General features: G+C 43.1%; 2 protein-coding genes across 3 annotated transcripts; both read left to right on the top strand.

The window, feature by feature from the left end:
* Positions 1-9,051: 9,051 nt before the first annotated feature.
* On the top strand, positions 9,052-10,889 carry SP5 (Sp5 transcription factor). The gene is made up of 2 exons (XM_066323319.1): positions 9,052-9,265; positions 9,817-10,889. Exons 1-2 carry the CDS (start codon positions 9,215-9,217, stop codon positions 10,867-10,869), a joined length of 1,104 nt encoding a protein of 367 aa, XP_066179416.1. The 5' UTR covers positions 9,052-9,214; the 3' UTR covers positions 10,870-10,889.
* A 25,923-nt stretch (positions 10,890-36,812) lies between these two features.
* On the top strand, positions 36,813-67,642 carry GAD1 (glutamate decarboxylase 1). 2 transcript variants are annotated; one of them, XM_066322836.1, is made up of 17 exons: positions 36,813-37,227; positions 38,377-38,522; positions 40,235-40,297; positions 45,944-46,102; positions 46,800-47,042; positions 49,894-49,984; positions 54,558-54,670; positions 56,465-56,580; positions 56,683-56,762; positions 56,967-57,021; positions 58,145-58,261; positions 58,418-58,482; positions 61,767-61,845; positions 63,445-63,594; positions 64,924-65,031; positions 65,705-65,794; positions 67,383-67,642. In XM_066322836.1, exons 2-17 carry the CDS (start codon positions 38,453-38,455, stop codon positions 67,554-67,556), a joined length of 1,773 nt encoding a protein of 590 aa, XP_066178933.1. In that variant the 5' UTR covers positions 36,813-37,227; positions 38,377-38,452; the 3' UTR covers positions 67,557-67,642. The 2 variants fall into 2 exon arrangements, with proteins under 2 accessions (XP_066178933.1, XP_066178934.1); XM_066322837.1 differs by lacking the exon at positions 36,813-37,227 and having other exon boundaries at positions 38,053-38,522.
* The last annotated feature ends 3,911 nt before the right edge of the window (positions 67,643-71,553 follow it).

The following is a 71,553-nucleotide window of genomic DNA, read 5'->3' as shown; positions in this document are numbered from 1 at the left end:
GTTGCTCTGATGTTCTGAACCTCAGATTTTTATCCAGGTAGGAAAGCTTGGCTCCTCCTTTTGGGTGGAGCATCTCCCAGTGGGATGATGTAATTTTATCAGTCGTGCAGTGAGACTCAATGGCCCATTAACAGAAGATATACCGCAGCAGGGAGGATGGGTCATGGAAGAGATAAGGAGCACTGCCCCACCTGGTTTTAACAGATGGTAATAGAATACATACTTCTGGTTACATCTTGCATTGCAACGTAAGACAGTTGCCTTTGATTAAAAAAAAGCAATAGTAAGTACATCTTTATAGAGGAGTTGTGAAGATAAAATGCTTTAGATTATGTGCTCAAAGTGACTAAAGCTCCTCCCAGTACACTCACTGCAGTTTGACCACCTTTTTACTCAGGACTGTCACAAGATTTTGCTTGTTGATCCAATTTCTGTTACCAACCAGCTCAGAAGCCACACTTCTGCTACTCAGAAAAATATCCTGAATATTCCCTCACACCTGGCTGGTGTACCTGTACCCTGTCACTGGTAAACTTGGCAAGTTGACAGAAGTTTACAAAAAGAAGAAAGGGAAACTCTGTAGTGGCTGTTCTGGCTGGTGGCAGGAGAGAACAGGGAAGGGGAGACAAAGTTTCCACGCCTTATCTAGGTGGAATGTATGTATGAGTTGAGTATCAGAGGTGGCTGTATATGGCTGCATAGAGTGAAATGTTAAAGAACACCCCACAGAGATGAAAACAGCTTCAATCAATTGCTCAGGCTGAGCTGCTCCATTCATCTTGGTATTCTCATAATCAGTGTCGCCAGCATTAACATGTGTAATTCCATGCTCATTCTTAGCTTCTATAGTCAGTCTCATCACTGATGCGCTGTCTACTTGGAGGTTGCCTTTTCTCTCCACCTGGATGGTTAGACTTTTGCTTCTACACCCCTCCCAAAATGCTGACTTACATTTAGATATCTGACCAGTAGTGTTAATTCACGGAGTCTGTGTAGCTCTGTTTCTTTTTCCTGCATTCCTCCTCTTGTTTTGCAGTTGTCGATGCTTTACGTTGGAGCACTGCAAATAGTGTCTAAATGATAATGGAGAAGCATGTACCAAAAGAAAGAACAAAGCTGACTAGATTGTGCTATTTCTAAGTATTTATAAGAAAATACTGGTCAGCTGGGGCTTGTCTGACTGGTAGAGCAGCAGTAGGTAGAGGAAATTATTCGTTTTATAGGCAGTGTGATCAAAATCCCTGTGAAGGCTGTAACATAGAGAGCAGCAGTTGAACTGATGACCAGTGAGGCATATGGTATCTAAATTAACAGCACAGGATCTCCCAGGAGGAGGAGGTCACAAGGGTATCAGAAGGCTCAAGCAGAAAGTTCATTTTGTCTCTTCCCATATTAAATTCCTGAGATGATTATGGAAAACTACATAAAACTGGAGATACTCAACCTTCTCTTGAGTGTTTGCAGTAGAGTTTAACAGATAAAGCTAAAACTACCTCTAGCTTCACTGTGTACATTTCTAAAACTTGATTTAGAGGGATTTTGATTACTATGTTCTCTTGTAAACAGTCTTACTTCTAGAATGCAAATTACCTTACTCTTAATGAGAACAGGCAGCAGAAATTCATAAATCAACTGATAACTGTATCTCATTAAAGAGAATCATTGGCACTATAGAGCAGCTTCTTTCTGCATCACTCCATGTGCCAAGTACACTTAGCATGTGTAGCAATGAAAGTAGAAAAAGTAAATCATGAGCCCAATTCAGTTTTTCTGGGCATCTACGCCACTGCCTTCTGTAAGAATCTTGATAGAATATTATTTTTCAACCCCCTACTCTTGTGCATTGATAAGAATGACAGCATTTTATAAAGTTAGTCTGATTACAGATGAAATTGCATTACTTGAAATTTAGATTTTTCTCCAAGCTTCTTTTTTAAGACAAAAAATTTGGAAAATAGTTCTTTGTGGTTCTCTGTGATCTCCTAAGAAGCAGGCAGTGGTTTTCAATCACAGATTTCTGTATCATTTGGGCATCAGAGTGCCAGCACTGCAGCATCATAGTCTCATTCTTATTTCCAGGCATATGAATTAGGTAATTTAGACTAATACATTGCAACTTTGTTGCAGTGTCTGTGCTTTGCCATGTACTCTTCTCTCTTTTGTATGTAATACGTGATTCTCTCAGCTCAATGCCAGTAGAATATGTGAGCTTTCTTCGTGTAGTAGGAAAAGAGGTATGTGATATTTACTGAGGGAGAAAAGTTAAAAAATGTACCCATTTGAGGGTCTCTTTTTTCTGCCTCTGTCTCAGAGGTTTCAGAAGTGTGAGAAAAATGATACTTTGCGTTAGACTGGTTCACGAGTCATGGCCATGCTGACACACTCATCTTTGAGGAGAATATCCTTTCTCCTCTCTTGCCGTGGGTTCTCAAACAGCCGGTCAAGCTGTTTGTCCCCGAACAATGGGAGCTGATTGAAGACTGAAGTGAAATGTGATTTATTCCCAGATTAGGGTTGTTTGCTTTGATTGGCATGGCCGGCCAGCCAGCAGAAGGTGCATGCCTCAGCCAGTACTCCTGTGGTTTCAGCTGAGCTGGGGTAAGTTGTTTGAGTAGTTTGGTGAGGAGCAGCCTCATAATCTATGTGCAGAACTGAGGCAAAGAGCTCCTCTTTTCAAGCCTGGAGCAGTTGTGTGCATGGAGACTGTCGTTCGCCTTGTAAAGAAGGGGAAGGAAGCTGATTCTAATGTGTAAGAGTATGGTTAGAATGACTTCACCTTTTTATAGTTCTGTGAAGATGGAAAGCATAACAAAAATACTGCATATTTGAAATAAATTTGACAGTATTTTATTGATGGCATTTTAATTTTCAGAATTGGAGGGAGGGAGATTTATATTTTGGTAGTTCATGTAATTTATGCATGTACCTATTTATGAATTATTCTGTACTGCTTAAGACATCCATTTATGAAATTATACAGAAACATACTGTACACTGCTTTCCTGAAAAGACTTTTCTGCCAGACTATGAGAGCAGTGTTCAGCTAGGGAGAGATAAGTCCTTTCAGAATTGTAATTGAAGTTTTCCCCAGTCTTTCATGGGATCCTGAGCCTCTGGTGGCAGTCAAGAAGACTGGCATTAAAAAAAAACAGACACCTCAGTTTAGAAGTATAGTTTTTCTAGGTTCTGTTCAAAAACTTTCTCCATTAGGGGCATTATGTCATAGTTTATAGGCTGCCTTTCACTAATATGTATGTAGCACTATGTATCTATGTATGTATGTACCATATCTGTGCCCCTGTTTTGACCCTCACAATCTAACTACTGGGCTTTTTCTTCACATTTCTTTTTTTTTTTTTTTTTTTTTTTTTTTTTTTTTTCCCAGCTAAATCAGAGTTGTTGAAGAGTTTGTATAGAGCACTTGTCTTTTATAATAAAGATTATGGATATTTTTATATGTTCTTGTTCAGCACTACTTGAAGAATGAGTTATTTCAAAAGTGATTCTTGAAATATTGGAAAATACTGCCATTAGAAAATACTCACTGTTTTCTTTACCAAAAGATTCTAGAAGTACAGCACGAGTTCATTAAATAACAGGTGTATTTTTACAGTGTTGGGTTAATCTGCCCAGCCAAATGAATAGCAATGTGGCAGCCATGTGATCATCCAGTATTTATGTGTACATTGAACAATGATCTTTCTGGATAAACGTTGTGTTGTTTCTATAGTATAGACATATAGTATATATACTATATAGTATATATAGTATATATACATATACTATATGTAGTATAATTTTCTGCAGTATAGACACAGCTGTTTGTCGATAAATATAGTAAGTAACTAAAATTACTTTTCATGAAAAATTTTTAGATAATATACTCTCTAATTTTAATTAAGAGGAAGCAAATAACAATTTATTTACTTTTTCATTCTGTACCAATTACAATAAAAAAACAAACTCTATATGTATCTGTAGTCACAAAATTAAAAGTTCCCATCCAGTCTTCCCCCAAAAATGCATTCCATCAAAAATACAGAGTTTTTTTTTTTTACCTAATGTTTCCCCAAATGAGAGAACAAGCAGGATGCACACAGCAGATCCTTTTCAGCTGGTCACCAGAGTCTTGGCTTACTTTCCATTTTGTAGAAGTCCATTTCTACTATTAATGTTGTGACAAAAATGCAGACATGTATGCAAGAGGCAGAAAGCATTTCCAGAGAATTTGAAACTATCATCTTGAACTAAAAGTGTCCCAGGCATTGTAAGTAGAGCCAAGAATAACACTTTCAATATTGTTATGAGAGTCTGATTCTTTGTAGAATATGGAAGCAAGGGAAGTAAGTATATCCATAAACGTTCACAAATGTTCCTCAAGACAGGAGGAAGAGTCACTGAGGGCCAGCCAAGGATGGAACAGAAGATGAATGCATGAAGATATTTAAAACTTTGACAACAGGTTTGTGAGGCATAAAACTTTGTGAGGCATGAAACTTGTTCTACTTTTCATAAAGGGCAGCTCAGCTTTCAGAAGTTTGGGAAATCCTCTATTAATCTTTGTCAAATCCACACCTACACTGGGAAATGTTGAGACAAGCCTTTAAATCCTAAATATGCCTTAATATGTGTCAATTTTATCTTGGATTTTGTCTTTTTCCCTAAAGCTCAGAAAAAAAATCAGGCAATACCGTAGCAGTTTTTAGTGTTTGTTTTATTTTCATCTACTGATGTTCAAATTACACTGTGTGAACTGATGATTCCTCTTCTGATGCCAGTCATGTTGTCTACTGTAAAAATGTGAATATACTGAAGTAAATAAAAATAGTATTAATGGCATATAACTCAGAACTGTTGGCAGTGTATCCACACATGCTTGAAGCTGTATACCTAGGGTAATTTACCTTCTGGTAAAACTTCTTGCTGTTGTGGATAGGTGGTTTCTGTTAGTACATCTTCAAACCAGAAAGAATGAGGGGTGATGTAAATAAAGACTGCATTCTGGAGCAAGCTTATTAAAGCTTTTTCAGGTTTAAATTTTGCCACCTCTTATGGGCAACTTGACTGAATGTTAATGCAGCTCTTCAATTTAAAATGATCCTGTTTCTGATCCTTTGTCACAATTGCTAAAGAACAGTCTTTCCTGGAAAGCAACCCAAGAACCCAAGTTGTGGACATGCAGGTGGCCAGAGCCCATCCAGGGCTGTTCATGGCCATGCTGGAAGAGCTGAGCAACTCTGGTGACCACAGGAGGGACTGGGGAGGGGGGGTCATGGCAGATTACTGCAAATATATTTGGAGGGACTGTGAATGTCATGAGAGGACCTGGCTGTGGCAGTGTGAGCCGTCACTGGGACAGGTTTTGGGGTAGGCTCGAGGGTGAGGTGGCTGGGGCCCTGAAGTCAGGGGCACAGCAGAAACCATGGAGGATACCACTGGCATGCAAGAGGCTGTTATTCCTAAGTATGCTACCTGCACTCAAACCGAGGTCCACAGGGCCCTACATGGTGGTATTGCCGCTCTGGGATACCTGAATCTGAAAAATTCTGATTTTTAAGACATCTGTCTAGGAAATGACGATGGTGACTCGCGATTTACATCTGCGTTTAAACCGGCAGTAGCCATCCAGCCCAGTGCAGCCCGAGCCCCTCTGACAGCGGGGCGGTAGGAGTCTCGCCGTCCGCCGTAGCAGGCAGTGTCCCATGCAGGCAGCGGGGCTGTGGGAGCCATGCCCCTTGCCCCTCGCCCCTCGCCCCTCAACCCCGTGGGGAGAGCAGTTCAGGTTCCCGCTCTTTGCATCTGGGCTGCCGCTGCCTCCCCGGTGGGCCCAAGCGGCGCTCCGGCCCCTACAGCCGCGCCGGTCGGGGCCGGCCCCTTGGTGTGCGGGCCGAAGCCCCGCGCAGGGCTGCGCTTTTCAGCGCCGCTCCCCGAGCGGCCTCTCGGCCCGGCCGCGCCGCCCAGAGCAGCCCCCGCCCCCGCCGGCGCCGCGCCGCCTCCCGCGCTGCCACTCGGCTCTCCTGTCCCTTTGCTTCACACTAGCACGGAGCGGCAGCCCATTTCTCATGGAAATTGTGCTTTGTGTAACTGAATTGACACTTGGCCTTGATACCTGTATCTCCTGATAACTGAAACAAATTTCTAAAATAAATATTGTACTTTGATCTTCCAGCCCTGCATTTTTAATAACAGTTCTGAACATCACTTCATTAAGAATACATTTCAGGAGACTGAAATGCTCCGAGTTTGAACGCTAATTATTTGTACAGAAAATTATGACTGCAACGCTTCATTTTTCAGCCCATTGGTTTCTTCCAGAAGTGAGAATTTATTCTCGATTTTTAGGTAATGTGCTTTCTTGGATACAGATTTATGGCATTTGTAGTGTAGCAGCTGTATAGAGACTTATCCAGTTTTCCACTAACTCTTTTGTAACTTGACAAATCTTTTTGGTTCGTCGAGGTATCTGGGGAAATACCGTACTTCAGGGAATGGAGGAAACCTCGGGGTGCTCAGTGTCTCCTGATCGACCTATCTCCTCTCATTTCGTTTAGAAACATATTTCTGAGTATTCTTCTGGCAATTACTAGGTAAAACGAATTTTTAAAAATCGAGGTAGGGGTTAAATTGAGCATCTCGCTGATCTCTGGGTTTGACATAAGTTTGAGGATACAGAGGTTTAGGGACAGTGCAAGCGTGAGCGCCGCCGTTTCGCTCGTCTGGCGAGTTATTGCTCCTGCGGGGAGCAGAGGTGCGGGTCAGGCTCCCCGCGTGGGGTTCCCGCTCGGCTCCGGCTGCCCTGGCTACAGCTTGGACCCGAGGGGACAACGAGTGCGCTCCTGCCCCGATGCGGCTCTAGTGGCGCGGCTGGAGGCGGGCAGAGAGCGGGGGCACCCGACGGCTGCGGGTGAGCTGTGCGGGGCGATCAGTGCCTGAGTGCCGGGGCTCGCTGTGGTCCCCCGTTCGCCGACACGTCCCGTGTAGACGCGGCGGGTCGCGCGTCGGCCGTGCTGGGAGGTGTTCGTGTGCGGTGGATGGAGGTGCCGAACCCCGTCAGCCCCGCACCCTTGCGGGCGGATGGGGAGCCCTATCGCCCACAACATCACACCCTGGCGCGGGCTGCTGCCGGGCCGCGGGGTCCTGCAGCAGTGGCGAACCTTGCCTCGATTCATCACTGCGTGATAAAAGCGCTTGTCTTCCTGTTGCCAACCTGGTGAAGCGGTTACCTGGCACAGGGGAAGAGCTTGATATGGGTGCTGCGTAGTGTTACACGGGGTCGAGCTTTTATTTCTCCCCAGGACTCAATATGGAGCCGTGGGAGAGGACTTGGCACTTTAATCCCTTCAAAGAAACCGATCTAATTCAAGCCCTACAACTCTTGAAAGTCTTTGAGCGGACAGCGATTGTTTCCACAGGAAAGGCAGATAAAGATCTCTGTGTGCTGGCGTTTAAAGGGACTTCAGTGGCGGTGCGAATACAATTGAACCCAGCGACTGCGGGGAGGATCGAGTTACCTGTGCAAACAGCTCCGGAGGACTAGAGCCAGCCGGCATCTGCCCGAAAGGGCACCCCCACCTCCTCAAGACGGAGATGAACGTCCCGGTTTGGTACCTGGCCAAACAGGCCGGCGTTTGCGATGGCCTCGGAGCAGATGGGGAAGCGGGGAGGAGAGGAGCGCATTTCCAGAGCCCCCGGCGGAGCGCGGAGCCGAGAGGGCCCGCGGAGAGGCGCGGAGCCCCGCCTGCCCCTTGCTGGGCGGCACATGCGAGGAGTCCCGCCAGCTCTGCAGCCCACCGAGCTCAGCAGCCGACGGTGGCGGCAAGCTGTGACCCAGATGTGCCTGGTGCTGGTTAGAGGGTCAACAGCCTCACACATGGTCGAACGGAAGGCAGGTTAGATCCTTCACGCACACATGCGTATAGACATGTATAGACAGAGGCCGAAAGGTGCGGGATGAAGTAACAAAGCGCTCGGGGCCGACTTTGGCTTTGGGGCAGGAGGTGAGAGAGCGGAGGAGGTAGAGACCCGGTAGCAGCGTTCGTGCCCCCGAGGAGCCGCCCCAATCTGTTCTCCCCGCCGGCTCAAGACAGGCCATCTCGGCAGGCCCGCCAAGAGAGACTCCGGTGTTCATTTAAAGAAATGACGTCTTTTACAACGGGCTCCCGCTAGTGAAGAGGAAACTTTTGCCTTCTGTTTCCCGGCTGCCCAGTTTGTCGATGTGTCTGTCTGAGAGAGCCTTTGCTGCTGGTGGCAGCCCGCCGCTCCTCCCCGGGCCCGGCTGGGCGCCCGGCCTGGCCCCGCGCCAGGCGGGGGCTCCCGGTAACAAGGGGGCAATGCTGGCTGAGCGAAGTGAAACAAATCCAGCTACCAGAGGGGAAAATGCGCGGTTATTTGCCGAGTCATATCGAGGGCATACCCCTCAGCCTCGGGGGAAGGGCGGGCGGAGGGAGGGAGCGGGGAGGAACCACCGACAATTACTCCAGGGAAGTTTTACGGCTGGGGTCGACCAGCCTCGATCAGGTGAACTCCCTATGCTGTTACTTTCAGTCATTAAACACTATCAGAGGAATCCGGAGGCAGATTCCTTGAGTGATAACAAAGACACGTTGTCACTTTAGGGCTCTGCCACAAATTTAATTGCAGAAAAAAAAAAAAAAAAAAAAGGAAAAAAAAAAGAGGGGGGATCCAGTGTCTTGCACATCCAACGCGAGGGTCTCTAGGCGGCAAGGGGTCCTTTGATCAAGAAAATCCAATTATTTGTGTATATACATTTCCCACATAGTGATTACTTCATTAATTGTCCCGCCTTTATCTCCTCCCTTCCCATCCCCCCTAATAATCAGTTCTTTTATCCAGACCAACAAACACACCATAGGAGCTTTGTGGATTCAAAGGATTTGCTTTCGCTTCTGAAAGAGCCGCTATTCTTTGATGATTGGGTAGCGGCAAACTTCAAAGCCATAAATCTTCCCTCTGACTGGTTGGCGGCCCGGCAAAGTCCTTATCAAATTCTTGGAGGTGATCCTGGCGCAGTCAGACAGTCCGCGGAGATCGCGCAGCGCGGGGGGGTGGGACGCGCACGGAAGCGAAGAGATCAGAAGGAAAGGGAGAGAAAGGGGGAGAAAGAAGGAAACTGGGCAGCTTCTCGTCTTCCCCTCGGCGTCCTCATGCCTCGGCAGTGCCCCGGCGCCTTCCCTTCGCCCCGGGCGCAGTAGCCATGGCCGCGGTGGCTGTTCTCCGAAACGACTCCCTCCAGGCTTTCCTCCAGGTCAGTACCCGCACCCGGTGTTGCTCGAACTGCGCCGCGTCCCGCGGTTGTGACCCGCATTGCTCGGGGGCAGCTGGCGTCCGCCGCCTCCCTCCCGGGGCTGTACCCGGCAGGCGGCCCGGAGAGGTAGATGGGACCCCCGCGGTGGTAGGAGGTCGGGCTCGGGCTTCTCGGGCTGGTAACTTCCCTCTCCAGCCACCAGCCCGTCGCTAACTCCGGGCAATGCTCCGTGGCAAAGGGGTGTGGAGGGCACGGGGGCCGCTTCCCTGCCCACAGCGGCTTCTTCCCCGGCCCAGGAGCGGCGGCGGGGCCGGTGGCATCGGGCGCAGGCGGGACCGGTCTCTGGGCGGGGCGGGGGGGTCGGGCCCGTTCTGCCCTCTGGGTGCGCATTGTTTTCGGGAAGTTTACCGGCCGTGTGAGGAGCGGCGGGGCCGCCCCAGCCGCGCACGGGCAGCGGCGCGGGAAGTTTCTGGCAGGCCGGTGTTGGCGGGCGGCGAGTAACGCGCTCTCTTCCCTCCTTCCCTCCTCCCCTCCCTCCCGTTCCTGCGCAGGACCGCACCCCCAGCGCCTCCCCAGACTTGGCCAAACACTCGCCCCTGGCTCTTCTGGCCGCTACTTGTAGCCGGATCGGGCAGCCGGGCGCAGCGCCCTCCGATTTCCTGCCCGTCTCCTACGACCCGACGCTGGGATCCCCCTCTAGGATCTTCCACCCGTGGAGCGGCGAGATGCCAGCGCACTCCCCGGGAGGGCTGCCGCCGCCGCATCCCAGCTTGGGGTTGACCCCTCAAAAGAACCACCTGCAGCCCTCCTTCGGGGGTTCTCACGAACTGCCCCTCACCCCCCCGGCGGACCCCTCCTATCCCTACGAGTTCTCCCCCGTCAAGATGCTGCCCTCCTCCATGGCTGCCCTGCCGTCCAGCTGCCCGCCCGCCTACGTCCCCTACGCCGCCCAGGCTGCCCTGCCGCCCGGGTACTCCAACCTGCTTCCTCCCGCCCAGCCCTGCCGGCAGCTGTCGCCCAACCCGCCGCCCGAGGACATCCCCTGGTGGAGCATCCAGCAGGCCAGCGCCCCGGGAGGCTGCGGCCACCGCTTCCCCGCGGCGGCGGCGCTGCCGCGGAGCCTGGTGCTGGGGCACTCGGACTTCGCTCAGTACCAGACGCAGATCGCCGCCCTGCTGCAGACCAAGTCTCCCCTGGCGGCCACGGCCAGGAGGTGCCGCCGCTGCCGCTGCCCCAACTGCCAGTCGGCCGCGGGCAGCGCCCCTGAGGCGGAGCCGGGCAAGAAGAAGCAGCACATCTGCCATATCCCCGGCTGCGGCAAGGTGTACGGCAAGACCTCGCACCTGAAGGCGCACCTGCGCTGGCACACGGGCGAGCGGCCCTTCGTCTGCAACTGGCTCTTCTGCGGGAAGAGCTTCACCCGCTCCGACGAGCTGCAGCGGCACCTGCGGACTCACACGGGCGAGAAGCGCTTCGTCTGCCCCGAGTGCGGGAAGCGCTTCATGCGCAGCGACCACCTGGCCAAGCACGTCAAGACCCACCAGAACAAGAAGCTGAAGGCGGCGGCGGACGGCGTCAAGCGGGAGGACAGCCGCGACCTGTGACCGCCGGGACGGCCGGCGGCTGCTGCTGCCTCTGCCGAGCAGCGGGACCCGGGCTGGGGGCGTTTCGCCGCCGGGAACAGGGCAGCGGCGGCGGGGAGAGGGCGGCCGGCTCTCGGACTGTCGCCGGGCACGGCGAGCAGGACCCCGGCTAGGCCGGCCTCCGCGGCCCCTCAGGCCCGGGACTGGACGCTCGCAGGGCCCCGGGGCAGGCGCCCGGCCCGGCCTGGAGCACGGCTGGTGTCAGGGGAGCCGGGCGCTGGGGCAAGAGCGGGGCCGACCCTGTCTGGCCGCGGATATCGAGGCTTATAGACACCCGGGGGTGAGGTGGCAGCGTCGGTGTGGCCATGCTGGGGCTAGGGCCCCGGTGCTTTCAGGGTAACAGACTGAAGTTTTGTGTACAGGTTATTTAAATAGTTACGTTTGAATACACGTGTTTCCCTCCGTCTTTGACCCCACGCGGGGTCCAGCATGAGATGTTTCTGTAAAGCGACCCGCGACCGCAGCGTGAAATAAACACGTTCACACCGGGGTCAGCAGGGACGGTCCCGCCGCGTCGGTGTCGTTTGATCGTTCCCCGGGTGCCCCGCCGGCCGCCGCCTTCCCGCCATTTCCCGCCGGGGCGGCGGCCGAGCGGAGCTCAGCGCACCGTGACCTGAGGGCTGCTCATGGTAAACCTTTAAAATCCCGGGAGCTGCTTCGCACGGCTGTGCCTGTTGGCTTTGGCTGGTGGGTTGGATTTGGGTTTTTAAAACTATTTTCAGTATTTGGTTTCCTATACATGAAGCTGAGATAAAAAAGAGAAATGCGTGGTGCCAGTCCTGGGAATGAACATACGGGTCAAGTCCTATAGACTGGGATATATATTTGTGCAGAAGTGGGCCGCAGTCAGCGTTAGTGATGCCCCCCTTCTCAGAGAGTTCCAGGCCACGGGGCCAGTCCCAAACAGCCGTTCCCAGCCTCAGTTGTCTGAGGCACACCAGAGCCAAGACGTGCTTCCCAAATGTTAACTTTTTGCAAAACTGCAGAATTCAGGGCTTGAGACATTTTACCCTACCAGCACAACAAAATGGCAGTCACTGTCCTGCAGAGGGGAAGATACTTAGCACAAAACAGTGATTAGAAGTACCTGGTAGATAGTGACAGCCTTTAGGGTTTCTTATCTCTCACTGGGCATCACATAAGTAACTTAAGGCATATTTCTTTTAAAATAATAACCTTTATTAATACAGTGAATTCCCTACTTTTTTTTTTTTTTTAAATTGGAATCTGTGTAGCCAAATTAACTGAGCAACTCGATCAGTAATTTGCTAAATTTTGAATTCTAACATCGAGAATATGTTATTTGCTCCTTATATTTTTACAACATTGGCTTTATTTTCTGGTTACCTAATGAGACAGTGAAATAAAAAGTGTCTTCACAACTTCACCATGACTAATCTGGAACCATTCAGCTTCAGGTGAGATCCTCTGGTGGCAGTTGTCAAGGAAGCTTTGGCACAACCGTGTTGGTAGAGATACACTTTGCCATGGACTTCTGAATCAAGAAAAACCACAGCTTGGTAAATGTTTGTAATGACAGGACATGTAAAACTAATGCATTTCTATGTATGTCAAATACCACCAAGAATCTCTTCTCCTGGGGAATAATGAGATGAGACAATACCATGAGAACCCTCATATCTGAAATAATGAGAAGTTAATGGAGAGTTACCGTGGTACAGCTCCTTAAAAATATTTTAATATTTATTATTCTGAATTAATTTCCCACACCATATTCTTGGGGCCAACTTACTAAATTAATAATCAAGCAGTTGTCTTCTTTTCTACTGAAGAATCTTCTATGAATTGTCATGTTATAGAAAACACTGAAAGGAATATGTTTAGCTTCACATGTTAGCATTCTTTTGCCAAAGTTCTAGGTGTCAGAAGTGTATGGTTGAGTGATATTAAGTAGAAGATATCTTTAGTGTTCCAGACTGAGTGACAGCAAGGCAGAAAAGAAATGATGGACCTGATCCAGAAGTCCTTAGTGAAAAAGTCTTTGAGACAAAAGTGTATCCCATTTACTACTGATGTAGGATTTAAAAATTTCATCAGGAATTACAATGTTACTGCTTTTTAAAATGTTTCATGGCACACTGGCAATCTCGTTCCTTTCTTTGATACTAAGTTACATTGTGGACATAGAGTCAGAGAATGTCAGCTTGCTTTAGAAGAGTTTGTTTCACTAAACAGTTTCAATTCTGTGTATTCAAAACTACTTAAAATGGAGAGTAGTGTAAAGTGCTTTTGTTAGAAGCAGTTCAGGAGAAACAACAGTATCCCAAAGTACACAAGGTCTCTTACAGGACAGAATGATTCCCCCATGGCGCTGGCCATTCCCTGCTGAATGCCAAGGTGCAGAGGAGGCATTGGCATGAGCTGCACTGATGGTTTCTGGTGCAGGCTTATCCTGACTGAGAGCCAGAGACCCACTGCTCTTGGAGCAGATGGAACCAGCAGAAATCAGCCCCATAATGGTGGATGTGCTGATTTCTAAGCTGGACCATTATGGAAAGATCTTTCTTCAGTTTGAAGACACGCTGAATTTGCCAAGCATCCAGTCTAGCAGAGTATTTTGGGTTCTTATCCAAAGTAGTGTCATGTTGTAGGCTATGCACCTTGTATATATGTGTAATGATGACATTAAAGCTAGAAAATGCACAGGTTAAAATATATGCAGTCAAAATTAGTGAAAAGCCTGTCATGGGAGAGAGACGTATTTAAGTGAAAACCCATAGTATCAAATGCTAATGAAAATCTTAATCTCTAAGAATGGCACACACACACAAAGGCAGAAAATTAGAGACTTACTTACGTAAGTGAAACGAACAGTTAATAATATAAAAATACTGAATAAAACTATTTCTCTGTAAAGCTTTTAAATAGTTCATTGGGAAAAGGAAATATATATGCATCATAGCTGCTTCATACTCATCTGTAAATAGCTAAATCATATGATAGCTTTTCAATTGAAATCATTAAACTTTTTTAGTAATATGGCATTTAAATATACATGTGACCTTTCTGATGTATAGGTAGAGCATTACAAAAATATATTGCTTACATCTCCAGAATTTATTTCTAGTTGCCAAATTGCACACCATAATAAAATTAACTTTTAATTTTGCATTCACAAAATACATTTTATACTTTTAGCTGTTTCCAATCAACTAGAACAGCTGTTCCTTTTAGCAAATTAAATTATTAATACTCCTCTTAATTATAAATTTTGGGTACCTATGCTGCTCAAGGTCAATTCATTTCCTAATTTTAAAACTTAAATGTCATTGATATCATAGACATATCATATAAACCAATTCATCTGGTATTTAATTCAAATAAATTAATCTCAACCAAAAAAAGAGGATATCATTAAAAACCTTGAGATTCTTTAAGCAAAGAACATTAAAAAATCCATAACTAATCAACTTCACTATTCAGATAGTTTGGGTTTTTTAGTGTGTTGTTAATAAAATTATTTTTAGTCAAGAGTCAAATAGAATAAAACTTATACCTGGGAGAAGGTTGCAGGATTGCTCTTTTGGTTCTGACTAACCAAAACCAGATCTTCATTGCAACAGTCCAACAAATTTATAAAATTATGTTTCCTCCCTCCTCAAGTACTATTACAGAAGAAGTAAGATAAAGGGGGTTTCAGCTGTATTGGGAAATGTACTTCCTAAAACTATCATACTGTAATTCTTCCTTCCATATTAAATTAAGGGAGTAATTTTTGAAAGAAATATTTAATCTTCAATTACTTGCAGATTTTAATAGATTGCATTTAAAAGTAACTACAACTTAACTATTTCACTTTCTAAATTCACATATCTAGTATAAGTCCTGAATTCTGAAGAAATAGGGAATATAATATGCTGCTGTCTTGAAACTCTTAGATGGAAGATACCTTTTACTGTTCAGTGATATTCAGTGACTCAGGAGACCCCTCAGAAGTTCATAAATAGGGCAAATTTGTATCTCTGCAAGTAGTTGCATGGTTAATGAGGCACTTTAAAATGAGTCTCATAATATTTCATGGATCTTGTCAGCCTATTCTCATACTGAGCAGTAAGAAACAAAAGGATAATGTCCAGCTTGTCAGATTTTATAGTTTCCATAGAACCTTGTTGTATCTCTGTTACAGTTTTTGGAATTACTTCACACTTTTTATGAGTTTCTTGTGAATCCTGTGGTAAAGATGTGGGGTCTGCCTCTCTGGTACACAATAGAATCAGGTCAAAGACCTATTAGATTTTCCTGCCAAACTTTTTAAAAATATTTACCGAGGAGGATCTCTAGACCTTCAAGACTACTGAGCTTTCCTTCAAAGGGATTGTCTAACAGGTATGTTCAATAACTTTGTATTTAAATAAGCCACCGAGGACCTGGAAATGTGCAGCACCCAGCAAGGCTCACCCTTGTCAGGTAAGTGTTAATATGCAGCAGAGAGAAGAAGGATCCAAGGCCCTAGGCTGATTGAAGGAATAGTCTTGACCAGAGAAAGAAGAAGTGCATGTAATTCAAAAGGTCTTTTGAATAACTTTATGGGTTTTATTCCCTGTTAATATTTACTCCAAACTGATTTGAAGCCATGTAGGTGTTTCAGTATGGATAATGAAAATCAAAGAACACAAACATGTATTTTGACCTTCTGACTGTGACAAGTCAGTAGGAGATTATGGATAGTGAGATTTGGCTTTTAACCTGGAGAACATCAGCGCTGTTTTTCTTCTCACCATCTCTTAATATCTTTTGTGTTACACATTTACTTAAGGACACACAAAATTCCATCGTGTCCCTGACCCAGGCCTGCTGGTTACATCATTGCTGAGCCGTGTCAGCAGGAGCCAACGTGGGGCTATGTACAGAGTCTGTGCTCCTGAGTGAGGTTATGGAGGTCCACTCAAGGGCACATAGGGACATGGAGATGTGTCATAGGTCTCTCCTCTTCAGGTGGCTGTGGGGTGCACCCTGTACTGCAGTGTACTGAAGTTAGTGGCCAAGACCTTCTGAAGATCTGGCAGGTTTGTCCTGAGGTACCAACTGAGTTCCTATTCACTGAACAGTTTCAGTGCACTCTTTAAAGGTGCAGAGGCCTTATACAGAGTGTCTGTAAATTCAGATTCTACAGTGCTCCCATCTTGAAACTCTCAGATGAAATATACCTTTTTCTATTTAGTGATATTCAGTTAATTTGGCGGACCACTCAGGAGTTCATAAATAGGGCAAATTTATATCTCTGTGCACACAGTTATCAAGGCAGTTTTAAAGGAGCCCTGTACCAAGGCACTTCATCTTGATCTGCCTTCTCTGGACTATAGGCCATGGCCATTGATGAGCAAGTAACTCACTTTAGACAGCTTTCTAATTTACCCTTTCTGTCAACCTGTGCCATCATGAAGTGCAATCCTTTTTACATTTTTAATTTTCTGTTACCACTGAATTATAGGCATTTACCATGACAGTGACTGACATGTCCTGAACTGAGTATTACATCACCATAGCATTTAGTAGGGAGAAATGATGAACCATAAGGGGGGAAATGAAAAAGAAACCCACTTTTTTTTAGGATACTCATACTCAAAATGAAAAGTTATATTCAAATGCCATGAACTGATGGCATTTTCACAACTTAAATGTGTCTGTTTGCAAATATCAAAGTCAATATCTTTATAGAAAACAATAGTGTGTACCTATGTTTTTGCATTTTTAAAAGGTAGTGCTGTCTGCAAAAACAATATATTCCTATTATCTGCAAGTCCCTTTTCTTATAACAGTACTGGCTTAAACAATGTTCCAGTATACCCTGTATACTACTCAAAAACATTTTTCATTTTCCTTTTTAATAGGAACCAGATATCACAGAGCACACTTTCAAAACAGGCTCTAATTATAAAGCAGGTTAAAAGAAATTTTATTGGCCGAAGCCCATATCTTCACTTAGGGTCATATCCCACATGCTTTTTTCAGGATCAGATGGTGTGCCTGTGATCTCCACATGCAGATGTCTCATCTGTATGGAAAGGAGATGTCAGTCACACTGCCACATTCACCCTGTTTCAGACAGCTCTCCTCAGCTCTAGAATCCACATGTGAAGAAGAGAAAGGAAAAAGCACACTATTCACTCACTAAAGACTAGACAGAAAAGATAACACAGCCTGAGAAGGTCAGGTGGTCTCAGCTATCATATGTTAATCCCAAAGGAGTGTGAAAACGGCTTCATTTTTTCCCCCCACATCTAAATAATTAGCTTTTCTTCTGAGCAGGAATAGTGGTAGTGCTTTGCTCTTGTTTAATTCTGCAAAGAACAGCCGAACACTTAACATCTGCTTGCTTTACATGTTCTAAAACATCATTTGTGCACTTCAGTGGCCTAATATTGGAAGCCCACAATATTCTTCACAGCATTACCTGACCCTTCAGCAGTGTGGCTCCACTGACTTCTTGCTATTAATTTGCTCTGAAAGAACTGAAAGAGTTTTAAGGAGGCAAAGATTACACTTTTATATTTTCCAAAATATTAACCAAATCTTCTTATGTGCCTACGTGAGGCCTAAGGCTATGTCTGAGCTTCTTAATAAAATGCTTAAATAAATTATATAATGACACTGAGAAGCTACTTGCAAAATACTGTAATCAAAGCTGTGTTTGGTGGTTGAACACTTGGGTTAGAGAGAGCAAACCGTGACCAATCTTTTTAGGGGAAGTATGTTCTCTGTAACATTTAAAAACTGCATGTGAACTCTGGAACTGTAACTCTGCTCCCCTGTGAGATCATGAATATATAAAGAGCAACACTAAACATATTCAGCACATTCTGGCAGTCTACAGGGAAATGTTTTTTCTCATAAGAGGAAGAGCTTGTTAAAAATTTCTTTCTGACAAGAGGAGGAAAAGATCTTCATGGATCTGAAGATCATAATGCTTCTGTTGAGGACGAGGGTGAGGGAGAAGACAGAGTAGACAGGCAACCTTTCTTTTTCATGGGCCACCTTTGCTTGCCCTCACAATTATCAACACTAGTAAGGAGACTGAGTTCCCTTCATATCCTATACTAATAGAGGAAGCATAAGACCCAAGAATTTTTTAGAAGCCTCTAGCTGCTTCACTTTCCCTGGTTCCCTTACACAACTCAGGAGTGTTTGTGGTACAACCCAGAAGTTTTCTGCAGGATGTTCCACTATGCAGCTGTTACATTGCATTCATGGGGTTTGCTCTCTCCCCTGTCCACAAAACTTCAATTCATTGTGCCTCATTACACATGAAGATGAAAGTTTCCTAAGCTAAATAAAGTGATTGCAAAGTACTGAAATCACTGAGACTTAAATGTGGGAATTACCTTCTAGATTTATCATTCAATTATTTTTCTCATTAGAACCACAGTTTTAATCTGCTAAGAAATATTAAATATTAAACAGCCAGTAAAGCAGAACAGTATGTTACATTAAACTAATTCCTTATAAAGTGCCTAAGTACATTAGAATTTCCTTTGTCTTTTTATTGTATGCATTCATTCATCCTAGACTTCATTTAAAATAGGTGTCAAGTGTCAGATATAACACTGAGGTCTAGATTCTGATCTAGATGTTAGAACCTCTGACACTTAGTGAGCATGTTCGATAAAGGACAAGGAGGAGGATAAGTTCAAGCCTGTTTTTAATTAGCTACAGCAATTAGATGTTTTGAATACCCAGAATGATGCATTAGAATCACACAATTATTTGGTTTGTTTGGTTGCTTTTCAATACACTTGAGAACCAGCTCCTAATTAAGATACACACACTATCAAAGATTAAAAACTTAGATGATGGTAAAAACAATTAGAATGATGATGTAGGTTTAGATTTCCCATGGTTCTTGTACAGATCTGCAAGAACAGAGTGTGAACCCATGGAATTTACTTTCCCTGCACAAGGTCCAGAAACAGCTGCAGTATTTGTGTGCCCTACGGTGGCATGGCCACCCCAGAGCATTGGGGTGATGCACTGGGACATGATGGTTTTCCCTGAGCTGCCTGGGTCCTTGGACAGCAGGAGCTTTGCTCTTCACCGGAACTGTGCAATTACCCATTGCCTCTGGGTAAGGACTTGTTCCTCTCTGCACAAGTCCTTCTTGGCTGCCTAGAGTCCTTACGCTCCCAAGGCCAGACTACTAGATTACAGCAGAGCCTCTACCAGTGCAGAAAACATTCTTCCCTATTTAAAAGGTGTAAAAGAAAAGCCCAGCATACAACAAAGCACATTTTTTAAAACAGAATCTAAGATCCAATGATTCAACCAAGATTACCTCCAATTACAGGTGTGCCTCACTCCTTTAAAATTAATACACTATGTAATATACCATCCTTAATATGTCCTGAATATTTTGCTCTTGATCTCAAAAGCATTGAGCACAGTCTCTCATGAAATCTTGCTGCAGAAATGACCGAGTTCCTACCATCTCAATGCCATGTGATAACCTCAATCAAAGCATCCAAATTTCTTGACTTGCTGCTGATTCCACAGCACTTTTTTTTGTAGTGAAAACTGCTTTTGTCTATCATCATTTATTCAAAAAGGTAAATCAAAAGCATAAAATAGTTTCATCTGAGTTCTCGCCTGGAGGAAATGTTCTTCTCATTGGTTAAGCCATGAAGTCTTACATCAGTCAGAGACAAACTATGGCTGACCTGACCTTCTCTTCTTTTCCATGTATAGAGGCTTCTAATGCACCAGTTACAATCTGGTCTTAGAATAAGAGTTTTAAAAAAGAAAATATTTTTCTTCAGCAATTTGGCTGACACAAAGGGGTACTCATTTTTAGAAAGCTGCAACATCTTTTTATTTTCTGACCAGAAAGCCTATCCTCTATTAATCCTAACCAAAAAATCTGAATATACTAGTAATGCCTGTTCATGTCAGATGCATTTAGTTATGATAATGATGATTGATATCAAAGATTTTTACAATGTGAATTCTAGAAATAAATTCTTACATTCATGCATGTAAAGTCACACTTTTTCATTTTGACTTTTACCAAGCTTATTTCCATTTAAGATAAGTCATCAGAAATTCACTTCAAACTAGACTGCAATAAGGAACACTTCAGCCAAAAAGGTTCACTAAATGATTGAATCAGCCCTGAAGACCTGCCCAGGGATAGGTGTCATGTCAAATCACACAGCTAATGCCCCTAAGTTTTTGTGACAACAGAGGAGTGTGGTTAAGATCATATCTTCCCACCTCCAGTTCTCAGGCATCAGTAATTAGGCTCTTATTAGTACCTCTCCACCAAGTCTCAGCTTTTTCCTATCTTCTTGTGGGGGGGGGGGGGGGGTGCTGATCCGTATTTCTGGGAGCAGAGTATTTTACCCGCTCCAATGTAATGCTCTCAGGGAAGGCCTAATGGTATCCCAGCTACATCTGTTTAAAATCATTTTGGTGCCTTTGGGGGAGCATGTGTTTAAGGCCATAAGGAAACTGCAGAGCTGCACATGCCCCTGGAGCCAACCACATAATCATTAGAGAGCCCCAGAATGCAGGAAGAGCCCCTGGTACATGCAGCATCCTTTGGCGAGCGGGAATGGAGATATTTGAAATGCTTTTCTCAGGGGAAATGGTAAACATAATGGAGATGCACAACTATCAAGAGCCAGACCAAAGGTCTGTTTAACCTAGGAGCCTGTTTTTCCAGTAACAGATGCTAGAGAAAGTGGATTAAAAACAAGGCATATATAAAACAGATATTTCCCTTGGCACAGCCTCTCAGCTTCTGGGGAACAGTGCTTCAGAAACTTCCTGAGCTGGAATCGCGTTTTGTTTGTTGTATTTAATAGCGACAGATTGGCCGATCCATCATGTATTTGTCTCACCCCGTTATGACTGGATTTACACTTGGTGAGTCTCAACGCTCTGTGAGAGTTGTTTGAGCAGCCATGGCGGCTTTATAGCCCTTTCAGCGCTGCCCGAATGCCCCTTAAATCTGAGGAACGGCACAGAATCCCGCTCTCCAGGCCCTTCCCACCCGCACGCACCGCGCTCCCCCGGCGCACAGCCCAGCGGCGGCTCCCAGCCGCCCCTCTGCCCGCGGCCGGCCCTTCCCGCCCGGGCTGTCCCTGCGCCCTTCCCGCCCGGGCTGTCCCTGCGCCCTTCCCGCCCGGGCTGTCCCTGCGCCCGCCGCGCCCGCTGCCGGACACCGCTGCGGGCAGGGCCGGCGGCAGGGGCCGGGGCCGCGGGAGCACGATCCCGCCGCGGGTCGCGGTCAGGCCGGGCTGGGCCCGCGGGGCCGCGCTGCTCCGCTCCGGGACGCCTGTTCAAGGAGGGGACTGGGGCAAGTAAACCTGGCCGCAACTTTGGACATATTTCAGACCTTTTTAGAGGCAAGATGGAAATAACTTCACAAAGTTGTAGGTCCAGGATACCTAGCGATTTTGGTATAGTGGCTTTTGGTGCACTGGTTTTTGTTTTCTTTGGGGGTTTGGTTGGTTTCCCCACACACACACCCGGTTTTTGGGCTTTTTTGAGGGGTTTGGGTTTTGTTGGGGTTTTTTTTTCCTTTTCTTTTCACGTGGCCCTCAAGACTCCTAGCTTTTAGCTTTTATTTCTGTTATGTGGCTTGTTCATCCTTCACTGCAGTGGGATAAGCTTTGGTATTGTTACAGTTCATTTTTTCTGAGGGTCAGACGTGCAACAGCATTGCCACAGGGAGCTCTGTCCTCACAGCCTTTCCCTGGGCTATAAAAGTCCCTGTCTCTGAAGCAGCTTATGTGAAGTCCAGAGAAGCTTTTCTGTCATTAGTGGACAACTTTGGAGTTAAAGCAGTGAGTTAAAATATTTGGGTTTGGTTTTTTGAGGGTTGGTTTTCTTGTTGGATTTTTTGTTGGTTGGGTTTTTTTGGGAAGGTTGGTGGGTTGGGTTTTGGTTTGTTTCTTTTTTTCTTATATACCTGTATAACACAAAAGCTGATTTAATTTAAAATACAAAACGTTGGTTAGACAAGCAGCCTTCACTTCAATTTTTTCCCTTTATTACATCATACAAAAAGATGAAAGTGTTTAAGATGGTAACATCGGAAAAGTGATAGCCCTTCTGATACTTTATTTTTCCCGGACTAAATTTTGTAACACAGTATTATTGTCTAACATATATATATATATTCCAAATTCAATGTACAAGATCTGTCGAGTTTCCTGAATGCTTCAGATGATGGATATTTATTGCAAGAGGCATGGTCAAATGTTTGGACTCTGTGTTACTTAGCTGAGGTTAGATTATTACTGGTCTTCATTTTTTCTTCACTTCATCTGACTTTATGATTCCCACTCTTAAATTAGCCCATGCCATGTGTCTTTTGACCAGCTCTAGCTAGTAGGAGCTGACTGTAAAATAACCTACCTGGAGGAGCAGGAGAGAACACTCATCAGTGCCCAAGTTACAAAGGATAAGAGCAGGTGAGAATAAGGCCAGGATAGAAGCAGCAGTTTGTGGTGGTGCTCCCAGCCCTTGGGGCAACTCTTAAGTGTCGGCAGAGTTGCACAAAGAAGTCTACTAATCACCTGTGCAGTGCTGCTATGGTTATTTCAGTGGCCAGAAGGGTAAGTAGGATCACATCTGGGTTGTTTATGAGGCATCTGAAGTTCAGCCACTTCCTCAGGCAGTAGCATTGTTTTCAGCCTGGCATTTCTCCCCGTTGAAATCCCCTCTGCTCCCTGCCTGGAGCACTGTGTCCAACTCTGGGCCCCCAGCGCAAGAATGAAGTGAACCTTTGGAGCAAACTGGGAGGAGCCACAAAGATGCTCACAGGGCTGGAACATCTCTGCTATGAGCAAGGGATGAAAGGGTTGGGGCTCTCCTGCCTGGAGAAGACAAGACTCCAAGAGAGTCCTCAGAGCACCTCCCAGTACCCAAAGAGGCCTACAAGATGGTTGGAGAGGAACTTCTTGCAAGGCCAAGGAGGGACAGGACAAGAGGTAATTTGTTCAAACCAAAAAAGAGAAGGTTTAGATGAGATATTAGGAATAAATTCTTTACTGTGAGGGTGACGAGGCAGTAGAACAGGTTCCCCAGAGAAGTTGTGACTGCTCCATCCCTGGAAGTATTCAGGGGCAGGCTGGAAGGAGCTTTGAACTACCTGGTCTAGGGGAAAAGCTAATGGCAGAGGGTTTGGAACTAGATAATCTTTAATGTCCCTTTCAATCCAAACCTTTCTAGGTTTCTATAAATACACACGATACTAAAGAAACTTGCTACTCAAGATCTCTTTCTGCTCCTAATTAACTTAAAGGAACAGCTTTCTCTGACTTTTAAGGGAGCAGGGTCTGGCCGTGCAGTGGAATTCAAACATAAAACATGGTGCTTTCCTGACAGCTGTGTGCCTTCTGTGAGGGGAGCCAAACCCCAGCAACAAAATACAGCTTGCTTCAAAGTGAGACAGCAGCAAAGGGGAAATATTTATAAGTGCCAGTAATGGCAAGGAGAGCAAGGAGAGGTTGGTCTGTTGCTTTCAGGGATGAACAACTGCCGTGTGTTCAGGAATTCTGCTTTTTGTTATTGAGCTTCTGAACTTCTGATTTGTATGCTACAGAAAAAAATAAACATATCCTTAAGACTGACCAGAGAAGTTGCAGATCTTTTTGTTTAGTGTTCCTAAGGGTTTTTTGGCATATCACTACTGTGTCACAGACCCTTTCAGCCTAAGATTAAAGGAAAAACAGCTGATTCTGTTTATAGGAGCCTTCAGATCTCTATTAGATTTTATGTGGATATGGTTTTGAAACTTGTTTTAAAATTATTTTTTTATGTTTAATTTTATTTTTCAGGGGTTTGGAATGCCAGAAGTGATCAATCCGGTTGTATTTTCTTATGAAGTATCTATGACTACAAATAAAGTGGCAGTCTTTTTAGTAAGAGTTTCTAATTTCCAAGTCTATTATTAAAATGTTGGAAAGTGTGTTTGCTATGATGGCATCAGTAACACATTTTAGTATCTAATTATTTTACTTTGGCTTTTAAATTGGTTTTAAAAGAAATATTATTAATATTTGTGTCTTGCCTTTTGCATGGCCAGGCAGACTTAAATACTAATAATGGCATTGTAGTGTGTTATGTAGGGTTTATAATGAGCTGACATATCCACTTGCTGGAAAATTGCTCTGACAAGAATATTGTGTATGAGATATCTGTCATGATAACACACATGTTCCCACTCATGAAACAGACAATTCATGTCCCAAATAAAAAATGAAAAATTTTCAAGACTTCATTCCAACACCTCCTTCTCATGTTAAATGTACAACTATAAATACTGTATTTCAGACTCCAAAATGATTTTGCATTATTTTTTATGCTAAACCATGCCTTTTAAAAATTTATTGTCTCACATAAAATAATCATGTAATTTTTTCCCCATTCATTAATCCCCAGCATTTAAAATAGTTTCTCTGTGTTTGTAAAGTTGAACATTTTTTCCTGAGGATCTTTTAGGAAAGAAAATAAAACCCACTCACCTTAGAAGTTCAGCACACATTACATTCTCAGTAGCATATGTAATTTGTTCTCTATACAGTTGTCACATATAACAAACCATTCAAGATTGGAGTCTCTAGTTTAAATACCATTTAAATTTTGTTTATATTACATTTTACTGTTGCTACATAAAACAATTATGAGCATGAACTCTGGGAGTTACACAACACCAGCCTTGTAAGTTCCTGGAAGTTGAATTCACCAACCATGGCCTCTATAAATGTGTGTGTATGTTTGCACAAACATATATGTCCTTTATTCTAAAAGCTGTTTTTAAGAAGATTTTTTTATTAATAGCACTGCATATCAGAGGTCCATATGGAACATCTTATGCTGTTAAGAATAATATAATGCATTAATGTTTCCAGTATGTTTTATAGGATGTTATCTTAGCATGTGACCACTGGGGGGGTAGTTCAGTTTTACCACCTTTACACTTACCTTCCAAAGTATTTTCCTATATGATCATGAATCCTCTCATAGATAAATTCCTTTTTAAGTGCATGATAGCTCCAAGAATACAATGCTAACTTTATTTTGGTAAATGAATTAAAATGAAAAATAAAAATAGCAAATAATAGAACTTTTATATGCTAAAATTGTCCTTAATGTACTATGCCATTTGCTTAGATGAGCTTACTCCAGAGACATCTGTAACTGACAAGGCAAGAAGAGAAAGACACCTGATGACAAAGTTTTTAGAAAGCTTTCTTTGTACAAAGGCCATTGGTTATATTGATTTGGGAAAGTCCAGTGGTAGATGGTAGTGTGACTAAAACCACCATTCATCTGGAAAAGCTTTTCCCCCCGTATTGTGTGTTAAGGTGTTATTTGTATAGTAGTATGGAGCAATATATTGTATTTGCAGTTAAAATGTTCCTCCTTCAGATTTTGATAATTTATGCCTTGCTTAATACCTACAGCAAAGGAAATGAATTGTTTTATTTGTTTACTGTGATTTGCAGGGATATTACTGCATGACAAGGTTACATTGACCTATCATTTCATGCATCAGCAGTTCTTCTATTGCACTGATTTGATGGCACCTAGTGGGTGAAATAGGAGCAATCCACCCAGTGGACTGTTAGAATTCTAATAAAGAGTGCACTTTCTGAAGGGCAAAGTAGGTTAAGGATGGTACTTACTGCACTGGGCATAATTTCTGTGATGTGTCAAATTTTAAGATTTTTTTTCTTCCGATTTCTACATTCAAATTTTGTACTTTGATTTTATGTAGTTATGGAGGTCAGGCTGTAGGTACAGCTGAGGAAAAATGTAGGGTTTTGTAGCTACCGTAGAGCATTTTTATGTTAGGTACTTGAGAAAGTGCAATACATCTCTTGGAATTCACACTCCTTTCTAGAAGTACAAGTCTAGATACTGTTGCTGCTCCTCATGCTGAAGAGCCTCACCATTGTACAGTCATATAATGCCAAATAACCCTTCCTAATTACATTATTTATTACATTATATTAATTACATCTGCTAGACAGAGGAAAAGGGGCTGCATGGGTTACAGCTTCACTCTGTTTCTGGAGCTGTCTTGTTCCAACTTGCTCTCCTTGAATTCCAAACAATGGCTCAGTGAATCAGGGTCCTGGCTGTTTGCTCCCAGGTAAGTTTTTAAACTCCTGTTATCCATGGGATGGGCCAAGGTGCCTGTTGTATGCAAGGGGTAAAATAACTAGTAGATCTTAAACATTATTTTAATAAGATGTACCAAATAAGAGTTTAAAATTACTCTAGCGTAAGATATCTGGTTATTAAAAGCAGAAGCTTAATTTTTTGTTTCTCCAATGACAGAGTAGACATTAGACACATTTTAAAAATCTCTGCATGTTTGTTCCATATTGCTTTGTTGTGGTGATCCACTAGGACTGCAAAATCAATTTGTAGTGGTGGGGTTTTAATAACAGTGGAGAAGCAAGGCCATCAAAAATTATAAGCACAAATTCTAGAAACTCTTAAATGCTAAAGAGCATAATTGTTGCATTCATGTGGTTTGCTTACTGAAGAATCCCCAGAGAAATTCATTTAAGCACACATGTAAGTTTTAGTGATCTCAGTAGGATGCAAGAACAAACTGTGGGTGTTCGCATAATCAGGTAGATCATGAGCTCTGTATCAGGGTTTTGCTGGAGAGATGATTCCTAATAGTGATGGAGACCCCAGAGAAGGAGCCCACCTCAAGAACTTGTAGGAAGCCCTATTAAAGTCCTCACTGGTTTCCTTTCTCTTTGTTTGTTGGATTTTTTCTTTGTTTAAATCAATATTAATTAATTGTTTCAGTAACTGAAGTAAAAATCTACTGTCCCAAGACTTCTTTAAAAGAAAAGAAAAAGGATATTCTGTTTGTTCTGGTGTTCAATGTCTGTTCAGACAAATTCTGATAGTCTGATGTAAAGAAAAAGACATGGTTGGTCTTTTGTTTTGTTTTGTCATTTCATTTTCTACTAGAGACAGTTGTTTAGAAAGGACAGAGACCAAGAAGGTAAGCATCAGCTTAGTCCAGAATCTAATATACATCTGCTTTGTGGGAATAGATTAATTGATGTTTTACATTCCATTGCTTTGAGTTTTCATGCAGCAAATTAAGTAATTCCAAAGTTTCAGGTTATATCCTTATGTGGATTTTTGTTGAAGCTGGTGAAAATTTTCACTACCTCAGGATTTAAGTAATATCATAAATGGAAAATTAATGCTTTTTCAAGTTGATGTCTCAGTTTTGGAAGCAAACAAACAAAATAAAAAATTATGCATTTAGGGGCCAAAAGGTAAACTATTTACAATTGCTAACGATTATAATACTAATTCCTTTAAAATTCTCATTACTTAATCAGGGAAATCGAACCAAGCGTGGTGTTTGATAGTGTATATCTGAAGTGGAAATTTATAAAATTTTACCATAATCTTCAAGTTAAAGAGATATTCAAGTTGAGCAGCAAAGTTCTGTCAGGTGAGCCAAAATATGAAACAACTGTTTTGAATTTGCTTTTCAGAAGTTCAAGCAGTACCATGGTATAATATGTCTTTGGTTTTGCAGTTGATCTATTACATGCTTTTTAAAGCAATTAGAGTTCAATAACACAACAATTTGTCACCCAATTAATTTTGAAAGACTGGAAATGCATGGATGAACTGTTTAACCTGTGGTTCACTTGGCACTATTGTAATTTAGGTCAAATAAAACATAGTATTGGGTAAGCTACATTATGGGAACTCAACATCTTCATGTTCTGTGACCTGTCCTTTAATATGTTTTTATATTTCTCTTATAACCCTTGGTGAACATACAGATAAATAAATATGATGTGTCTTTGTTTTGTGTAGAATGTTTAAATTCATTGCAATTAGAACCAGTAGTTGAAAAAACATTTGTGAAAGTGTTTCTCCAGGGACCATTCTGTGCCCCAGCAACAACAGAAAGTATATCAAGGGCATTAATGTGTGCAGACTTGTGAATTGTATTACCTTTACAACTTGGAAAATTTAAGCACTGGAGCTAAAATTCTTATAAGGCTGAGAGAAACCTATGGATATGTCAAATGTAAACCAGGTACTATGTGCTTTCTTGTTCTTCTGATCTTGAAGTCATATATGTGTGTATGTCTTGTTATTTCAGTGCATCGGAATGCTGGTTCATTACAAGGTTCTGCTCCTCATTGGCAGTCACAGTATAAGGGCAATTTCAATATAAGTGATGTACTGAGACCTGATTTCCAGATTTTCTGCACTTGTATGCATAGCAAGTGTTGACTCAGATTTGGGTAATTTTGAAAAGAGATGTCTGAATTGTGGAATAATATAATGGAATCATAGGATAGTTTGGGTTGGGAGGGACCTTAAAGACCATCTAGTTCCCACCCCCTCCCATGGGCAGGGACACCTTCCACTAGACTGGGTGACAAGTTACATGGAAACTGTGACACATCATCAGTTGAGCAAAACTGTATTTTAGCCGTATTGGACTTGATATATTCCTTTGCACCACTTGAACAAGGGAAAACAGCATGATTATATAAAGCTCTGCAATCTACAAAACAGTGTTATAGTTTTGAGTGGCAGAAATGCTGCCTTAAAATAAAAGCACTGCTTGCTGAAAATTGTTATGATTTTTATAGCCTTGACATTAATAAAATAGCTATTAAGAGTATTTTAGCTGAAAAGCCTTGCTTGACACCTTTGTAAAAATACATATCTTTAATGACAGTCTCTCATCTAGATTTAGAGATAAATCAAGTAACACTGTTGAGTAAGTGCCAGTTGGGAAATTGATCAGAAAATCTACATATCTGATAAGATTGTGACTTGTACCAATTTAATATTAATTTATTGTCAACATTTATAAAAGTTATACACTGAGATGACATGAACTACAGTAGTAGCTGCCACTGTGGTGTGAAATATTCATAATCAACTGGTAAGGTTTGAACTTACATTCCCGAGGAGTTTGGTCTCCATAAGAGATTATAAGACTGAGACTCCTTGAGCAAATTTACCACAGGTATTTAATTGTTTATCTGAACACAGCTAGGCATTAGAAAGGACAAAAGAATTATTTTCAAGACATGGATAAACAATAAGGAAACCAGCTGCTTTCCAGAGGGAAGTGGAATTAAATTGGAAGGAGTGAAAATGATCAACCTTTTTGGAGTTGTGATTCCTGAATTACGAATATTCATTATAGTGTCCCCATCATTCATCTCCTATTGCTTGTTTTTGAATCTGCTTTCTTTTCTAAGAGAAAACAATTTGCTGAAGAACTAAGTGAATTCGTATGAATGCTTTTACTAGTGAGAGGGAGAAAACATAGGCTGGGAGTCATTCTTCCTACTTTATAAATATGCTTACTTTTCTGGACTGGAATTAAAAGTTGTAAATGATTCAGATATGCTCTTGAGAGTCAAATTCCCCTATAGTAGAGTATCTCAAGAATAGATCATATATATATATACTCAAGCTGGTTTACATTTGATGCTAATATCTTTGCCATTTTTAATGCAGACATCTATGTGGGATGTCTGCCATATGTATTACCTCAAATCAGTTGGTGTCCACATGGTGAGGACTAAGTGAACCATGTTACAATGCAGAAAGAAATAGATAATAAGTTCAAATACTTTTAGAAGTTTGGGTATCCAGTGGCTGGCATTCCTGTAAAAAGGTATGCCTCTAACTTGACACATAGTGCTATTCTCTGGTTTTAAGGTGGTGAAAAAGTACTTTGGGCCATGGTACTGCAGGTAAGGCTTGTACCCAACTCCTACTTTATTTAATTTTTTTAGATATTAATAATTTTACTGTACAAAACCTGCAGTTATATGGCTGTGGAGAACTGAACTGAGTGTAACTACATTCAGTAAAGTTACCTAATGAAAACCAAACACAGCTAACATGCAGTTCTGGGATAGGCAGAAGAAAAGATATACAATAAACATATTTTATTAAACACATGAGTACATTAAAATTTAGTATTGCTTTTCACTGCAGAAATTCTAGGGCCTGGTATTAATATTTCAGATTATATAGTAATCATTTAAACTGTGTATCTTCCTTTTACCTTAGTGTAAGAAAAATCTCTGTTCACCAATAATGTGTCTAAATGTTATTTAATGAAGTTTATAAGTCTCAGAGAAATGATAGGTTAATATTCTCATGCTTGGATAGGTGTGCACATATAAAAGAACTTCTATGGGGTTTTTCCAGCCTTTAGCTGAAGTCATATCTCTGTGCTATTTTGCTATATATGTCTATCTGTGCTGTGTTATTGTCCTTTCTGTAATTCCTGATGCAGATCTTTTCATAAACATGACAGAGAATGCTGATCAAGTATTTGTTCCTCTTAACAGGGTTAGTTTTGCAGGGTCTATTTCTTTGTTTAACCCCAGCAGAATAAAGAACATGAAATCACAGGTTTTGGGATTAATTACTTGAAGATCATCTTGTGTTGCAGAAGTGCCTTTCAGGTCTCCAATACTTCATCTTGGTCCAAGGTACAATATCTCAGTATCCCAGTGGCATCTCAGGGCATTCCTGGAGCCCCTGTCATTACCAGTGAATTCTTGTTCTTCTGTAGAGAATTAATGCAAAGTGAAAATGAAGGAGAATTGTTGGGTGTTAAATGGTTTTTGAAAGGATTTTGCATCTTTTGTGCTCAGTTAGTTAGCTGGCTGGCTGCTTGGTTGGTTAAAATATGCATTTTTAAACTGACTGTTGACCAAAAAACATTTTAAAGTAGTTAAATCTGTAATGCCTTTACTTAAACAAGAAATTCCTAAAATGGTCAGGAGTTATCCTTCACCCACCTGGCCCCCCTGCTGTATCTTAGGAAGAACATATTCACTCACAAAGACAGTGATTTTTCTTTTTTTACATGTTAAAATCCAGTAACCAGAATGCATTCTTGCCTACTGCAGCTGCAGTCTGTTGCAGCATTGTATACAGCCAGTGTGGTTATGTTAATATCTGACTACACTAATTTACACCAACACACAAGCCAGATTCTATGTCTAACATTTCAGATTCTGGAGGAGGAAATTCTGGACTCTTTAACATTCTAGAAAAGCTACATGTTCATTCTTGCAGTTTTAAGATCCCTAAAGTTGCTGTAACAGAATTTTCTCTGAAGGAAGAAACCAGTGGAATATCTTAAATTTTTTTCATATGGCATGACTAGCTTGAGTGTGGATATCTGACAAATCTTTCAGCATTTTTGCTAGCTCATGTTACTTTCAGTGAGTTGAGACATTTGTTTAAACAGATTAATAATCCCTGAAGAAAAAAGTTGAATGGTAGAAGAATGGTGAGGAGTGAAGTCCCAAGTTGGTGCTCTGTCATTGGTGTTCTCTCTGTAGCTGGAGAGGGGTGCAGGTTCCCTTGTTACCTGTCCTGGGGAGAGCAGAGCTGTCAGAAACCAGAGCATGATCCATTGTACTGTCTTGAATCCCTTCCCACACAGTTCCTTTAAGCCCTAGCAAGGGTTACATTAAGTATCCCTTAAGGCTGTGAAGAGAAAGGTTGTGCTTGATTCACTGTTCAGAGCAGTGCTGCTCTTTATCTCGTGTGTATTAGCTTCAAAAACTTTGTTGTGGCTGAACTGTTAAAGATAGCATGGCTAAGTTCTGTCTCTTGTTCTAGTGCTGAGTTGCTGATGCTTCCCCAGATGACAGCAGCTCTGTTTTTTCCTGGGGTTGTCTTCTTCAAGTGCAGCTATCAGAATACCATCAAGAGGAGACAAGAGCATTAGGTAAGTGTGTGCTTGCTGAGAAGTTTTGAAAGGCCAAAGTAGACAAGATCTTATTACATAAATAAATTGGAATATGTCACTTGTGTAACAAGTCTTATCTGATTTTTCTGTCTGGGAGATGTCTTCAACTTGAATTACCTCTCTCTTGATCTGGGAGAAGTGGTTTTTTTCCTTAAAAATGCCCCGCAATGTTTTCATAAACTTCTAAACTTGTACTGAGTAGAGAGGCCTGTGTAACAACTGATTGTATTCCTTAAAGTTCATGCACTTCTCTGTTACTTCTAAATAGGAATTTGTTAGTTGTAAAAATGCTAATGAAATCCACTCAGAATAGGGAAGATTATCTACTCAGTCTAACAAAGAGAAGGGATTTTTTTTCTTACCTGTCCATCTATTTTTTCTGGTGGACAAACACGTGTCTTGGTAGACAAGAACGTATCACTGTACTTTTCAGAGTACAGTGTGCCACTTGTCCGTCTTTGTAGCTGTTCTCACCATCCTGCTGTGTTTCTGCGCTTTGATTGAACTGTGTTAAAAAATGGAATTGTTGGCGCTTAGCTTAAACCCCTTGTTTTTCAATCAGCACTTAACCTTCTATTCTGGAAACAATTTTTGCTTCCATTTCTGTAATATTGTAGCTAAAAAGAAACCAGAGGAAGGAAGGGTTTCAAATGCAGTGCTGCAGAAAGTCTGCTATTTGACTAGCACTGATGCCCATCCAGGGCAAACTAGCAAATTTGTCAGGGCAAAACCTGATTTATCCACCACAGAGAAAAGGAGGGGGGTGGGGTGGGGGGAATGGGAGAAGACCAAATCAAACAAAAACCCAAACCCAACCAAACAAAAAACCCCAAAGCAAACAAACAAAGAAACAAAGCCTACCTAAGATCATGGCTCTAATGATCCTGAAAACTTTTGGGACTTGCAAAGCCCACACCTGAAACTGAGTTATGATTTGAGAAGTTTTTTGGGCTTTTTTAAGGAGCAGAAAAGCCCATTCTTCTTGTCTCCTGAGGATTATTTATGAAATATGCTTAATTTAAACAATCATGGGCTAAAAAAATCCCAGAATCTGGCTCTCCAAATTTGTTCTGCAGTTGGAGAGCAAAACTGGATGAGCTCCTGCAGCAGCATTATTGAAAGTGCTGAATGTTCTCATTGTAAACCGATGCCCTCCTATGGGATAAAAATATATAATTCAGTGACATGTAACAATTAAATATCATAAGGGGAAATATAACCAGGCATTAGCTATCTTGGCTCTCCAGGGTTACTGGGGGAGGTGGGAATTAAATAAATTTATTTTCAGACACAGTGTAAAATTGCAATCTCCTAAAACTGGTGGAAAGTGGAGTTACTATCTCTTATGATATTTTTTCAAGTTACAAGCACAGTTACCTAGCTTAAGTAATTTTGTTTGATCCCTCTAGATAAAGAAGATTTTTATTTTGTTACAGCTTGGAAGTAAAGGGATTCTTTGTTTCTTTCCATGTTTGCCTGGGGATCTAAGGAGTTGGGATTTTCCACTGCTATTGTTTCAGGAGGAGGGTTGTTCTTTGGGAGATGAAGCAGATCAAAATGGACAACAAGACATGCCGGCATGGATCAGGAAGGGGACATCCTGAAACAAGAAGCCACAAAGTATGTAAAACAATGTGCTTCAGATTAGACTTTTCTAAATGGCCTTTATCACAGCAGTGCTGGATGTTCTCTCTGGCAGTTCATCTTGAGCTGTCTTTGAAACTCAGATGATGTACATGATCCTTAAATATGGGCCAGTTGGGTACATCATGCTGACTGTTCATAAAACCCAAAGCAATCATATCATTCATCTTCAATTAATTTTTGTCAAGTGACACAAAACAGAAAAAAATTATCCAGTAGAGTAGGACTATAAATCCACTGTGGTCACCAAATTTCTATTTGTAGAATTTTCTGGACAAGGCCAAATGATCAAACAACTAATTGTTTTGAGTGGGGGCTTTTTTTCTCTCTCAACATGTTCCTATTGTTTGTTTGCTTGTTTGTGGGGTTTTTTCCCCTTACAGATATACAGGAATTTATTATCTGCATTGTTAAGTACTGAAGATAATAGCCAGGAAAGTTCTGAAACACTTATTTTTGAACAATTTTTCAATTTTTCTGTGTCAAGAGTTAATGAAATTTATTATTTAAATTATTCCATTCCATCTAAAATCCAGGTAAAGTAGACATTTTTAATACCAGAATGGGGGCGTGGGGGTGGGGGGTGGAGGGGATGGAGATAACAGATGCAATAAATATGTTTCATAATAACGTACTGAATTACAAATTATAGCTGTATTAATAAAAAAACAAATAAAAATCACATGCTGCAAAGACAAAAATACAAACCCACAGGTCCAGAGACATCACAGATGTTCTGTGCACCTGTTGTTGTATACAGTTGCAAGGAAAGAGCCTAATCCCAGCCTGCTAAAATGTTCATAATTCACACAAAAATGGCAATTAAAAGGCAACATAGAGCATTCACGGAGGGAACCCCTCACAATAATAATAATCACCAGAAGTCAAATTTACTTTCCTGCCAGCAGATAAACACACATATAACGTCATTATGGTTCAGCATATGAAGAAACCAGAAATGTTATGGCACAGGGACTTGTTCTCTGATTTGCCTTTCCATTGTCATGCAGTTACATTGTGACCTCCTTACACTGTAGGCAGGAGGCGCTCATCTTTCTTAAAATATTGTATGCAGCTCCAAACACAGTGACTTTTCGAATCTGTAGGTTGCAATACAAATAGTACTTTTTTTTCTCTGCTTGACAGTCATTGTCTGTATGTCCACAGCTATAAAAACTATATAATAATTAGTCTTTGTTGCCAACAATATTTATTGCATTGCTTTCATTCTTTTGCCCACTCAGGCTACTCAAGGGTCATATTTTAGTGTGTCTGGCTTGTGGATGGAAGTGAATTCAAGAAATACCCCATGGTCTGGCTTTTCAAAGTGAGTTCTAACTGATGTGCTGCTTACAAGCTTCAGCTAAGGGAATTATATACCTTCATCCTACTGCCCTGCTGACACCCTGCATCAGTGGGTTTTCCTGTGTGTTTTACATCCTCAGTAACATCTGGATTCAAAGCAAAGCCCAAGTCTTCTGGGTCCCCAGCTGTGAAGAGATTCTCTGTGACCTGTGCCTGGAGTGCACTCAGCAGTAGCCTCAGGGAAGGGCCAGTCACATGTGCCCGAGCAGCACAGCTGCAGGGGAAGACTTTGAACTCTCTCGGTGAGAGCGGCACGTCTCTGAGTGCCTCAGCCTGGGCGCCTACACCTGGCAAAGGTGTTTCAAAGATTTCAGTTGGTGTGGCGGGTTCTGAATGAAGCCGCTGAGCTGTAGTGATTCGGATTTAGGTCGGATTTTCAAGCTGGTCGGTCGCAAATAAGAGTTAGCAAAGCGTTCCCAGGCGTGCAGTAGAGCCGCGCCGTAGGTGAGCGAGAGAGGGACCGGCGGAGCCCCGGGGCCCGCCGCTTTCCCCTTGCCGGGGCCGAGACGAAGGGGCGGCGGCGAGCCGGGGCTCGGAGCGGCCGCGGCCGGGCGGGCTCTGCGCGGGGCTTGGCGGAGCCTCTGGGCTGGAGGGGCAGCGCCACCCAGAGGGGCCGCGAGCGGTGGGGTTCGCTCTCGGCGTCCTCCTGCGGGGCCGGGAGGCAGCGGGGGCTCCGCGCACCGCCCGGCCCGTGCGGGGCCGCCGCCCCCGAGCCGCCGCTCCCCGCCGGGGCTGCGCGGCCGGGCGCTGTCCGCGGTGCTGAGCGCCGGGAGCGCCGCGCCGCCCGGCCCCTCGAGGTGCTGGAAGGAGTCCTAGTTCCAGCGTGCCGCGGAGCGCTGGCTGGCCTTCATTGTCTGGCTCCTGCCCCTCGCGGGCCTCAGATTCTACGAGGATGTAAATATTTATGTTAAACCACGCCTGTTTACTCCAGACACAGGCACTTCTGGAAAGCCAGAAGGGAAGGAATAAGGGTGCCGGACATACACCCGGCTGGGTCACGTCTCCCGGTGACTGATGGCTTAGGGGTTCTTTGCGTGATCTTTCGTTGACTCTTTGTACTGTGGTCCTGCCATGACTTCCTCTGAACGTTTGCTTAGGTTAACAAAGATAAATAGTTATGGTCATATTATTATTTCTCCCAGTCTGCGCTGAGCAAATGTTTTGCTAGATTGGTTGAAACCAGCTTTAAAATTATAGTCTAGGTATGAGAAAAGGTCGTGTCAGCTAGGGCCATGAATATCTGTAAAGCTGTGTTTGAAAACCAGCCTTTTGTTACACATCCACTTCCTACAGAGTAAGTGTGCTCCACAAAGCAGTCATCTGGCTACTTGATGCTAACCGTCAGACGGACCGTTTCCTTTACAAAATGGGCTTGTAAGTGTTTGCTTTTCCCTCGAGTCCTTCAGAAAGGACACAGCCCTGCTGCTCGTTGCGCTGCCCAGCATCTCTTGCACAGGATGAAATTCTCTGGCTCTATCGGGCTCTTTCCCCTCCTCTCGTCTCATTGCAGCTTCCTCCCAGCCCCTTACGTGACATCTTTTGGACAAGGGTTTGGTTTAGGCATCTGCGTAGCTACTGTGGCATGCTGGAATACAGCACCGCGGTCGCCACCATAAAATGTGGCTAAGTTTATTCGGGGTGTGGATGGAGTAACGCAGACATGGGCTTGTCAGGGGTACAAAAAACTTGTTGTCTTAATGCTTCTGGTTTTAGCAAAGGGATGTCTGGTATAAAATTGTAATCTAATGGCAGCACTGAGGGCAAGTCGCAGGCATCCAGGTGTTCCCCTGCAGCGGTCCCCGTGCCTCTGCCACCCTCTGGCGGGGAGGAGCGGTGCGAGCCGCGGGAACCGCGGGCTGAGCCAGCGGGTCACAGCAGACCCTCGGCGCGGAGAAGGGGGGGACAGGGGGTGTTGCTAAGCTACAGTTCACACCAACCCCGCCTGGCACACTCGAGTCCCGCACCATGCTCAGGGGAGGGCCGGCAGTTCGGCCCCGTCGCCTTAGCCGTGCGCCCGTGTGTGCGACGCAGATTAGCACAGCTGGCGACCTCGGGTCAAGCCGGGGCTGTCTAGGGAAAGCCTCTGGCTCTGTCCGCCCGAGGGGGTCGCACGACAGAACCGCCCGCTTGGGGTGCCGCCCCTGCCGCGGCTGGACAGCCCCACCCGCCTCGGGAGGCAGCCCCGCCGCCCCGGGGCTGAGCAGAGCGGCGGCAGCAGCCGGGGCCGGTGGGCCGCCCTTCCCCGCCCCAGCCGGCAGCCCCAGTGGTCCCCAGCCCCCGTGCGGAGCGGCGCGGAGGCGGCGGCGGCAGTCCTGTGACTCATGCCTGCGTCGAAGCAGATCAACCGGCGATTCACGCTTTTAAAAAAGCAAATCCGAGCACTTCTGGAAAAAAAGGTCATCTCGCATTAAATTCCGCGGCGCGATTGGTATTCCGACGTCGTTTCTGGCAGAGTTTATAAGCGGCGGGTCGCTCCCAGGCTAGAGTCGCCGTGCCAACCTGGAATACGGCAAAAGGAGTGTCCGCTCGCCCCCTCGGTAAGTGTCCTCTAAACAGCATCCTATTTTTTTCAAGCCTTTGGGAACCTCTGGAGCATTTTTTTCCTCAAAAAAATCGGTTTTGGTCGCTGTCTTATGAATAGAGGAATAACGGGGTTTTTGATACAGCTGCCGCCCTAGACATAGTGTTAACCTGTTACTTCACTTCCAGGCATTGTCTAGAAAATACCTTCTCCTTATGGCTGTTTTCTTTCTCATTTTAAAAAATTTAAATACCTGTTTTTCATTGAAATCGTTGATCCGTTGCGTTTACACGCGGGTGAAAATCCACCCAGCAATGGAAATGGATCGGTAGCTACCGATTTGAAAAAAGCCGCTAACAAAGACAGCGTTCTTTCGTTACCGCGACCTTCATTTTCTTTACAAGGGGAAGAAAATAAATCGCAGGTAACCGTGGGGACAAAGAGACGAGCTGGGCACTGACCCAGCAATTCTCGATCAGCGACCCTGTATTGGTTATCGGAACACCGTGTCCGCCAGGAAAGAGCCGAACATCTGGCGACGGGCGAGGGCTGGTCCTACATCTTCCTTTCCCCAGACAGACAAGCCTCTCCTGCCATTTACGCCGCTGAAGCGAGCACGGGCACGGGGAGATCGCTGGTTAGTGCTGGAGCACACACTGGCCCCGGTTTGCTGACACATGCGTGTGCAAATACACATGTGTGTGGCTCCTGTCACTGGACCTGGGCAAAACGCACCGTTGTGGTGGCGGGGTTTTGTCTGTCAGTCTTTCCTGAATGCTTAGCCTGACGTGTGTTTGGTAGAGCCGGGAAGCGGGCTCTGGTTGGGATCGTAGGTCGTTTGGGCTGCTGATTTCGAAGCCCGCTTTGCACGTTGGTCTCCATTTGATGCGAGCCACATAACTGCCCTGCTCGGTGGCCACCGACATAATTGCTGTAGACTTCATGCTCTGCTAAATCCGCGTCATTCAGGCGCGGGGGGTAGCGCCCTGGAATCTAGCGAAGGGAAGATTTTGCTCTTCAGTCTGTCGAGGCATTTTCCCTGTTTTCGGCCGGTCCTGCCGCCGCCTCGGGACCTGCGCGGCTGCCGCCCGCTGGCGTCTGGACGGGACTCCGGTGCGGTGCTCCAGGAGACCAGACCACTAAACCCGCCTGTTCTTCCTTCCAGCAAATCCCTTGCTGCCCACCCTTCAGAGGAGTATCGAGGAAATACGAGCTCCGAGGACTGGGGCTTTTCTGAAGGGATGGCTTCCTCCGCTCCCTCGTCCTCCAACGATGCTCCGGACCCCACCCCACCTAATCTGCGACCCACAAGTAGGTTTTAATATTTTTCTCGTTTTAAGTGTTTTGGGGGCTTTCTCAATTTAGGCTCAGAAAGGCCAGGTTCGAAACGAAATTATATATCTGTGAAGCCCCGTTCCGCGCCATTAAGCAAGGTGCGGAAAGTGCTCTACACAAAGAAACCATCTTCCTGCGGGGGAACAGGAGAGGTCGGTCCGTGAGGAAACGCTGTGAGGAAAAGTCCATCTTATTGGCCAACGTTGTCTTTATCTTGCAGTAACATTTGAGAGGTATAGACAATAAACTGACCTCCCAGATGGACAAAAAAAAAAAAAAAAATCGGGATGTTGGAAGAGGTGTGGAGAAAACGAATCTGTTAAAGGGCGAAGTTACACCAGGGCATCAAAGCGGGTGTCTCCCCGCTACATTTTATAAATGCTAATGCTGCAGCTTCTTTTCAGCCTACGCTGAAGCCTGTAATCAAGCGAAATTTGGATGCTAATTGCAGCTTTTCAAAGCGTTATATTCCTAATTGCTCTGAATTCGCCTTGAGTTATTGAGGTGTGAGTGGGAAGCAAAGGCTGCTGCAGGTGGATAGAGAATCAGTTTATAACCCTGCCAGGCAGTTCAGACCGTCGCCCATAGGAAAAAATTAATAATAATAATAAAAGGGAGGCTCGATGCTATAAAGCATCAGAGACAAAGAGCGGGCAACAGTAAGAAATGAAAGGTTGTCAGGGACACCAGAGCGGGTAATAGCTTTTACCCTGAAAGAGCTACGAAGCACGAGCATCGGAGTCATTATTGTCATTATTCTGAAACTGGAAAAAACCGGGAGGGGACGAAAGCCAGCCCTGGGTCTTGTTTGAGGCGCGCGTGGCAGGCGCTGCTGCCTTCGGCTGGGGTGTCACACGCAGAAATCGAATTAATTGGTAACACGGCTAAAACTAAGATAACCGCTGGCAGCAGCCCCCCGCCCTGCCCACACGGGCTCCCCGCCCCCGGGCACCGGCAGCGCCCCAGCCGAGAGGGCTCCTCCGCCCGGCCGGGAGCGCAGTGGCGCTTCCCCCGCCCCCGAGAGTCGGGCCGCTGCCCTCCGTGCTTGGGTGAGCCGTCCTCGTCCCGGTTCCTCTGAAACCTTCTCCTCTAACGCCCCGACGCCAGGTCAGCCCCCTCACCCAGCCCGCGGACAAGGGATGGGAGAGACTGGGCAGTGCCCCGGGCCGCTGCTGCCGCTCCCTCCATCTCTGTCCTTGGCTTCGTTCCCCGCTTCCCGTGGGCTCAGTTGGGGCCGACTGGGGCGTGTCCGAGCCACGACTAGAGGGGCTGGGAAGCAGCCTGTTCCCTCTGAGGGTGCGGTCCCAGTAGGGCCGTCGGCGGCCAGTCAGTCCGTCCGGGGCTCAATGGTGCGAGTCCGATCATCTAGTCAAATACTATTTTTCAACCAATTAATTCCTGAACTCTTTTGTGACCCCATTTCACGCCACTTTATTTTAAGCTGCTACTTCCCTGGAGCCCCGCCAGTAAATGATGAGATATCGGGTCCCAGGTGCCTTCTCCTCTCCTCTGGGCAGGCCAGCATGTCACCTCGCTGTCATCCGAGCCTCAGCTGCCCCGCGCCCAGGGCCGCCGGGCTCGGCGTCAGCCCTTTCCCACGGCCGTGCAGCCGTGCGGGGGGCCGGGCTGGGGCGCGGCGGCCGGACAACCCCGCCGCCCCAGGGGAACAGCTCTGCTCTCTCTTCCAGCTTACGACTCGTGGTGCGGCGTGGCTCACGGGTGCACCAGGAAGATCGGGCTGAAGATCTGCGGTAAGTGCGGCCGTGCCCGCCCGTAGGACACCCACCACTCCCACGCGTGACTCCGCGGCCGGTCCGGCGGGGACAGCCCCGGCCCGGCGGGGACAGCCCCGGCCCGGCGGGGACAGCCCCGATCCGGCGGGGACAGCCCCGATCCGGCGGGGACAGCCCCGGTCCGGCGGGGACAGCCCCGGCCCGGCGGGACAGCCCCGGCCCCGCGGGGACAGCCCCGGTCCGGCGGGACAGCCCCGGCCCGGCGGGGACAGCCCCGGTCCGGCGGGGACAGCCCCGGTCCGGCGGGGACAGCCCCGATCCGGCGGGGACAGCCCCGATCCGGCGGGGACAGCCCCGATCCGGCGGGGACAGCCCCGGTCCGGCGGGACAGCCCCGATCCGGCGGGGACAGCCCCGGTCCGGCGGGACAGCCCCGGTCCGGCGGGGACAGCCCCGGCCCGGAGGGGACAGCCCCGGCCCGGCGGGACAGCCCCGGTCCGGCGGGACAGCCCCGGTCCGGCGGGACAGCCCCGGCCCCGCCTCGGGCGCCCCCTGCCGGCCGCAGGCAGCCCCGTGCCCGCCCCGGGTTTGTCCCCCGGGGGAGCGATGGAGACGGCCCCGCCGCCCCTCCGGCCACACTCGGGGGTGCGGGCGCCGGGCGCTCCGGGCGAAGAAAGCGCTGGACCCGCCGGGGTGGCCGGCAGGGAGGAAAAGCGGGGGGCTGGAGGCCGGCTCGCCGCCTCTCGCTGTCTGAAATTTTTCAACCTTATCTGACTAGAAAATACGGATCTCCTGGGGAAAAAAGATTAACGAGAGCCTTATTAAAGAGCAATTCGTCAGCTTGCTGTGCTGGTAAGATAGCGCTGGCGGCCAGTCAGCGCGCAGGCACATGAAATGCAGAAGGGAAACAAATGCACAATCAGATCTCAACGTTATAGCAAGAGATTCATTTGCAGATAACAAGCTGTCTTCCTTCTCTGGATATCTCAGTAGCGCCTTTGCTTTCAGAGACTAACAGTCAAATCTTCATATTCTGATAGGGAGAATCATTCAGGTTAGCCCATACCCCTTATGCATAGAAATTATTTTCCCTTTTCCCCTCTGTCTCTTTTTTGGGGAAAGGAAATATGTAGTAAAGAAACTAACCTTTTTTTCGATGCAAAGGAACATTTAAACCTCTTCCCCTGCTTGCTCGAGTCAAAGTTCATTCATTAAACGTTTTGTCACCTGGAAGTTTGAACGGAAAAAGAATCAGGGTGCAAATGTTTAGCGCTGTGTCTGTGAGAGATTTCACTGGTAGCCGCTGGCGACATTAACGAGTAGTCGCTTAGCTCTATAAATAGCTCCTGATCTGGGTTTAATGGACCATTTCCCTACCAGTCCCCTCAGTGGCTGGAGCGATGGGCATTTTCACCATCATTTTAATTTAGCCCGGCAAGCAGAACTGATAAAGTAACGCTCTCTTAGGCTTGCTCCGTGTTGCTAGACTACGGGGGTTAGAGAGGGACAGCGTAGCTTCTCTCAGTGAGATCAAATAGACTTGAAAATGAAATATCCCACCATTTTGGATTTGGGAAGAGCATAAGACAATGTGATGGCTTTGTGAAGGAAGCTCAAGACAAGCTGTATTTTTGGTTGTGGTTTGGTGCTCAGTTTTCCTTTACTGGCTCTTTTCTGTTTTACATGAAACACATACTCTGAATAGTGAGTGACGCCGGTTTGGAATACTCAGATTTGATCGCGACCACTGTTCTTGCTTGTATGAGCCCTCCCATTTGAATCGAACACCTTCACAAAGACTTACAGGGAAGGTTGCCTATGGTACACAGAGTGAAGTATTAAGCTTGCCAAGAATCCTAATTAAACATGCTAAACGAGTTGAGGTTTGACTGTTGCAGATGATAGCTCCTTGTCCTTACTTTTTACAAGACATCGTTGTGGACCTTAAATATTGTGTAGTCACAAATGCGCCTTGGATTTGTTCTTTCTGTATGTATCACACTGAACTCGATTAATTTTGAATGCAAACTTTAAATAAGGATTGACATCAGAGAAAAGGCAGGTCTTTAACAATGAGCTGGTTTTTCCATCTGGGTTGTATATTACATGTTTGACATTTTCCAGAATTACGTATCCCAGATGTATGTCATTTCTTAAATAACTGAGCAATTTAAGGATTAGCTTTTTTTTTTTTTTTTTTTCCTTTTCTGGTTGAAAGCCACTGCCTGAAAGGAGCGCTGCCTCTGCTACCACCCCCACCCCTCCCGACCCCTTCCCCCCCCACCTTGTCTCTTCGAATATCCACTTGAAAACAAAAAAAAAAAAAACCCAACCAACCAAACAAACAAAATCAAAAACCAAAAAACCCCCCACCAAACAACCTATTTTAAAGTGGTTTAATGAACAGTCACGGCGGGTAAAATATTGGCGGATTTTCCTCTGGATTTTGTATTTGGATTTGTATGCTACACTCCTTGGCAATTGTTGTTGCTGGGACTGATCCTGCTAACATTTGCTTGGCATCAGTGGAAGTTTCCAACGTAGTAAAATTGTTCCGGTGAGTCTTCTGTTTGGCCTCGGCCAGCTGATGATTCCAAGGCCAGGGAGCAACGCGGGAGAGTGAGGCTTCCAAAGCAGCCATGCATGTTAGCAACTGGGCTCGTCTCCGGAGTCCGTGGGATTTATGCTGCCAAGCACGGTTTCCGTAGGTGATGCACACCCCGACCGCCGCAGGATCTCCTGCAGCCGCCGCCGACGTGCAGCCCCGACGGCTGCGCTGCGCGCCGGGACCCGGCGGCTCTGTCCGCGCCTCGGAACATGAGCGTCCATGAGCGAGGCTGAGGGGGCTCACACATCTGCCTTGTTCCAGGCCTGATGTGAAATCACTCTGAATTTGTGGTCACGTTGCGCACCAGGGACTCCCTCGCCAGTCTGGTGTCACTCGGCATTTGAAAACTCGGTCTCTTAATGCGCATCGATGAAAATGCACCTGCGGGACGCACCTACTGCTGAGAAAGGCTGCGCTCTCCGCTGCTCCAGGAGAAGCAGGTGCACACTCCTTCATACTCTACTACTTGCTGGAACTCTCCTGCACTAGCCTCGCTTTTCAACTAGGATACAGATGAAAGGCTGGCTACAGTCGTGCGCTTCTCCCCGGGAGGGGAGGGAGCCTTCGAGGGCCGGCTGTTACGCTTCTCTGCAATCCTGGACGGCCCTGGGGAACGTCCCACACCCTCCCAGGGAGGAGCTCGGCAAACGACATGGTCCGACGGCTCCAGAGCGGGGGCTGTCCCTGCCCCTCAGACTCCCCGTTATACCGAGTCCCCAGTTCCACGAGACGCTGCCGTGGCCGAGGGGCTTCAGCGGACAGCACGTTACCTACGGCCGGATGGGCTGATGTCGGCCGACAGCGCGATGCCGGCTTCAGGCTTTCTTCGTCCTCCAGTCCCCGCCCCGGAGCCTCCCCGGGTCGGCGCAGCCCCCGGGGCCCACGAGGCGCGGGCAGCCGGGCCCCGTGCGCGGCCGCCTCCAGCCCAGCTGATCCCCGCCGCCGGCTCCGGCCACAGCGGGTCCGCGGAGCCTCCGCGGGGAGCAACAGCCGCCGAGTCGTCGGGGCAAGGACTGAGCTCCCTGCCCGCAGCGTCGAGTTAGGTCAGACCCTTCAGCGAAGCCACGGCCTCGCTAGGCCCGATGAGAATTGAACTGAGGCACCTGCAGCCTTTTTCTGCTACCGAAGCGGTGCTCCTTCATTTCCCAGTCTCTGAGGAACGCGTGTCTGCTCGTCCAGGGGAGCGCCAGTTGTGCCCGGAGCGCGGCTCTCGAGGCCAGCGGAGCACCGCTGCTCCTGCAGACCTCCTCTCACGGAGCTCGTCCCACTTGAGCATGGCTACTGAGAGCCTGAAAAAAAAGACGGGTAGGGGGGAAAAATGAAAATGAAGCCCCAGGACCTGGTAAAAGAGTATCCATAATTCAGTTTAGACTGCACCTGCTTCGATATCAGCTGCTCCTCCTAAAGAGCAGGCAAATAGCACCAGCTCTTGTAGGAGCTAATAATGGTCGCAAGAGCCATCAGAAGCAGTAACAACATAACTAAATATTGCGTGCACACACACACACATATATATATATGGACGGCTACTCTTAACTTATGCAGGAAGAGAGTTTCCCTTAAATAGTCTTTGTCTCATTCATAAAAGCATCACAGGAAAAGACTAATCAGTAGAAGATCAGAATTAAAGGGCAAAACGTGAGGTGTTCACTGAAAGTATGGCTCCGACAAACTTACCTGTGAATGACCCTTCTGGAGACTGGTGCGGGTGCCCGACTGATGCAGAAGGGCCTGCCAGCCGAGTGCTCCGATTTCGATAGCTCTTTCATGACTGGCAGCAGGTTCCGAGGCACAGGTACCGCGCCGGGAGCAATTGGCCCAGCAGCTCCCTTTTCTCCCCCGAGGTTCAGCCGCTATGGCTGCCCAGGGTGCAGGGGGCCCGTTTGGGCCGGGGATGGGTGCCCGACAGCAGGTGCCCACAGTCGTGGTCCGCCGTCCTGGCTCTGGGAGCAGGGACACGGCCGGAAAGGGGAGGGCGCTGAAGAGAAGCGGCGTCGGGGGACGCGGGTGAGCGAACTCAAGGCGATGGTTTTGCCCCCTGCTAAGCCCTCCTCTCTGGCGGGTATTCCCAGCCGCGACAAGCCTTGGTTTCCATTGTTGCTTGTTTTAAAAGAAAAAGAAGAATAAAGGAGACCGGCGCGGCCGTAGTGGCTCTTCCAAACATAACAGGCACGCTCGCTGCAACCTGGAAAGTCAAAATCCGATGTTTTCCTTAATGAAGAAAAGCCCGACACTACGTGTTTTAGTGGGCATCACAGATTTAATAGATCAAATCTATAAAATTAATTGCTGTCACTGCCTTGTTAAAGTAGACAGATCTCATTACTGGCCGCCGACTCTGCACGGCTCCCGCCCCCATCATTCTTGGGGTGAGTGGGTTTATTATTGCCATGGCATGTAACAGCGGCAGTTGTGTTCGGGGTCTGGGCGCCAAAGACGCGTTTCCGGTGAGAGCGGAGCTCTTAAAACCTCCGGGGGTGATTACTGTTAGCATCAAAGGATCTTTTCAGGTGGAAAACCCACATCAGTACTTACTGATAATAGGAAGGTGGGGTTATATGAGTGCTACTGGTATCCTCAGAGCTCTAGCACTCTCAGGACGGCTGCTCCAGAATGACTGCTTGTTCTAATGCCTTTTGTGCGTGAGAGCACCACGAGGAGAACTGAAAATGGCCCTGATTTTAATCATACATCATTGCCCCTGTCTGCTAGGTCCATAAACTTCGCCTGCAGGCTGAAATAGCATTGACTCATCCTGAACTCTCTTCCAGTCGCTGATTACTGAAGTGGAATCTGTCTGATCGACTTAATAAGAATTTACCACTGCACTAAATGACGAAATTTTGTTTTTTGCATGGCTGCGTTTTTGCAGTTGATGGCATTTTAAACTCTCCCTCCCGGAGGCAAATAATCCCCATAAATACCCTTATTCCTGACCTCATTAGTCAGATCTAGAGCCAACACCGCTTTTAACTGTTGTCTAGAGAGCTGCTTTAGTATATCTAAACATGTTGGGAAGTGAGAAAACTCTAACCTGTGCACCTTGCAATAATGTAGGGTTCCTGCAAAGGACCAACAGCTTGGAAGACAAGGGCCGGATCGTTAGCTCTCTGAAGGAAAGGCAGTCGTCCAAGAGTCTGCTGGCGTGTGAGAACAGTGAGAAAGGATCCAGGTTCCGGCGCACCGAAACAGACTTTTCCAATCTGTATGCCAGAGGTAAGCACTTTACAGTTTCTCCTTGCTCCAGCTCAGGCACGTCCCTTAGTAGTCTTGCCCTCATCTCCCCTGGAAGTGCAGACCGTGCTCTTCCTTGGCTGTTTATGAAGGAATCTCCGTGTCTGTGTTTTTTGGGAGCTGCACTGGTGATCTATGCAAGCTGCCTGAAAGGCAGTTTTATATACCTTGGGCTGATCACCTGCAGCTCAGCTCCGGCTGTTCCAGGGGTTTCTCCAGATCCAGCATCCGTGAGGAGAGTACTTTTATGGTTTTAACCTCCTTAGTAAAATAGTAACGAAGCAGCCTGTGATTGCTGATATGGGGCTTTTGCAAGAAGAGTGGGAAAGGGAAAGCAATTCCTTTGCGGGGTGGAGGTGGGGATGTTGCAAGGTAAGGGCAGGTGCAGATTTTGGCTGCTGTTGGCCCACAGGCGGCGAGTGCCTCGCACGGCACAGCCTTAGCATTGCAGGGTGTGTGTGCCCTTGGGCCGGGGCGCCTTGGCGGTACCTCTGCAGTTGCCGTGGGCGACCCAGGCTCGCCCTTCCCCGCGGGAGAGAGGACCGGGAGTCTGGCCGGCTGCAGCCAGGCAGCGCTGAGGCCGCGCCTTCCAGGTCTTGGAGCGCCGCGGGCAGCCGAGGCTGGTGCATCTGTGCTTCTCTCTCCCAAAGCAAGCGCTGACAGCTGGTTTGTCCCACAGATTTGTTGCCCTCCAAGAATGGCGAGGAGCAGACCATGCAGTTCCTGCTGGAGGTTGTGGACATCCTCCTCAATTACGTGAGGAAGACTTTTGACAGATCCACCAAGGTGCTGGACTTTCACCACCCGCACCAGCTCCTGGAGGGCATGGAGGGCTTCAACCTGGAGCTTTCGGACAACCCTGAGTCCCTGGAGCAGATTCTGGTGGATTGTCGGGACACACTGAAGTACGGAGTGAGGACAGGTAAGTTTTTGCACAATGCTCTGGCGAGTTCCCCCGGGACTTTACTCAGGCTCACGGTGGAGAGAGCGTGACTGAGCTTACGAAGCTAAGCCCACACCCTCTCTGTGCCCGTGACGGTGCCTCCCTGCAGGCTCGGCTCCGGGGCTGGAAATGTTTCTGCTCTGAAACTTCCTGTGTTGATGACCATCCGTCCCCGCCGGCTAGGGCTAAGTGCTGTTTTTAGAGCACAGAAACAAGTTTTTAAGGCGTAATCTCTTTCACTTGATGAAACGCGAGCTGTCTATATCTCCGGGGAGCAATATCATTAGGTAAATGAGGGCATAAATGACACAGAATTTGCAATTTTTCTTTTTTATGTTCATCAAACGTTTAATGAAAAAGAGACTGAAATCCTAGGAATCATCAATAAAGGAACCCTGTGGATTTCAGCCCATTACCCAGGAGCCCAGATTGTCCAGGTTCTTCTGAACCAGACTGAAATCCCGGTTTGCAATCACTTCTCTTACTGGGTGAGCTGTAGCCGGGCTCTAGGGCAAAGTCGATGCTGTTTCAGGCTGTTTGGCCTGAAATGTTTTACATTGTATCCACAGAAATCTCTGCTGGCAACTAGCCCTGACCGCCGTACATACCCAAGTGGGTCAGGGACGGGAGCGTTAATGGAGCGTCCCGAGTTTCCCCTCCCCAGCCTTGCTCCAGCCTTTCAGGGTTGCTGCCCTCCCTCCGGCCGGCCGCCCTCTTCGGCACGGCTCGGCTCGGTTAGGCCAGGCTCGGCAAGGCTCGGCACGGCTCGGCAAGGCTCGGCACGGCTCGGCAAGGCTCGGCACGGCTCGGCAAGGCTCGGCACAGCTCGGCTCGGTGAGGCCAGGCTCGGCAGGGCTCGGCTCGGTGAGGCCAGGCTCGGCACGGCTCGGCACGGCTCGGCTCGCCCGCAGCGGGCGGCGATGTCCGCCGGAGCCGGAGCGGCGGGAGCTCAGGCCGGGACGCTGTTTCCCGGCGGCGTCTGCCTGGGCAGCTGCGAGCCATGGCTCCTGAAGGACGGGCCGCAGCTTTCTGCTGGGGTTAGTTTTGCAGCCGTGAGGACCCAAAGCAGTGCCTTCAAGGAGCAAAATCTTGACAATAGGTGTGGCGGGTAGCGTTCTGTCCTTTTTCGTGTTTACATGGAGGTTTGATTGATTCAAGGGAATCAGGAGCATACTTTGATTTTTGTACTCTTAATCAAAGGGGAGCGTGTTTCACACCCAAACGCGTGGGTTGTTGGACAGGTGGCCAGAAGGTAAGCCAGATTGGCTGCCTCTTGTGTGCTTGCACAGTTATTCCCCTGTTCATCCTGCCGCATGTCGAGCAACCTCCTCCCCTCACCCCGACCTCCCCTGGAGCGCTGTGGGACCAGCAGGACGTGTCCCCGGCAGCACACAGGCAGGTATCCGACTGGACATCAGCTCTGCTCAAAGCGGTGTCTGGTGCAGCTTCTAAGTGCTGCTCGGATTGTCTGACTGCCCAGGACACGCATTCTGCTGTGGGCTCCTGGGGCTCACGTTCTCTCTCAAGGAGAAGCTCCTTTCAAAGTCACCGGGTCTGAGTGTGCGGCCCAGCCTCAGGAGATCGCGGGCTCATTAACAGCTATGGGAGGTCAGTGAAATGTCGCTTAAGATAACTTCCCAGTCAGTGTGTTCTGGAAAGGGGGAGAAGTGCTGATTTGTAAAGCAAACAGATAAGCCACGGTGGTATTTCTGGACTCTAGCCCCGAGCCGTGGATTTCCCCGGGCAGGAGCAGCCCTGGTGCGGTGCATCCTCATGAGAAAGTGTCGCGATGTGGCAGCGCCGGCAGGCTCACGCCTCCTAAAGATTTCTGCTGACATCGCTCGGGGCAGAATCGCATTTATTTCTTCATGTCAAAAGATGCTCATGTTGCTAGTGTTGAACCGAATCCGACGAGACAGAGCCCCTCCAGGCGTCGAGAGCTGACCTCCCTTCTAGGCCGGGCTGTCCCCAGTGTGCTATCTGCGTGTCCTTCCCCAGAGAGGCCTAACCCGTGACACCTCTCACCTCCCCTCAACGCTCGCTATCAGGTGTTAGGAATTTCCTCTCTTCATGCCAGAAAATAGACCCCCAACAGTCGGGATTATTGCTTACGGAAGTCGTTAAAGCAATTTCGGCTGAAATACAGGGATGTGATTTACTTCGGTTCAGTAGCAAACTCTGTTTAAGGAGGTGAACTCTGCCTTATAAACCATGTGGGCAAAGGGCCCGAATGGAGGAGCTCTTGGCGGGCCCTTTCCTCCCGCCGCAGCGCTGGGACGTTCTCGCCGAGACCCCACTAAACGTCTCTCCCCGTGTCCTTGTAGCTCGGGAAGAGACTAGCTCCTCCACACCCCCTCTCACTCCTGCAGCCCAGGTTCAAGCGCCTGAGCCTTCACATCTTCCTCCATTTAAATGCAAATAGCCCCTGCACCTGCAGGCTGTTACTGCCCAGGGTGTGTCCCCCACTGTGTCCTGCTCCCCGAGCTCACACCGCCACAGAAGCCACAGGAGGGCTCTGGAAATGGGCTAGCCCAAGCCCTTGAGCAGGTCCCGAAGGTATTTACAGGCTCAGTCGACTCTGAGGTTCTCTTTTAAACGCGAATGATTCCATACAGAAGTTCCTATCGGATATATTTTTCCACGTTTGTAACAAGACATCCATGGTGTTGGCTATCGGTCTTCCCATGAGCAGGACTTGCTTTGAAGACTTTGCTGCAAGTGTTCTGAGTACAAACCTGTGATTATTGTCAGAAAAGGTGGATTGTTTAAATGTGAAACCTGAGAGATACTGCTAGAGTCTGCTCTGAGTTGCTGTCAATTCTCTCCTCAGGTCATCCTCGCTTTTTCAATCAGCTGTCCACAGGACTGGACATCATTGGCTTGGCTGGGGAGTGGCTGACATCTACTGCCAACACAAACATGTGAGCGGTGTCTTGTCACCAGTGTCTGTGCTGCTTACACGGGCTGCCATGTATCGTGGTAGATAAGTATTGTCACAGATAGGAATGATTTTAATTTTTAAATGGTGAATGTTACAACTCCCAGTAAAAGGTCTCATGTTTTTCTTAATGTGTCAGTAATACAATGAAAATAGTTACATAAAACTGAATAGAAATGCAAATTTCTGAGAGCACATGGTAAGTAAAACATGATTATTGTAATATAATAACATGAAATTACTTCTTTTGGACCAATCTCCTCTTTTTTTTTTCTTTTTTTTTTCTTTTTTTCACCAATCTTTTTATCTTCTTTATATTTTTCTTTTTTTTTAAAGCTTTGTCTCTAGACTGAACAAGTCTGCAGCTATCCACTATGTATCCACTATGCAGCTATGTTAACACCAGAACACAAGATATGGAAAAATTAATTTTCTTCTCTACTGTTGACTTCAGGGATAGCAGGCTGGAGGCAGTAACTTCTGTTCACATGCTAGTAAAGAAATGGATTCTGGGTAGCTTCAAAATGATTAAACATGTAACACTGAAAAATAATTTTATGCTAATGAAGGAATTAGTTTAAGATAAATAAAGTCCTGGGTAAATGAATAAACAGAAGTAAAAAAAAGGGTAAAATTTGATATCTGAACGCATCAAATAAGAAACTTTTCCTAATTTTTCTTGACCTCAAAGTTAATGAAAGTTAAATGTCAGTGTAAGGTATTATGAGGAATTTTTGTAACAGAGTGCAATTAATGAAAAAACCCAAAACAACAGCACTAAACAAAAACACCCACAAAAACAAAACAAAAAAGCCACAGTCAAAAAATCCTCCCAAACCACTAAAAACCCACCAAACCTTTTAGTCAGTTTTCATTTATATTCTAAGTTCTATATGTTCAAAAATGTGATGGGAGTCCATTAATTTGGCTGGTAAGGCTTGTCTTTTTTAGTCCTGTACTGAATGTGTTTTAACTTTAAAACAACCTCTGTTTTGGGGAGTTTGTTGCTCATTGTCATAACATATGAAATGCATCTTCAGATTGGAAAATGAACAATATTTTCACTGCACCTGTGAGTATATGGTTCATTAAATATAGCTGATGACTAGCAGCTCTATGTAGATTAGGAGCTGTGCCTATTATGTGACATTAACAATAAAACAAAATAAAAGCCTAAGGTGGTCCAGGCAAAAACAGCCTTCTCTTTGTAATAATCACCTCAATTAGTTCTCTGTTTGCTGAAAATTGGTATGAGACATTCAGATTTAAAAGCTGGTTGAGAAGAAAAGACCCAGCGATATATATTTTAATTGTCAAACAAGTATTGCAAAGTGCTTTAAAGTGCCTTGAAGTGCCTTTTAAGCAGCAAAATTAGAAGCAAAACCAGTTCTGATCATATTTCCAAAAGAACTTTGCTTAAAGTTTTCTCTGTGACAAATATTTCAGTGTCACTTTTACTAAGCCTGTTTGACTAACTTAGTTATCCCAGTTTAGTTACACTTTTGTAATCAGTGAAATTACAGAAATCTGATAGGACATAAAAGAATTCAGCACTGTGGCAGACTGTGGCAGGATAAAGAAATATTGACATCTTATTAATAACATTGCACTCAGTTGTTTCTTAAAGAGTAATTCCTTTTAATTGATGTTCTCCTTTTTTCTTTTGAAAACAAGCTGTTAAATAGCTAGTTTTTAATCCATTTGTGCTTTAAATAAGAACATATTTTTTCAAAATACTTCTCTGTGAACATGAAAATTTAGTTTAATCTATTTGTTATTATGAGGCTTAGTGTGCTCATTTTTTCAGAAAGTCAACATGATGTGTTTTCAAGTAACACAGTAATTGCAAGTAAGATTAAAGCAAGATGTTTGTAAAATATGATTCAAAGGACTGACAGAGAAGGTTATTAAAAATAACTAGATAACCTCTGTGTGCTCTGGGGAACATACTATTTGTTTTGAGCAGTGTTCCAGCATACAAGAACAGGTTTTGACCTTTACCTAGGAACTGTTCTAACCTATTACAGCTACATGAGCACATAACACACCATCAACAGTAACATTGGATTATGGTAGGGAATGCTTTCCATTTGCCATTTTTGCTTTTCTACAGGTAAACAATACTTAAAATATTTATGAACAATTAAAAGTATGTGCTTTTTTTTTGCAGATGAGTTTCGAGTAATCAAAACATCTGTACTCTCTTAAAATCTAAAACTATCATTAGGAAATATTACTTAAATGTCATTGTGAAGGTAATATATACAATTAAACATAATAAGCTTCCCACATTGACTTGGAAATAATGTATCAATGTGCTATTCATAGCTCAGTCACTAGTCATGAGACCCTCAGCATAGAAATTTCAGGATTTCATTATTCATCCAGTTCTAGAGATCTGTGGCACAGGGCATTCTCTCACTATGGAGCAGCCAAGTCAGATTAAAAATAAATATTATCTCGAGGTTCTGTTTATGCCTGCTGTTAGCTGAGACAAGGGAATATATTGGTATTTTCAGTATTATGCAGATATGCTTATGAATAGGAAATTAAAGGCTCTGTGTTTTTTCTTAGACTGGTTTTACATAGTGGCCAACAGTAGAATTGTAGCTAGAATGATTTGGTCTGATAAAGTGATTTGTCCTTTAAGTGAGAATTAAGGCAGCACTGGCTTCTACCAAAACACCCGTTAGTACATTCTGTTAGTAAAGAGCTGATACTCGTGACTGTTACAGTTAATTCACAGAAATACCTGTAAAGGGTGTAACTATAGGAAAAATCTAATCACCTCTTTTTTAGGAGATTGATTCTGAAGTTATATGGTTTCTTTTAAGCCAAACACTTTTTTTGGGGGTTTTACTGAATTTTTCAAAATAATTTAAGTTTGAAACAAGTAAGGTAGAGTGAACTTTAACAAGATATGATTTGTTAATTCATAGCCATCATCCAGTATAGCTTAACTGGCCTTGTAATTCACAAATATCTACTGTCATTTATTTCTTGTCAGTTTTTGGAGACACAGAAAATAACTACAGAATAGAAAAAAATAAGTACTATTTTCTTTATGTTTAAATAAAGTGTGCAAGGTCTCAGGACAAAACTCAAAATGTGTTTAAACTGGTGGGAAAAAACTAATCATATTGATTTAAGAGTATCTTGTATTGAGCTACAGTGATCTATACACTGCTGAGTTCCTGTGGACATCAGGTGATCATTCTGCCTAAATAAAGATTGGAATATATTCTAGACCTGCAGTGCTTAAAAATAAAACAACCCCAAACCACTGTTAGCAGACACTAGTTTATTAATTTTGTCCATTTGTAAATAGTGGCAGCACCCAAAGTTCAGATGAGATTTCAACTCTCTCTGCCAGTTCCAATGATAATAATAATTTAAAAAAAGTAGTATTTTGGCTTCTGAAAATAGCAATCACAATAATTAAACAAATTACAAATTTTTAATCTTAAGGGAATGTTTTAAAAATAATGGTGTTTCTCTAATGGACTAAGGACACATAAAATTTGAAGAAGATATTAACAGTGTAAGAAACCAGTGTAGCTTTAAATAAAATACAAGGCTTTTGGACACTTGTTCCTATCTTAATATCATGTCTCATTCAAGTTTGCTGTACCTATTCTCAAAATATCGTTTTAGTATTGGAGAGACAACACATACATTTTGACAAGATTATTCAAGCAGAGGATATCAGTCAAATCACAAGTGTCGGTGTCATATTCTTATAGATTCCTTTGGAAATCAGAGGCTGATTTTTAAATCTCTCTCTGCTTCCTTTTCCCCCTTACTGATTGTTTTTCCCCAACACAGCAGGCAGAATTTGTTTACAGCAGTAGTAATTTATCCGTGTACCTTGATTGCTAAAAATAGTTATATGGTTGTCAGTTTCCATCCACGTATCTGACGCTGACATCAGGGCATGCCAGGATATGTAATGTTTTTTGCCCTCATTAAGTGGATACAATAGTTGACTGCTGACTTGGTTTTGGTAATTGGTAATTAGAAAATCATCATTTGTAATTACTCTTGACAGTTATTGATCACGTTTTGTTGTAGAAGTAAGTTGTCCTTGGAGATCATCAACAGAATAAATCCACATAATTAATTATATTTAGACTTTGAAACCCTAGCTCAATACTTCTAATTATGGTTTTGTTTAGCTCAGTGAAGTTCACAGTTTTCATAAGGATTTAGCAGTATGTTTTTCCACAAGTGTGGAATGTGCACTTTGGGAAACAGTTGTTTTACAGGACAATCTTGTACAGAAGTCAGCAGAACTATGATGTTGAACATTAGGTCTTACATTTATTGTACAGAAAGCTGCAAAATAACCAATACTTCAATTTTTGTACATCAGTATTTCCAATATTGTCTTCCTGAGGATTTTTCTTGGGGAAAGGCTCAGGATCAGAACCTCAAGTTACAGGAAAACTTCTAGAAACCTAGAGCATTTTAACCAAGAATTACAGACTGGGAATTTATTATGTGTTTTTAGAATCTGCATCTATAGTGTGTTTGTTTGTTTTGCTTTATCCATGCAGGTTTACCTATGAAATTGCCCCTGTTTTTGTCCTCATGGAACAAATAACACTTCGAAAGATGAGGGAGATTATTGGATGGTCAAATAAAGATGGTGATGGAATATTCTCACCTGGTGAGCTTTTCATCTCTGTTTTGGTGGTTTTACTAAAACTTCAAAAGTTAAAATAAACATAGGCTGTGTCTGAATATTCACACTATCTGCAACACAAAACAATGAGGCAGATATTTAGAAGTAGGAATGTTTTGTTTAAACATCCCACAGAAAAGTTGGGGCAAAAAATTATCTCTGCACATGGCTATGTACTGTGGCTGGTCAGCATTTAAGACTTGACTATGGGCTCTGGTGCACAGTTGGGCATTTAAACACCCTTTTTATGAGTGTCATTTAACAGCTGCTGTTGACTAGAAGTTCTCAAAAATTATATACTGATTTCTTTGGTGGTCAAAGGATTCACAGTCAGGAAAAGGCTGGGATTGTCTGTCACTTTCTGGGACAGATTATCTGGGATATAATCTGATTGGGTTCACAAGTATGATTCTAGTATAAAGACCAAGACAAAGTGTCTTCCCATGCAAGGAGCATAAAGGCAGTGAGCAGTGAGAGAAATGGCTGATGATGAACTGCGTGAAGGTCCTGGGCCAACCTGTGGACAGCGTGTGTGCACAGCCAGGACTTTTCTGGCTTTGGCATGAGGGAACACCATCCTGTTTCAGAGCATAAAAGACAAAACCACGTCCTGCTGGATTTCTGGGAACTTGAATTCTGGGATTTTAGTATATGGTAATACATGTCAGTCAAGATGGAGGGCTTTGGGCATTGCGTAAGTCCTTCTTCATGGGTTTGGGTGGTTTCCTGCAGTTGGGTGAAAAAGGCCGGCATTGCAGGCCTTGGGCAGTCATTATTGGGTCAAAAGTATAAATAATATAGGTGTCACCTTGGTTTTTGGGGATTATTGCCTAAATAACCTAGGAAAGAATTAGAAGCATTCCATTTTACCTCTGTTCCTTAACTTGCTAGTTAGAGCTCATGGCTTGTGAGTCCATAAATAGATAAATGACAGACATCCAAGTCCGAACATGAAACCTACATTTCCCGTGTATTAATCTCAACCTTGGCAAGGAAAAAAGGAAGCAAGAACCTTCACAATGTCCTTTTGGAACAGTCCACATAAAGTGCACACTTACCTGATCTCCAGTCTTATCTGCTAGGAAAGTACAGTTCTTTCTGTGTTCTCATCAATGGAAAAATTTTAGAGGAAGAAGTCATCCTTAGCTTAGGGGTGTGATTGATCTTATTAAAGCTTGAGGTCTGCACCAAAGAATCGAGCCAGTTGTTCAGGGCTCTTTTTAGCAGCAAACCAAGTGAAGTAGGTGCTTTCCCTCTATTCAAGTCCTTCAAAAGTAAGTGTGAAAATACATTAGCTGCCTCATAGCCTGTGAAGTGCCTCTTTCCCATAACTGACTGTGAGGGAGTTTAGAAGTAGCTCAGCTGTAGAAATTTACCTTTAAGCATCTACTTCTATGTCTACAGTAAGATGAGATAAATCTATCCAATATATGACATTTCTTCAATCTCAGACAAGTTAATAAATCCCTGTTATACATGCTAACAAGAAGTTATCACACAAAAGCAGCACAATGAAAGCTGAACTTTTTAGGAATGTGTTACAAAATGATAGCAATTGAAAGAGGTTGCGTTTAAGAAATTCTGATTATAAGTCTGGCTTTCTCGAGGGTCTGTCCTATGCTATTTAGACAGATGCCTGTGCATTTCAGAGAAATATTTTTTCATAGTTCACTGCCACTTTCACTGCATTATGCAAATAAGACTTGTATGTCTGTGGTATAATATACTTTTTTTCCCCATTATCACTATTTTTTTATTCATTTATTTATTCATTCACAGGAGGAGCGATCTCCAACATGTACAGCATAATGGCTGCACGCTACAAGTATTTCCCTGAAGTTAAAACCAAAGGCATGGCTGCAGTCCCTAAACTGGTTCTCTTCACCTCAGAGCATGTGAGCTTAATACCCTGCTAATTCTTAATCTACTGACATATGTTGTGAAAATGCTTCACCATTAAACAACCACTCCATTTCATGTTCCTGTGTTTGCTGCAGAGTCACTACTCAATAAAAAAAGCTGGAGCTGCACTTGGATTTGGAACAGACAATGTTATTTTGATAAAATGCAACGAAAGGTAGGATGAATGTTAAAGTTTTGATAGATTAAATGTGTTCATCTGTTAAATTTGTTTTATTGTGTTTAAGGACTGATTCAGTACAGTGTGTCAGGTTGCTAATGGCCTGTTGAGAAAATCCCATTAAATTATTTCAACTGCAGCTATTATTTCCATATACATTCCTGAATTTTCTTTGTCTTTCTGTTTCTCTGATAATTACAGAGGCAAAATAATACCAGCTGATTTGGAGGCAAAAATTCTGGAAGCAAAAGAAAAGGTTTGTGTTTTTAAAAATTGCTTCTTCCTTTGAAGGCTGAGTGTTGACATTAAAGAGAACATTATAATGAGATAAATATAGTAACAGTATTTTTATATGCTTAATTATGCATTTATGTATTGATACTGCATTTATGTATTATAAATTATCATATGTTAATAACAAAATGTATTATTATTATGTGTCTTGGTAAGGTTTCCATTTTCTGTTTTAAACCAAAAGACTTCTAACTCTTGAACCACAACTGTAATTCATGATTTTTAAAAGTAACTTCCTGTTTGGAAATATATGGAAACAAGCACAGAAACATAAAATTTAAGCTACTTTTATCTAAACTTGTAAGTTTAGCCAAACCCATAACAGATTCTACAGAGCCCTTAAAAAGTCCTGTAGATTTGATGTAGGTCCCATGTGTATTTGTTAAATATAGACAGTAAGCTTAAATTTTAGGCATTAATTGCTATTTCTTGAATCAATGCAGTGGAAAAACCAATTAACTTTTTATAAAGTAACCAAAGAGAAATCAAGATTAATATTCTTTTTTATTTCTTAACTTCTTTATGTTTGGGCACTCTATGAAATAGCAGTTCACATTTATTTCATCTAATTCAAAATTGTCTCTCTTTGATCTGATATTTTCTCATTAATTGCTGTTGTTTTAGATTGCTTTGTTCTGTTTATGAGTAGATAAAGACTAAAAGAACAATTTCAAGCCTTCAAATCACTACTTACGAATCACATTTAATTAATTTTTGTTCATACTGCTGTAAAAGTCACAAATTTACTTGAATATTGCACATTTTCCACTACATTGTTTGAATCTCCTCACTGAGACAGATTAGACAAAGTAATATTCTTTATCTTCTAACTAGATAATTTTTTGAAGTGAAATTACAAGAAAATAAAGAAAAAAACAGAATTTGTTCTTACCATGTATATGATTAGTTAGTTTCTACTGTTGCTTATGTTGTGCCTTTCAAATGGGAAGAAAAATGTTTTTAGATAACAAAATGATATAATGTTTCTGGAATTATTTTCCTTTATTTTTTCCTCTCTCCTTTTTTTTTTTTTTTTTTCTGAAAGTGTTTTCAACTTATATTTGGTATTTTTATTTTTACTGTAGGGATATGTTCCTCTTTTTGTAAATGCAACTGCAGGCACAACAGTATATGGAGCCTTTGACCCAATACAGGAGATTGCAGATATATGTGAAAAATACAACCTCTGGCTCCATGTAGATGTAAGTAACAAAAAAGTGCTGCTATTCAGGCAAAAGAGGATCTTAGTTTACACATTTTTTTCTTGAATTAAAATATTTTTTACTAGGTCCTGAGTGAACTAAAATCTGTTGATCTTTTTCAAAAATTGAGTCTTCTCTTTTTTCCGTCTCTTCCAGGCTGCCTGGGGAGGTGGACTCTTGATGTCCCGAAAGCACCGTCACAAACTGAATGGAATAGAAAGGTACTACACAGTGCTTGTTTGTAATACTGCTCTTAATGTACTTCCATATGGTACATGACACTTCAACAATCCATGAAAATATTTCTTGGCCACGTTAAGGAGTTTAAACACTAAATTAAACAATAGCGAGGCACAAGGGAAAAGTTCAGACTAGGCAGATTGAAACAATATTGCAGAAGAAATCTGTGATGTGCCATTGAGGGAGAGGTAAGTTTTCAGCAGGTTTGAAGGAGGACGAGGATATTACTTTGCAAAAATGAAGGGAAATTGTTCTACACATAGCTTTGAAGGGATCATAAGTCTGGGAATGGATGGAGAAGTACCTGAAGAAGAAATTGAAGTGTGAGAGCTAGACCATCTCTGAAATGTAGGGCTTTGAGAATAGCAGTGATAAATGAGGGGTCAGGGAAGGTGTTTGAGCATGAACGCTCACAATGGGAATTTGTTGAGGTTCTCTTCTGAAAGATGTTTGCAGGTTTCCCAGAAAATAAAGAGTATATGTTCATGAGTGTTCTGTAAATGGAACACATGTATATATATATATATGTTTAGTCTTATATTACTCTTATTTACACACACACACAAAAAGTACATAGGTGTATACAACAAAGAGAGGAGTAGAGACTGAATTAGCAGTAATTTCCAAGGGCAAGTTTCAGTACCTTTAAGGCTCGAAAGGACTACGATAGACAGAGCTGCTACACTTCTGCTGTGGCAGGGAGGAGGTGGAGGTCATTTACAGAGGCCAGAAAGGGTCACAGGTGCTCACCTGTCTCAGGGCACGGGCGCCCGTGCATTGGTGCCATGTGGGGATTACATGAAACAAGCAGGAAGCTCTTGTAGAGATGAGAGTGAAGTCTACAGGAAGGAGGTGTGTACCCCTGGGTGCATAACCCAGCTGACCAAGATGCCCTTGGAGACCAGAAGCCAGCCTTGGATTGAATCAAATTTAAAGTGGCAAATCACTTGCATTGGTAGTGACAGCAGAGTGACAGTGTGATCCTTCCACTGGTCCTTATGATTTCGACTCAGGAGTCATTCCAGGTGTAGCCTTTGGCACAGCTGCTCCCACATGCAAGGATGACAAGTCTGTAGAAGATGTACATTTATAACCCCATGGAGGTGTTGGTCTCTAGATTTCTTCTGAAAGTGCTCTACCACAAAATGGTGCCCACCTGAAAAAAAAAAAAATCAGAAGAGCAATGAAGAATCAGAAATTTTAGATCTTTTCCATCACTGCAGATATCAGCCTTCAGGGAAGCAAAAAATATTTGAAGCAAGCTCTATCCATGTAGTTTTAAATTAGCACCAAATTGCTTCCTTGAGTTGACTGCTCTGAGTATACACTCCATGTGAGCAATGCTCTTCCTTAAGAAAAACAAACTATCCTAGGTTTGAGCATCTCCTACAGCAAGTAAAGAATAAGTACAACATCTAGGATAGTGTATGGAAGGACTGGCAGCAGAACCATGTGGACCCTTCTGTTGCAAGGACAGCAGCATGTGGTGTGGAGTATTCTGAAGCAGCAGAATACTATCAACCGTTGCCCAGTACAATTTGCTTGTGACTCATGGCAACGTGTCTAATATTAAGTCAGCATTGCAAAATAATTTTCTTAAGATAGAGGTTTGGTTTAGAGGTTTGGTCACAGGAGTTTGGCACACTCCTTTTGACCTGAGGTCAATCCTGAATTGCTAATTAAGGCCATAATTTCAAGCAAATACAGAAAGCAGCTGGCCATGAAGCATGAAATGATTTCTTTCCTAGTCAGCTATCCAGACCTTCAGACGTGGGATGGGGCCCACATGGACAGTGTAATTGCCTGTCACAGGCCCAGCTGGGGTCTGTTGCTAACACTCAGGTCGTGCTTGGCCAGTTTGGACACACTGGCATGGAGGACTGGCATGCTGCCATGGCACAGGGCTGGGATTGCCTGGGGTGGGACAGCCTCTGCCTGGGGGCTGCACTGAGGAGAGAGTGATGGCTTCATGCTGAAATAAACCTAAGTCTCCTTGGGAGGAATGACTTGAAATTGTATTTGTTTGAAACCCTGAAAGTCAAATGAATGTGCTAAACTGAAGGCATAGTGTTTTAAAAAGGAAGTGAGTTGTTACACAAATTCCTTTACCCTGACTGCTTCATCTGAACTATTAGTGATTTTTTTCTAAAAGATATATGCCTCCTAAGTCTGAGCTGTTTATCTGCTGGTTTGCACTGCATAGGCAGCTGAAGTTGGATGGTGAGCTCCTCAGGTGCAGCGCAGGGGTGCTGCAGCCTAACCTAGCACATACAGGGGTTGGAATTGTATCTAGAAATCAGTGGTCCAAAGGCTGGGGTGAAGACATCACTGTGTTGCATAAAACAGAGAAGCTGTGGTTGTCTCTGTGTCCTCTGAGAGCAGGGTGTAGAAGAGGAGGAAATACATTTAACTTTTCTTTCAACCACATTATAAAAACATATGCATACTCCTTGAAATACAATTACGTACTTTGCTTCTCTGGAACATGCAGTGAATCAAGAGGACGCTTGGTAATTAATTACTTAGGGTGAAAAGGTCAATGGATGTTCAATGTTGGCACATTTATTTCAGTGTCACCATTAAACTGCCTAGAATAGTATGTTAAAATACAGAAAATCTGTTTGACTTGTAAATTAGATAATCTTGTGCCTTTGCTTGTGTTTCCATGTAAGAAATTTTAAGCTTTACATACAGAATGCTAGGATATGTTATAAAGTTTTAGAGCTTTTTAACAGCCATGTGCTTGACAAGCAAGGGCTGTGGCTCTAACTGGGAAAGCAGGTAAACATGCAGAATGTCTTTTTATTTCCTTTCTATTTTTCCAGAAGGTGTTTAAAAAGAACTGTATTTTCCCACAATTCATATCGGTGCCTTAATTCTCTGACACCTCCACTTTCCCCATCAGTACCTTGAATCGATAGAACATGTCAAAGTGGTTTTGTTATTTTTATTAATGCTATTTCTAGAAGAGGGCTCTTCTGGGGATTATGTTACTGTATCAGCTAATCAGTCTGATACTAATTAGCTGGTGTTAGAAATAGTATAATCTAATCACAAGTCTGATATTGCAATGTTAACACAAAAAAATTCCTTTCCTGGACAGCATAACTGGGAAAGAAGACACTTAAGGCAGTAATAATATCCATAGTGATATCATCATGGTCAAAACTCCGTATATTTCCAGCTGAAAGCAGAAAACAAAGGTGACTGCTTCAGACTAAGTTTCTGTTTTCCAGATCTATCTGAATGTGTAATTTTTTTGCAGAGCCAACTCAGTCACTTGGAATCCACACAAGATGATGGGAGTGTTGTTACAATGTTCTGCCATTCTTGTCCGGGAGAAGGTCTGCCTTATATTTAATAATTAAACATTAAAAAAAAAGTAAAAAAAGTAAAAATCAAGCCCTACTTTTTAAGAGGGTACTGCAAAATCTGTTTAAGTTCAAAACTTCTTTTGGAAGGAATAATTGTGTGGATTTACATTGTATTTTGGAAGTTGTTTTATCTGTCCTGGGGTTTTTGACTTTTTTATTGAAGTTGTAGACAACACGGGTCAGATCCTGACCTGCTGGATCTTTGCATATTCTGATAGCAACAATAGAGTCATGCTAATGTACTTCATTTGAGCCCCTGCCCTGTTGTTTCTATGATATGTTGAACATAGAGCCTCAGTCTTACTACTTGCTTCCAGTCTAAACCACTTAAGTAAGAAGCAAGTTCTTACTTTACATAGTGATTTAGAAGTTTCCCAGTTCTGTTGAAAAGAAAACCTGCTGCTTTTATTATGCCTCTGTACTTTTATGGCTGGCTTCTAGACTCTTCGTTGCCATCAATCAAAGCTAAACCAGTGTCTTGTTTCTTTTAAGCAATACAAATTCTTTTTAAATGATAAAAAAGAAAATCATAAAATATGCAGATAGAACTAATGATGTTGTCTACTAATCAATCTCTTGTATGCCGATTGCCACTAGAAACAGTTGAAGAAATAATCTCTGTGTATAGAGCTGGGATGGAAGAGTTGCAAGTTGCAGCCCTAAGTCTGCCATTGTTCTTCCAGTTGATCCAACTCTAAACTGAGGACTGCAGCATTTCTTTCCCTTTGTAAAACACATCCATCGAAGGGAAGCACAAGCCTTTGTTCAGTGGCATGCATGCTTATTGTGCCAGCTATTGTAGGATTTTGGCAGGAGTTTTTGTTCTCTATATGAGAATTTGACAGATGTTTTTGTATTTATGGGACACACTGGTGTCTTCAAGTTTCTTGCAAAAAACTGTAATAAACTCTAAAGGAAATGCAAACCATTTTGGAAATGTCACCTGTAAGGCTCCTGTGTAACATCCAGGAATTTGTTGCTCGGTGCTTCTGCCAGACTTTTTACCAGCAGTCCATAGATTTCTATTGGCCCATGAACCATATTTATTTATTTGCAAAAAGTGTCCAGTTTATGTCATTTGTGCTTATATTATGACTAATGTGAAGTGTCATAAAGCTGAACAACATACAAAGTTCAAACCTTCAGTTAAGTTTTTCACTTAATTTTGTGTAGCAATTTGTTGCACTGAGAGACCACAGCTTTATTCTAGTGTGTAATTTAACAAACCATAAATTTAAGTTTAAAGAACACAGCCTTATAAATTGAAGTGGGTAAAGCTAACATCACAAATTAAATACCCAAATTAATCTGTGGATGTTTTCTCAGGGGGTTGTTTGTGTGTGTAAAATCAAATGACTGCTCAGAGACTTCTAAGAGAACCGCCTTAGGTTATGAAATTAATTTTGTGGCTCAGGTGTACAAAACAAGGTCAGTATGTTATAATATGTAATATCAAAGAAAAATTATCCTGTACATGTTTGAAATACATTTTTATACATTATTAATGTGTACATTCTCTCATGGACAAATGCAGGTGGGTTATACAAGTGTATGCATCTTTCATTGTAGGGTATCCTTCAAGGCTGCAATCAAATGTGTGCAGGCTATCTCTTCCAGCCAGACAAACAGTATGATGTCTCCTATGACACTGGAGATAAGGCAATCCAGTGTGGTCGACATGTGGACATTTTCAAATTCTGGTTGATGTGGAAAGCAAAGGTAAATAACAAGAGTTTAGCTCAAGACCCAGAATTGTGTTAATTTAATTTCTAAGTGGCATGTAATGGAATCTTCATTTTGACATAAACATTTGTGTCATTACAATCTCTAAACACACAAGTATCCAAGTATCAACTCAGAAAGGAACTGTGTGAATTTTAGAACAATGCCAACTGTGAGTAAATTTAGATGGCAATTAGAAGAAAGATTTAAGTCGCTAGACAAGTCCTGCAGAAAAACCACTGAGGGTAGGGCACCAAAATGATCTCTTGTTGTGATGCTCTACGCTTGTGTACGTATTTTATGACACCTTGCTTGTAGTAACAGCAGAGCAGCCTTGATGACTTACAAGGGTCCTTTGAACAGGACACTTCAGTGAATAGATTTTATAAGTGCCTTGGAAAACAAAGCCTTTTTCTGAGGAAGCATTGCCCAAGTGATGATTGCACAGCTGATTACCTGGTACTACTGTGGTACGCCTGGATGGCTGAATTTAAACATGGGCTTATGTCCAGGCTTACAAGTTCACAAGATGAAGTAGTCATGTACCAAGAAAAATCATTCCATTTTTATTGCTTTATCTCCAGTCGTCTCATTACTGTTATTCTTGCTCTTCTGCTAGCAAAATGGGAATTCAGTTGGATAACCTGTCCAGAGTATAGTTTTTAAAATAAATTTGATATTAAATCTAATGATAAACTATAAAATCATAGAACAGTTTTTGCTTTAGGAGAAAATGCTTGCTTCTTTATTCATGTACAAAGTGTACTTAAAAAACCCCCCAATATCTATTATCAACATTCATATACTCCTTCTGGGATTATGATCTTGACAAGATATCAATGGGTAGGCAAGTCACTTCTAGTAAACATATTGCAGACTTTTGCTTGCTGATTAAATACTCATTTCTGAAAACTGCTCAGAGGAAATAATTTACTTCTCAATTCTTACACTTTCAACTGAGTTCCGCTTTCAAGCTTCTGATCTTTTAGCAGCAGCTGTGAAGCCAGGACATAACAACCACAGTATTTTTGGAAACTGGAAAAAATTCAAGAGACCTAAAATAATCTACCAAAAATAGTGAAAGCCCTTGTTATTTTCATTATAAATTATCTTAAAATGAGACAAACCAAATAGGGACTTACAATTGGACCATCTTTGGCCACTTTCTAACCATTGATTAATGCTACTTTTAAGTTACAAGAAATAATATTGCAAAATGTTTTCTGCCTGAAAATACGTAAGAGTGAAACCTATCTGATAAGGTGATTGTGTCAGAGCATTAAAAAAAGGACCATATAATTAATACTTACTTTCTTATTAAAACAGGGTACAGTAGGATTTGAAAATCAGATCAATAAATGCCTGGAGCTGGCAGAATATCTCTACACTAAAATCAAAAACAGAGAAGAATTTGAGATGGTTTTTGAAGGGGAGGTAAGTTTGCTTTCACATTTGTGTGAGCCAAATCTGTCGTCGTGCTTCTCACAGCTCTTCAAACAGCTATGCAAAACTGCTCTTATTTTATAAAGAACAACAAGACTATTGGCATCTGGGCAGTATTTTTGTCAAATTTTTTTATGGTTTTGTACCATAAATGTCTAGTTTATCTCTTCCTGTTCTGCAAAGGCCTTCTCAGTTTAGGGTATGAAGATTAGCTAAATGTAACATATTCATACTGAGATTATTATGTCCATAACTGAGAATCTGCTATTTTTGCTGTATATTCTGTTGCTGGTGCCACTATATAAATCTTTGAGTCATAGTATAAACTTCATTTCTCCCTTTACTAAGGAAAGGAAAATTGGGTTGCCCTTTCTGTCATCCTGAAAAACAGTTACTCCTAAAACTGCACAAAGGTGAAAAGCATTTGCACTTCATTAGCAACCTAAATATTGCAAATGGGACAATGTATAGGCAGTCTAAGGCAGCAGAGGCAAGCAGCAGTACTGCAGTCCGTTTCTTTCTCTTTAACATGCATGACTAGGAACATTAATGCAATATTATGTCTTTCACCTCTGTGATAAAACATGCTGCTGACTGGCCTTTAGTGTGGGATTGATCTGTATAATTTTTTTAATTGATGTATATGTTTTGCTCTTTTTTGCAGCCAGAGCATACAAATGTATGTTTTTGGTACATTCCTCCAAGTCTCAGGGGCATGCCAGACTCTGATGAGAGAAGAGAAAAGTTACACAGGGTTAGTATTTTTGGTTAAATGTAAAAAGATTATTCCAAATTCTAAGACATCAATTCTCTATTGCTTGCTATATGACCTTGATATTTGTTCAGCTTTATCTATTTGTATTGATCTTGAAGTCATGTTTTCCCTATAGAACCAGATTCAGAACATATTCAGTTGTGCTGCGTATTCATATGAATATTTTACATATTCACTTGTGCTCGCAAGTGTTACAAGCCTTCAGAAAGTGGCTAGGCCTACAGACATCACATCCTACTTTGGATAGGACAGCTTATCAATGAGAGAAACAGAAGGGTAATGGTTTGAAAATGCTTGGACAGGTAAAGAACATGAAAACCTGTAAGTTCATTTTCAGGTATTAATTTTGATTTTAAATGCCAATGCATTAGTACATTTCAGTGAAAATGAACACTCTTTGGAGGACTTTGGGATACATTTATTTGGTGTGATAGAGAGAAGTGAGGGCAACATTGAAGCACCACCAGAAAAGATATCATCTTACTCAGGACTTTTTGAGGGAAGAAAAATACAGTAATTTTGTAGTAATGCTTTAGACAGAAGTGGAACGAAATATATTCAGGAGACAAAAGAATGATTGATTTCACAGGTGACAAAAATAATTGCTCTTTTGCGTCAGTGTGTGTATGTTAGGGAAGGGAGAAGAATGGACAAACATGGGAGATTTTGTAGAGGATTTAATGACCGCATCACAATGGGGAAAGAGAATAGAAGTGAATAGAAATTCCTGGGTGAAAATCCTGGGTCAAGCCAGTCCCATGTTAGATAAAGAAATTGCCAAAAAAAAGAGAGAATAGAGGAAAATAGAGGTAAGAGGTAAAAAAAAAACAGCAATAGGGATGAAATATTTGATTTGACCCTGTTAACTGTTAGAGGACAACATAAAGCATTCTACAAAACAGTAAAAGAGCCAGACATCTGACCTTGCCTGGCAGAGAGTAGAGCAGGAGAATGAATGCCTGGATGGAAAAACTGGGCTTAGTCAATACCAAATATTAAGACTGTCAGAACATTATTCCTTGTAAATTAAACCAAGGAAGTGAGATTGTGGTAAATGCACAGTACTGCAAAACTACTGGAAATTTTCCATGGCTCATGCTTATAAAAAATATTCTTTATGACATAGATCTTTTTGAAAAATTTCCATTGTTATCCCTACATACAAAATGCTTTGAGAATACATAATATTCTCGTGGAAAATATCCATTACCTTCAAGAAGGTCTGGAGTGGACTTTCATACAGAAGCAGAAAAAGTTTTGTGAGAAAATCTTCAGCACAAAGAAACAATATATGGATTTAATATATAAAGTTATTACATATTGAATACTCTGGGATGTTATTAATTTGTGAATCAAAAAGATGGATATTATCATTGTCAATTTCCCTTTAAATAGCCAACCCTACTTATTTAGTTTTTCAAGATTTTTCTTGTCACAGATATTTTTATTAAAATAAACACCTATCAGTTAATTTTTTTTTCTGAATTAAGAAATGCTGTGACATACTAGGAAAGAATAATTTTTTTTCTCTCTTTATCTTTCTCTCTCTCTTTTTTTAACAATAAAGGTGGCACCAAAAATCAAGGCACTGATGATGGAGTCAGGTACCACCATGGTTGGATATCAGCCTCAGGGAGATAAGGTCAACTTCTTCCGAATGGTCATCTCCAACCCAGCAGCAACTAAGTCTGATATTGACTTCCTCATTGAGGAAATTGAGAGATTGGGGCAGGAGCTGTAGTGCTTGAATATTTATTTCTCTAATTCATTGTTTTCCAGCACTGGCTGTTTTTTTAACCCAGTTCTGCAGAACGTGTTTTAAGGAAATTCCTCCTAAGAAATCCTGAAACAGAACAACTATAGGCTACTGAAATATATATGTATTGGTAGATCATATTATTGAGGGAAAATGTATTACCTTGAAGTTGAAGTACTATTGACTTTTACATTGGTCTTGTTTATTGTAGACAGCAGAAAATTAATAAGTATTAAAATAGCAAATTAAGAATTCTGCACAGTATATATGTACAGTATAAATAAATATATATAATTATATATATATACATACATATATATATATATGTATATATATAAAGTGGTTATAAACTTAGATCTAAGCCACAGCATGTTTTCCACTTTAAGAAAATTAAGTTTTCCTTCAACAACTTTGATGTGGATAATGTGCTACAAGTTTTTCTGCCAGACAGAAATAGACATATAGAAACATTTCTAAAACGTAGATTCTTAGGAGCTAAAGAAAATGTTTAACAGTATTAGATCTTATTGTTGGTGCTTTTCTCACATACAAAACAGCAATCTCTAAGAGCACCTTTGAGTAAAATAGTTGTACTTTAGTGTCAAATCAGGGGATGACAGTAGCAGAGTCATTGTAACAGGTAGATTATTGCTGTATTTTTAGAGGTTAATTTGTGTAGATTGTGTATATTATTGTTAAATGACTTTGTGTAAAAGGATTTAAATGTAATAGTTTTACTATAAGATAACTGTTTAATTGTAGGTATCTGAAATATTTGCTTATTTATATGCAGAGATTTACCATGCTGAAGAGTTGTCTTGTATTTTATTCTGTTTGTAATGTAACCTATTTATATATTATTGAAGTTCTAAATAATGTTTATGGTATTTTAGTGTCTTTGTGAGCCAAAGAAAAAATACAAAAATATTAGTTGACACTTTCGTTTAAATCCTAGTGCCCTTAAAGTAATAACTTACAGATAATTTTACTGAAGATAAGGAATTCTGACACTGTGTATAGACTATCAAATTATGGGATCCCTTTAATATATTAGAAATATTAGAAATTTCAGTTTTATTTCTTGTAATGTCAGACTGTCTGTTCAGTGTTCTGAATGCTTTTCTAGTGAATATTGATTGCTAACCAAGGCCCCTGTTTTTGAGTTTCATTTCAGGACTGACCTCTGTGACCATTTTAACTAAATTCTGTGGGAGTTTTAACCAGCATCATTCTTTTAGGGAAATGGAATTCATGATCTATTTGGAGCATATAGAATAATTAAAACCAAAAGTAATCTCAGTATCTTCTAACACAGCTAGCTGGTCACAATAATTTCAACTGGTTAGGCTTTTCAAAGTATAGACACCAGATTCATCTGTAGCTTGATCAATTTTAATCATTAGATAATCAATATTACTGAGTGGAAAAGTCCATACTGGAAACAGAGTAGTGGAACAAAATGGAGATTCAATAATCCTCTGTTCACTGAGTTAGTGTCATGGTGATAAATGGAATATGCTGATTTCAAGTGTTTTCATACGTGATTCTTTGCAAGTCAGTAATTAATTGCTTTTTCTCCCTCCCCTCGACCTCAGTAATAAAATTGAATTATTTCAGAAACTTACAGTGAAATACAGTCATACTATGCAGTTTTTGCAGTCCCTCTGGCCCCTGTCAGTCCTGTGGAAGGACACCTACAGGCAAGAGAGATTTCCATCCTGCAGGTCCCACGGCTGTCTTCGGAGGACAGTGTCTCATATTTGTGGCTGTGTTAGCACAGGGAGAAGAAAAAAGCTGTTACAGTAAAAGCTCTATCCTACAGCACAGCCTTTCCTGCTTTTCATAGGACTCTTGTTTACTCCTCTTTCATAACCTTCTGTAAAATCTCTTCAAATTGAGTAAAATCTAAAAATTACTGTGAATTTGTCACTGACATTTAGATTTATGACTTTCAAAATAGATCTGCATTGTTACTTCATATCGTTCAACCCCTAGTAATCTTACCAATAAGTATTTCTTTCATTAGATTTTGTTCAAGACAGTGTAATTGGTATCTTGCCTTCTTGATCTTAAAGCTCAATCTTCCTGGATTATAAGCCTATTGTATTACTGTGTATCCAATACTTGACATTTCCTGTAAACATCCGTGCTGTATGACCTGAGCCTGCAGTACAGACGTAGTTGGCATGAACATTGACTTCAGTACTAACTTCCATAATACTAAATGCCGTTCTTTATTATAATACCAGCTCTTCATCAAAACTTGAGGACTTCTCATTGAGAGTACAGAAGTTCTTAGAGTACAGAAGGAAGTTTGTTTTGAAGAAGCACATGTCACATTTTTATTCCAGACTTCTGTCTGAAATCTGGTCTCAGTTTTACTTTATTCAAAGGGCAGCTACAGAAGATTGAAAAAATTCTTTCAGTCCTTCTTGTTTATGAGAAACAATATGAACTAATATAATTATTCCAAAGATGAATAACAGGTGACTCTTCTTCACTAGAGAATTTTATGTCTTCCACAAAACCACCATTGTTCTTATGATTTCCACCAGTTCTAGGTGGGAATTTGATTTCCTCCACCTCCCTGTCAATAACAGTATTGGCTCTAACTTACCCTCAATCCTCTAACCTTAATATTTTAACCTCGTGAACCCTGTATCCAGATCATCATCTCAATATTCTAATCATAGTTTAAAGTATCTGAATGTTAATTCTCCTTGAAGCATATAAACTAGGTGAAGAGAATCATCTTCATCCTGATCATGAAGCTGTAGGAAAGACCAAAATACAGCTGACAGGCATTCATACAGCAAGCCCCTGACAGCTCTGTGATGCAGCCAGAAACAGATCTGGAGCTCTTCAGTGCATATATAATGTTTTTCTCACTAAAATTTCTGCTTCTTCTTTTAATGGAGTCTCTTGCTCAGGAGTTCTCTTGAAGGTCAAAAGCCTCAGAGATTCTTCCTATGGCCATTGATGGTTTGCAGCTAGGTGGGAATAATGGAGCTCCTCCTGCTTGTTTTGCATTTATTCTGCATTTATTTTGCTTTTCTGCAGTGTTGTGTCTTGACACAGATGACCACAATTAGATTTTTGCAAATCCTTTGATTGTAATACCAGATTCTGGGGTGTTTTCCTATTACATCATACTGTGTTTAGCAAGCACTGTGCTCATATTAATTTCTGACTTGGTTAGCTGATTTTAACAGAGCAGTTATAGTCATTAGTGAGAAAACTCATCTGTTTTCTTATTAGGTCATTTCCATCTGAGTAATATCCCACAGCTTCTCACATGAACGCCGGCCTGGAATTTTCCTTCTTTTTAATCCATATACTATTGACTGTGAGGGATTAGGATGTATGGATATACAGAAGTATTGGCTAATGTAAAGCATTTTAATTCCAGGTGAGCAACTTTGTTTTTCTGAGGTTTCAAATATGCTCTGAGGTAGAAATTTTGCCTTTAAAAATCACATGGACAATCACTGTAACTTTGCATGGGTGAATTCAGATCAATTAAACAATAGGCAAGATCTTAGCTGAACAGGTAGCTGCAGTGTTTATTAACTGATAAAATTTATTTGGAAAGGACTGACCACTGGATAAAAATCAAGAGCAGCTGGCAATTTTGAATGAGAAAAATTCTGATTGTGTTATTACAGGTAATTTTTAGAGAAGATACATTATACCATTCATGGCAGACAGCCAGAAGCAGGGGCCTTGGGATTAATCTAGAATTTTAAAATCATCATGGAGTTGCTCATAATCTGTTTTTTGAATGGTGACAAATATGAAGAGATTTTTTAAACAGAATCTCTGTTTTGTGGTTAAGAAATGTTGAAGTTATAAAGAAGTTATGCAATGCAGTTTTAATTTTCCAATAAAAGTTTATCATAAAAATGACTAATTTGTCTCATATAATTTTTGTGAGATGTTTTGTTTCCTTAAGAATATGAGACAAAAGCCATGCAACATTATC

Source organism: Sylvia atricapilla, chromosome 7, assembly GCF_009819655.1.
Source record: "Sylvia atricapilla isolate bSylAtr1 chromosome 7, bSylAtr1.pri, whole genome shotgun sequence".
NCBI classification, from domain to species: domain Eukaryota; kingdom Metazoa; phylum Chordata; class Aves; order Passeriformes; family Sylviidae; genus Sylvia; species Sylvia atricapilla.
Note: the sequence above shows the minus strand (reverse complement) of the source record. Positions and strands in the feature narration are given on the sequence as shown.

Coding starts and splice junctions, on each gene's coding strand:
- SP5 (XM_066323319.1), top strand. CDS start 9,215: ATGGCCGCGGTGGCTGTTCTCCGAAACGACTCCCTCCAGGCTTTCCTC. Junction 9,266..9,816: donor CCCTCCAGGCTTTCCTCCAG/GTCAGTACCCGC, acceptor GTTCCTGCGCAG/GACCGCACCCCCAGCGCCTC.
- GAD1 (XM_066322836.1), top strand. CDS start 38,453: ATGGCTTCCTCCGCTCCCTCGTCCTCCAACGATGCTCCGGACCCCACC. Junction 40,298..45,943: donor GATCGGGCTGAAGATCTGCG/GTAAGTGCGGCC, acceptor GCAATAATGTAG/GGTTCCTGCAAAGGACCAAC. Junction 56,763..56,966: donor TTGATAAAATGCAACGAAAG/GTAGGATGAATG, acceptor TGATAATTACAG/AGGCAAAATAATACCAGCTG.